Source organism: Arctopsyche grandis, chromosome 10 (assembly GCF_051622035.1).
Source record: "Arctopsyche grandis isolate Sample6627 chromosome 10, ASM5162203v2, whole genome shotgun sequence".
Lineage (NCBI taxonomy): Eukaryota > Metazoa > Arthropoda > Insecta > Trichoptera > Hydropsychidae > Arctopsyche > Arctopsyche grandis.
The window spans coordinates 3,940,310-4,012,398 of record NC_135364.1 but is presented as its reverse complement, the minus strand read 5'-3'; the positions used below and the strand labels follow the sequence as shown (position 1 = coordinate 4,012,398).

General features: G+C 34.0%; 3 protein-coding genes across 3 annotated transcripts; all 3 read left to right on the top strand.

The window, feature by feature from the left end:
- Positions 1-14,383: 14,383 nt before the first annotated feature.
- LOC143917652 (A-type potassium channel modulatory protein KCNIP1) lies at positions 14,384-56,619 on the top strand. The gene is made up of 5 exons (XM_077439235.1): positions 14,384-14,429; positions 30,782-30,976; positions 54,942-55,015; positions 55,108-55,317; positions 56,509-56,619. Exons 1-5 carry the CDS (start codon positions 14,384-14,386, stop codon positions 56,617-56,619), a joined length of 636 nt encoding a protein of 211 aa, XP_077295361.1.
- Positions 48,064-52,782, top strand: Sumo (Small ubiquitin like modifier). The gene is made up of 3 exons (XM_077439576.1): positions 48,064-51,440; positions 51,807-51,923; positions 52,200-52,782. The coding sequence occupies exons 1-3, from the start codon at positions 51,423-51,425 to the stop codon at positions 52,329-52,331; spliced, it is 267 nt and encodes an 88-aa protein (XP_077295702.1). The 5' UTR covers positions 48,064-51,422; the 3' UTR covers positions 52,332-52,782.
- Positions 56,620-62,321: 5,702 nt separating the features above from the next.
- On the top strand, positions 62,322-70,410 carry LOC143917632 (mitochondrial proton/calcium exchanger protein-like). The gene is made up of 7 exons (XM_077439211.1): positions 62,322-62,528; positions 65,436-66,688; positions 66,765-67,020; positions 67,092-67,239; positions 67,316-67,571; positions 68,279-68,488; positions 68,569-70,410. Exons 1-7 carry the CDS (start codon positions 62,360-62,362, stop codon positions 68,740-68,742), a joined length of 2,466 nt encoding a protein of 821 aa, XP_077295337.1. The 5' UTR covers positions 62,322-62,359; the 3' UTR covers positions 68,743-70,410.
- The last annotated feature ends 1,679 nt before the right edge of the window (positions 70,411-72,089 follow it).

Below are 72,089 nucleotides of genomic sequence, written 5' to 3'. Positions count from 1 at the left end.
GTGCTACAAATCAATGATGTGTCTTATCCCTACTGGTTAGTCGACTACATTGATAATCGAGGTACATAACGAGGTACATACATGGCATCAAGCTCCTCCACTGGATTTCTATTGGTTTGGATTTGTCAAATCAAAACTATTCTCATCTGGTTGAGGAATTGCTTAGTTTGGGATCGTAGCATCTTATATTTTTATATTTGTTTTAAATTTATCCTTATTTTTATTTAATTATGGCTATTTTATATTTTCATCTTATTGTATAATTTTCCTTTTGTGTAGCCACAGTGACGACTTGGAGTTAATCTGTAAAGTCACTATGGCGAAATTGTAAATAAATAAATAAATGCAGTATGTATTAACGAGTAATAATTCGTAGCATTTGAACAATCAAACTTTGTATCATCATACTTTGTCTGACCGAAATGTACCTTCAATATCAATTTGAAAAGCTGTTAATCCTTCACTTAAATTTTCAGCACGTCGGTTGAAATTTTTTTTCTAAAATCATATTGATTTGGCAACAAATTGCTGTAAAATGATGAATAGCAAATATTTTTATGGTAAAATTGAGCAGGCGCCCGGTACAATATGATTCAGAGTCGTTTCGGTTTTTTAAACGTTCCCGATGTTACGAAAGCGACGGATTTTATGTTTATTCCGATCCATAAACGTCTTAATAAACATGCTTTTTACAACCTCGTTTTCTAAATTATCATTTTCGTCTTGCATGAATTATTGCCGAATTTTATTGCGATCGATCCGTTTTCTCGGCCGACCAAAGCGTACGAATTCGGAATCGAATTTTGATCACTTTCGAACGAGTTTTGATTCGTATTAATAATTCGAATTTATTAAAGATCTTTATCGAAATGTAAATCATATTTTTATGCCATTTGAAAATTAATGTTAAGTATAAAAAACGGAATTTTCGAAGCCTTAAATGAAAACTTTCATTGATCAAAATTTTGATTACATTAATACATATATACTTATGTGTATATATGTATATATATTTCAAATAAAAAGCTTATTATTGTAGCTTATAAATTTTGTGGACTATTTTTAAATATTAACAACTAGCATATTTAATATCACAAGACAAAATATATCTTAAAATTTTGATATTTGTGATATGATTTTTTTAATATAGACATTTAAAAAAACCATTACATATTTGTCCATTTTACTAATTGTACTTTCAGCACAATTAGTAAAACCTTTCCGTTTCATTTTTTTTATACTTTTGATACCCTCAGTGCGGTTTCGCATATTATAATAGAATTTTAAAAAAGTTAGACATTTCGTATTCAGCACGTGTTTGGTGGCGTGCCCTTTTGCTGGAAATCTCACACCGGACATGTCAGCATAAACTTTGATCCTTTTTGATCCTGTGCTTTATGTTCGCTTTCAAATTGGACGACATAAATCAAAAATGAAAAAATTGGTATGGAAAACGTCACAAATTCGAAATGTTGAAATTTTCAGTAGGTGGCTATTACAATACCTGTCATTTCGCATCGAATTCATAGGTGAAATAATAATTCCATATACAAAACATGACAGGTTTCATTAAATCTTATATTATATTATAGATGTGAAAGCCACATTATTCCAACTAATGACTAACTAATGTGGTGGAAAAACCTTTGACGGAATATGTCAAACATACGCAATGTACCTTTTGAGAAATAGACAGTGGAAGTAATGCGTTGAAACATCCTCTCCTTTTACTTTTGAATTAATTTTAGTACAGTGATAAAAGGAGAGGTACTCCAATTCGCTACAATCAATACAATATAACTATTATAACATATTTTATATTCATTTAAAAATAACAGTTGTGTCAATCCCAAACTGCGCATAAATTTTGTCGACTTAACATAAATAGATCCACTCATTTTTTCGACTCATTTTTATTTTTATACTACATATGAATAGGAATAAAAAATTGACCTGAAATAGTCATACATTTTAGAATGACTAAAGCTATATTTTCAAATCTTATTTACGATTCATTGTCTAAAAAAAGACACATATACTTATTATTATTCTACGTAATCACGTTCAAGATATAATTGCAAAATTTGTAGCATTTTAAAACCGTTAAAACTGTTTCTTAATAAATCACCAATTTTGAATTGAGTGATGTATTTTTAGAATATTTTATTATACAATATACACCTTCAAAATCAATAAAGTAAAGATATTTCTATAACATAATTATTTATCTGTACCAGTTATAGCTCTCAATCACGGAACACGTCATTAGAACATCAAAGACAAGAATATTTTACTAAATTTGTGTCATAGTTATTTTAAAATTTATCTTTTATTTTTACATCAACAAACGTTTATATTAAATAAAATATTCGTAAAGTTATGCTGCGTGACATAATTTTTCTATAAAATTAGCACAAATTTGACATACATATGTACATACAAAAGCTTATCACACCATCTATTTTTATTTTTGAAAATAAAAATAAATACATGTATCTTTTGCCCACACTACATTATTATAAATCCTACGTTTATTATTAAATATAGTGTTTTATACGTATAGTGTTTTATAGGCATAGACACATATGAGCACATTAGTCCATTGATCATCTAACGGCTAACCCATTTCCACGTTCAGGTCAACATTTTTCCTATCACTCCAAGGTCACGGAAAAATTATTGCTTCCACGAAATATTGACCGCATCCTAACGCTTAACTTCCGGTCATTTCAATACCTATTCGACGCCCACTCATGAGAAATAAAATACGACAAAATCAGACGTCGAGACGCTCGAGTGCGTCGGCGCCCGCTCGTTACCCACTTCGACGTGGATTTTCCCGATTTTCCTGACTTTTCTTTCATCCGTTACTCACGGCCGTAAATGTATCATCACTTCTCTTACCGTTTATTTACACAATCCGACTCTAAAACGCGGCGTTTATTACGCAAAACCTTAGCCAGATCGAAATAGACGACGGCCCGCGTTGCACCCAGTGTCTCGCGAAGTTCAACCAATCTTGGACGTATCCAAGACACATTATAACTGTATTAACACACTTCACGCGAAAATTGAAAACATAAAAAAATCCACTCAAAACTCTGCATACGTCCATATGTGCATTAGTTTCGGTGACGTCAGATTTATGGTAAATAAATAGACGTCGAAAATGTTAAAGCGTTCGCACGCCATTAACTATAAATCGCCGCGGATAAATAACTTATCAGCCGATATTTCTTTTTAAGACGCAAATTTTAATTATTTTTATGAATCATTTGTTTAAAATATTGCTCATGACAAAATAATACCTTATGTGCAACATTATAAAACAAACTATATCACACAATGACACATCTAAACTTGAAAATGATAAAATATTTCCTAATAATTCAAATCGAATAAAAGCATAAAATACCATAATTTTAACAAATTCTATACATTATTAGTATTTGTATACCCAATTTTATTTTATTTCATCAAAAAATACCCTAGAATCTATTTATATTATAATATTTTAAACCATCAAATCAAGCAGCATAAATGAACATTCCATATACCAATTTCCGTTTATGAAAGTTTGCCATGTCTTAAAGACGGCAAGTCTCGAAAATAATCATCTCAAATCAAATCGGTAATATTTTGCCACGATCGATTTATACATACATATATTAAGCGACAACTGTTTAACCGTCGATTAAATTCGCGTCTATTATCGTATGCACCGAAATAAAGACGGGTCGCGACTCGTTACACAATTTAAGTGCATTCGTTTTGTGTATGTGTGAATAGAAATAAATAAAATAGACACTGCACTATTTTCAGAGGCCCTGAAGAGACCATCTGTCTTCTTGGAACGCCGATGCAAAAATAATTGCAAACGTACAAATCGATTAAACTTTCAGCCGAGTACAAACGTTGCACCTTCGAATTCCGTTCAAAATTTATTTATCGTTCGATATCTATTCTCAATTTTAAGTTTGTATATCGAATTTATTAAATATACCTCTTGTTATAAATAATATTAAGAAAAACATCTTCATTTTTGATACCGAAAGATCTGAACATAGTTGAATGTAATTCGCCGATTATTTTGCAATTCCGTAATATGATCGCATACATTTGATTTAGTATAATTTTAATAAAATATTTTCACATTATAATTTCTTATAATAATTCGTTAAAGTCGTATGCAATTGTTTTTTAAGAGTGCTGGTTAATCGTACTGCACACACGAACTCATAAAAGGGGCTAAACTTTTAAAGAACAAAAATTTATTAAACACTTTTCGCAAAAGTGTTCATATCACGCAAAGTTCCCATTGCATTATTTCAATTCCGAAACTCGTACATACAAATACATACATATATATATATGTAGATAAAAGATTGGCTTTCAAAAGTTTCAACAGACGTGTGTGGCTTACTTGGCATTTCTTACCGGTACATAATTCCATTTCCGCGGCAAAGTTTCCCATACGAAAAAAAGGAAACTTTTTCAGTGATTTATCAATTCGACAAATGAACCGACCCAAGAACAGAATGCAAAGACGCAGCATAAGAAACAGCATCAAGACGGCAATAACCATACTGAAACAAGTCACCCGTAAGTATGAGAATGGTCTCTGTACATATTATAATTCCATATCTTTCGTTTCGGTTCGGTTTGTTTTCCTGCCTCGTTTTTGCGAAAAATTGGACGAGCTTTTCACCACATCCGGTGTAAGCTAACGATCGGTTCATTCGTCAATTGCAGTCTGAAGATCGGAAGGACCGATCGAGGCACTTCCACGTTACACCGTATACGTGATGTAGCTTGGGGCTACAAGGAGATCAGTTCGACACTCTATTCTACCATCTGCCGATGCTGGAAGAGCTACTGAAAAATAAGTTTCCAATACTCGTTGAAAATGGATATCGTTTTCCATTTACTCTCGGATGGAGTACTGATATCTTTGGATATACTGTGGCATGTGTATTTTCTGCTTGACTTAAAATTCATCTCTCTTTTCATACATACACCTTTGCCAATTTTATAAACACATATGAAAAGGTGTATATTTATTTTATTACATTTTATACCAGGAAGGCCTTACAGGTAAAACCCAATGCGCCTTCCTGGCCAATTACAAACAATGCAGCATTTGTTTTACACAAGTCGCTGAAAACGAGACATCTATGAATTTAACATAAATTTTATTGTACATTAATCATACTGAAATAGTGATGACATAGTAGGTATGAAGGTTTTAGCCAATTTTTAATCGGGAACCGTTTCAACATTGAAATCAGAAAAATTGGCAAACTCTAATATGAAACGATCGACCTGGAGTCACAAATATCCATGTCTGACCAGCAGCACTACAGATATACTCAAAAAAATTATTTTCAATCGAGGTCAGCTTATATGATCGAACCCGGCGCTTCTCGGTGTTAGGCAGAAGCTTAACGACCGAGCTATGCTGCTGTCTAATATGTTACATTCGAAGTGTATTTTCAGTTGTAATATATTTCAACTGGCGTTTTAAGTCAATCATATTCGAATAAAATTCAACTACTAAATTATATTTCTACAAGCGCAAATAAACTTTCAACAATGTGCGCCAGTTGTAATATAACAGTTGAGTTTTGACAAACTCTGATGTTTTTACTAATGCTTTAGAATTCAACTATGCGTTAAAATTTACTAGATTTTACGAATAAAGTAATGAGTACCGTATTTCGAATGTGTTCAAAACAAAAATGTGACTTTCCAAATTAATTTACTAGTCGAGTGGCGTTTTCACGAAAACCTAAACTTTCCATCAAACCTGGTAACAGCTTATAGTTGAACTGTATTTTCAGTTGTAATATATTTTGACCAATTGGAATGTAATTCGCCATATGAATCAACTTCAGTGTATTCCAACTAGTCAAAATATATTACAACTGAAATATACTATAACGGTAGTTGGTACTAGGTTAGATGGAACATATACCAGCTAGTCAAAATATATTACAACTGGAAGATACACTTCAACTGTAACTATAATTCTGATAATAAGTTAAATTTGTAAATAATGCGATCATATTTATCAATTTTCTTTAAATGCCACTTGAACATGAACACTCGCCTTATCAGATCGCTCCAAAGCGACTAATGCACTTATGCCGATACAATACAATCAATCAATATACACAAGCATTTTATACAATGCAAATTTATACAAATATCCACAGTGACATCTATGGAGAAATTTTTGCAGCATTTATAATCAAATTGGCGAACCTCTAGACGCTGAATAAGCTGAGAGATAGGAAAGGAGATGCCAATTTCTACAGTCACCATTTCAATGAAAATCTGAGAAATATGCAAACTCTGATAAGAAACGATCAACCTGGAGTCACAAACCAAGGTCTGGCAAGCAGCGGGAGTCGAACCCGTGACCATTCTGCTCGATAGCATAATATGCTAACCACTAACTATTCCACGCCACTTGATAACACTGTTCGACACAAAAAATGGATTCGTTTATTTTATCGAGGTAGGCCAGTTATTAATAGAATTTTTGTTATTAATCCACAAAAATAGTCGAAATCTGATTTTTCTAAATGGAATTTTATTTAATTCTCATATAAAGACAATTTAATATATTATCCCCATCAATTCCATTCAGATTCGTGTAAGTACGAGTAAATACTAGTACGAGCTTTTAGCTCGCAATTTTACCGATTTAAAATTCAGCACACTTCCAATTAACCCTTTTAAACGAAAATAAAAAATAGTGTGGCCAGAACACTATTCCAATAAACATTCAATAGAAAATACAAAATATAAAATAGTATTAACAGTGGGAAAAAATCCCAAGTGAAAATACGTACTTTTGACTTTTGATTTGAACTGTACGACTACTTTCAATGGATTCTAGTTGAAAAAAAATGTAAAAAATATTTTTATACTAATCCAACAATATTTCAAAAACAGTCTCGAAAAAAAAATATATCAATTACTAAAAATAATCTACACATTATTTTTAATTGATATATAAAAATATTGACAATCAATTAAATACATATATTTTTTTTCAAAAAACATGTAAAAATGCCCATTCATATGATTATATGAGGAATATTTTCGGAACAAAGCCTCATTTCGTTTAAGTGAATGTTTTTCATACAACGACGTATTGAAAGGTCGGGGGTTTTTCATTTTAATAAATCGATACTACGTAATATTTTCGGTCAAATATGAATACCCCTACAGCCTTCAAGGAATAATCTCATTTTCTCCTAGATATAATATTCTATATTAAGCTTTCCAATACATAAGTATATAAATAGACTTATTTTGAATTCAGTGTTCGGTAATTTTTCAATGTATAAATTTTCATATTTTTCATAAAAATATGTTTTTTGCCATAGCAAAATATGAAAAACCGTCTAGTCTCGAGTGCAGAGTGTGCGAAACGTGGAAAATTATTTTCATTTAATAAAAAAGTGCACTTACATATAAACGAGCGTCTCTAAAGTAATTGGGCTTTTCCAAGCGTGAGTAATGTTTTTATTGAAATAAAATTTTAATATTCCTTAATAATAAAATATACCGCCAGGCATGTTAAAGGCTCAATATAGGCAATCTTTTACTGTAACAACCCATTTTGAAATCTGTTCGGCCGTTAAATTTCAATGAGTGTAATAAAAGTTAATTTTCGACTGGTCTCGCAGTTCCAGAAAAGGCACGTATCTAATTTCCCGCAGTCGGGAAATCGGTTTTCTTTTCGCGGGAAAAGTTTAATACATACATACATACGAGATCTGCGAGAAAAAACGTGTGAACTGCGAACTTACAAAACACCACAACTCGATCAATCAACTGTCACTGGGAAATAAACTGTACAAGTATTTTTGACACAGGCCTGAAAAGATCATTATAGCCAACCCTTTTTTTTATTCACATTTAACGATGTACGCATAGTAAATATAAAGCAAGTAAAAAAATTATATTGGAAAAATTTTATTGTTTTTAAATTTTGCCTCAATTTGTCAAAAATAATTTGGTTTCTTAATTAGTACAAACATTTCCATAAGAAAAACCTTTTTAATTCTTATTTTAGGCGAATAATTTATCCTATTTTAGAACTTTAATTTTTACCAAAATCTGATATCTATAATAATTTGAAACTATTCAAAAGCTATAACATAATCAAACTTCAAATTAAAGTTCAATTGAAAATATTTAATGTACAAAGATATTTTTTCATAATAAATTAACAAGGGATAATATTTTATGTACGGCTGTAAAGTAAATTACACGACATATGTCAAAATGACATTTAACGACAAATTAACATCTCTATAATAGCCCGCACGATCCAATCGGGGTCCGCCCGGTAAATAAAACGTCAAATGAGCTGCCAGAATCAAAAATAAAATTTGATAGTTTACTTATTATAAAAACTAAACATTAAATATATTTTTTTAATGTAAATTATATAGTTGATACCCAATTAACAATATGTAAAATATGTATTTGACTCAAATTTAATCATTTTATTACAAATTTAATCATTTTATTACAAATTTAATCATTCTATTACAAATTTAATAATTTTATTACATATAGCCAGCAGTATTACTCAATGGTAGCGTGTATGTTTAGCACCAAGGGATCAGTGGGTTCGATCCGCTATAGATGTCTCAATGGATTAACTATTTAATTGATTGTTATTTCGTGTTCTTCAGCCTCTGGAAATACCGTGATTTATGTAATAATAAAATGCTGCATTTTTTGTAATTAATTGTCCAGGAAGGCGCATTGATGTCTTCCTGTCAAGCCTTCCTGGTATAAATCTATGTAAAAATAAAAATAATATAAAATATTACAAAAGCCATAAGCATACAAAGCTAGATTTTTTACTTCTTCAGTACAAATACAGAAAAACAATGCACATTCATTCGTAAATACATATGTATAAATATTTCGATATTAAAATTCACCGAACATGAAATCTTCTATAAGGAATGTTTTAAATTGACAGAAATAAAAGGTCTGGGAAATCGAAGGAAGCTTTCAACATCCTTTTCAGCACAAAAATAAACACAGCATCGGACATTATTTCCCCGTACAATACGTGCCATTGAAGAACTTTTTAACTAAAGAGGACACGTCCCTTACTTTTGTTTTACAAGACCAAGTCCACAAAGACTATATAAATATATATGTATGTACATAGTTATGTATATAATACCTATCAAGACACACGTACACGATATAAAATGTACAGCTATCTATATATACTAAACATACATACAATTCAAACATCAGAGTCTAGTTTGCCCACACACTGATGGAATAATATATTGTAGTCATTGTTTGTGGCGTAGAGTAAATATTTAAATGCCAGCTACATATACACATGTATTTGCTAACGTTTCGAAAGACTAAACCACGACTTGAGAGAATTACTGTTATCTAAAAATAAAATGTAAATGCGAACAGGTGAGAATGAATATCACTGAATTAAAAACATAAATTTATTATAATAATTATTATATTATCGCAAATACATATATCATTTTTACAATTATGTTAAGTTGGACCCTCCTATACAGCATTTGCTATTTCATTTTTAACTTTATTTAAAAAAAAACTCGCTTATCTTATCGAAGGAAACTTTGATATCTAAAATGTATATCAAGTGAAAGGATCTTTCAAGAAAGATCTTTCAATTTTGTCAAAATATTTTTATTATCATCGTCTACAGTCACTCACCATCCACTGCTGGATGAAGGCCTCTCCAACACGCTTCCACTCGTCTCTGTTTTGTGCAGCTCTCATCCATCTCACCCCAAACATTTTCCTAATTTCGTCTACCCATCTTCCCTGCGGTCTTCTTTTTACCCTCTTACATTCTCTCGGGTACCATTCTAGCACTTCTTTTGTCCACCTTTCGTCTATTATTATAGTTACGTGGCCCGCTATTGCCAATTCAATCTCTTTACTCTATCCACTATATCCACTACCCTTGTCATACTTTTCACCCATGTATTCCGCTTTCTGTATTTCCTCGTTATGCACCGTTCCATACTTCTTTGGTTGCTTTGGACTTTGTGTAGCATTTTGGCGTTCAATGTCCAAGTTTTACATCCATACATCATCACTGTCAAAGCGTATTGATTGAAGATTTTTTTCTTCAGCCAGAGTGGCATTTTTTATTTAAAAACAACATTCATTCGTCCAAATGCACTCCATCCTAATTACATACGACTTTTTATTTCTTCTTCTTTACTATCGAACTTGTCTATTATTTGACCTAAATATAAAGAATTATTTACTACTTCTACTATTTTATATTTTAATGTAATGCTATCAGGCTTGCAATAGCTATTGACCATTAGTTTGGTCTTATCTACATTATTTTTTAATCCTACTTTCTTACCTTCCCTGTCCAGTTGTGTTAGTCTGTTAAGTAGGTCAACTGAATCACGAACTATTAAAACTATATCGTCTGCGAACCAAAAATGACTCAAAACGCGACCGTTGACTCCTGCGTTTTTCCATTCCAGGTTCTTGAAAACACCTTCAAGTACCGCATTGAATAGTTAAGCAGATATAGTGCCTTACTCCCTTTCCTATGCTAAATCTATCTGTATCTGAAAAAAGTTTGACCGTAGCTGATTAAAATGAACAGCAAAACATCAATTTTCTAAAATGACATCTTCTATGTATTAATCTTGAGCATTTGAGTCACAAATTTCAAATCACAAATCAGAAATTGACTTGGTGAGAGCCCTTGCAGTAGGTACTAACTCAATTAGTACAATATTTTGCTATAAAACATCGATAGTTTTATCTGAAATGTTGACGATATGACAGTTTTCGATCTGAGCTTTTGTTCTCGGATACTTTGTAATCGATTTCGACTTACGTATACAAAGTTTAGAGTGCACTTATATGACGTATAATGAAATTGTCGTCGAGAAAGAGTAGTCGCCTTATAGTCGGGACACACACAGCATCTTAACTATGTACATATAATGGAAATGCATTTAGTGCATCTATCTCGACTGCATTAAATCCTCCTCTACTGTGCCTAGGATTCCTTCCGTTTGTACACACGGTGAGAGAGCTTTGAGCTTCTGAAAGTTTAAAACGCGTTTCTGCCATAAGACTTCGTAACACTATACGCCTCAGGCGCAAGAAGAGCCATCGTTCCTCGACAAAGGGGATGAATTGCTAGAGACGAGACTTGAAATACGACCATTCTATATGCTTTATCCATCGCCGAAAAAAAATAAGGATTTTCCATCGCGAAAGTGAGCCAAAGTTAAACGCAGTGATAAAGCTCCAAGATTCGACGTAATATATATAATGTGAATTGCAGAATATCGAATATATACTATTGTCTTTTATAATTATCAAAAATAAATATGGAATATGCTTATCATGATATTCCCTGTAAGTTTTTTAATGACTTAAACACTAGTTATTTAAATAACTTGACACAAACTTGCTCAACAGTATTTAATACATAGTGCATAATTGTATGGGATTATCGTACACTTGCGACTCGAGCGAATCAAGAAGGCGAATTAAGTTCAGTTTATTTATTTTTATATACATACATACTATGAATTTCGAATTAATCCACTGCTTATTCTAAAAAAATATTACACTTACATATATCATTATAATACTAAATATGTATGTATATGACTTTACCTCAAATATGTTTTAAATACATCAGAATTACTATTAAATGGAAATTTTTTGTATAGCAATATACTAATAATAGTGTTTGATGTTGGCTAGTTGTTTTTCAAATACCAATAGATCGCTCTACTAGTGTTCAAAGCAAGAGCAAAAAAGGAACCACTTTTGTGCGAAAGTCGTCGACCAAACTCGATCTTTGATATAATATGAGCCTTTATATTTAAAAGTGGAAGTACAATTTTTATTTCCAAAAACACTCTGTTTGTTTTAATTCACAAATTGCTATCACTTCTTATAATTCGATATGCAAAGAATCACGGACAAACAGAATAAACGTATAACATGCCACCAGTATTTTTAAATATTGTTCAACGAAAAACATTACATATATTTAATATTTTGCGAAATATGTCCCGAAATGAAAAAAGTGGACGTATGCCATTTTCAATTATAACGGCTCATATTTGTCGATTAATTTCACACAAAAAATGGCCTGAAAATAATATGAAGGGGTTGACAACTAAAATTTACCAGTGAAAAGGATATTTCCTGATTAATAAATAATCGAAAACTTAAATACAAAAATAGTAGGTGGGCTCATGCCACTTTTAATTGTAAGAGTTATTCCTTTACAATAGTATTTTACATTGTATTATATTAGATTGTTCTTCGTGATATTATACCACCTTGATTTTGTGTTTTGTAAATTTACTATAACACATCCATGTTTACCCATGTAATCCTATCTTGAACTCGTTTTTCAAAACTGGTCTTTCAAATATAACGGCTCATGTATGTCCTTTTTTTTCTTTTGACAATCTTTACACATTTTTGTTTGTTTTCCTTTCGTGCGTTTTTGTATTCAATATATAATTTAAATCTATAGGAATTATCTGCTCATTATCAGGGACTTATCAGGGACATACTGAGGTTTAAGATTATATTATGTAACGTCATTGTGGCCTAATTATAAAATAAATAAATAAATATTGATTGAAAGCTCAACTGCAGTAAAAAACCTTATATACCTATATATGAACATCCAAAAAAATCTAAAATCAGAATTTAATAATATTGGATAAAAGATGCAAAGTCACATTTAAACTTCATATAATTATACATATATCTAAAATTTAATATTTTTATATTAAAAATATATATACTCGGTTTACTTCAATACAAAACTGCACACAATGCATAATATTAAACGACGTTCAAGAGTATAATACATATATGTAATATCTCATGCCGTATTTCACTTGCAAAAGAAGCTTTCATAAGCTTCTTTCTTAAAAGTAAAACGAACGACAAGTCGAAAAAAGGCACTTTGGCAATATTCTGGTACTGCTTAACAATATGTTCGTCTTATAAAATATCTATTCATAAATGAAATGCTTTAATAAAATGGTATGAATCTTGTAAATATCGTTAATAATTTAGCTGTACAATTATGCGGGCGATTTTATTACACTTCAACCAATAATTTTAATGTATTTTTGCCGATCATATTTGCACATCATATGCAATGAAAATAAAATATAGAAGATCGTACAAATTTGATGGAACATTTATTACCCTCGAAGATGGCGTATCAAATATTTGTAAAAACATTCATCAAAATGTGTGCGTCATAAATCAATTCAGTTGAGCGATCATTTTATGTAGTATTTATTTATTACACGTACTATATTTGCGGAATTTATTATTTTGTATTAAGGGATTATCTCAGTTATATTCAAGTTACATTATATTTACTTTCAGCACTCGTGTTCTTGAAACCGTGCAATTTTGTCATGTAAATACACAGTCGCCTAATACGACTACGTTAATTTGTCGACAGAATTCTATGTCTCTTATGTAGAGTTTAGGGATGGAAGGGGATGTAAAGAAGGATTTTATAACGAGTTAACTGTTTAACAAACAGTGGTAGTTGTGGTATTCAATTAATTACAACATGATGTTGAGAACGTCGAGTGTGTTTTAATCATAGGACTAACATTGCGTATAAAGTTCAAATTTTATTATCAGAACCTTTCTTATGGGTAATGTGTCTTAAATTATTCTTAAAGCCATAATTTGTTCGTTGCATTAGTCAACTAATTGCATGTGAAATTTAAATAAAATCATGACATTTAAACAATATTCATACCAATATACCAACATGTGCAGGATAGGTTGATATTGTCTTTACGGATTTCAAGTAGGCCTTTGACCATGTTTATAACCAAATTTTGCATGTGAAATTATGCTGTCTGAAGTAATCCGATATTTTTTGAGGCTTTTAAAACCCTACTTTCAGAATAGGAGGAAATATGTTTCGTTTTGCGGAAAGGTGTTTGGCGAATACCTTACTCATTCTGGCGTTCCTCAATGTTCCAATTTAGGTCTCGTGCTCCAATTTAGCCGTTCTTTCATCTCTTGCTTAACTCTTTGAAATAACTATCCACAAATACCTTTACAGGCACTGTGATTATTTTATTGTTGATCAGCAACATGGTCAAATTTTGTTACCAAATTACAAAAAAATGTTACAAAAAACCCTTGAACTTGAGGACAAGTTGATGTTGTCTATACGAATTTGAAGAAAGCCTTTTACCTTGTTAATCACCATATTCTGCTTATAAAATTTAGCTGTCTGCGATTATCTGATATTTTTTGAGCCTTATAAAATCCTACTTTGTGAATCGGAGGCAATATGTTTCATATTGACGAATGCCGCACTCATTATGATGTTTCTCAAGGTACTGATTTAAATCCTTTGCTTTTCATTTCGTTTATTAATGATATATTTAAGGTAATTAAGCACACTGAATTCTTATTGTTTGCTGACGATCTAAAATTATTCAAATCCATTGATGCCCTTTGTAATTCGGTTGACCTTCAATCTGGTTTGGATGCAATTTTCGATTGGTCAGCTGTAAACATATTACCGTTCAACATTGAGAAGTGCTGTTCTTTAAACTTCACCAGATCGCAATGAACTTAAATACTCTTACCATTTAAATGGCATTAACTTACATTTGGTTGGGAGTTTCAGTGATCTAGAAATCTTATTTGCGCATCTTTAAGTTATTTAAAATATTATAAATCATAAAAATTTTTATAACCTTTATAAGACATTTATGATACAATAAACATAGAGTTAAATTTAAATTACTCTAACTTTAATGGGATCATCTAATTTAAAAAATAACCACGTCTTAAACCCTAATACGGTTAAGATGTGCTTACAAAAAAGTAATGCTCATTGAAAAGATCTGTATAATTATTCATTATAGTATAATACTTCATTATAAATGTTTAGAAATGTATTATGAAATTTGAATGATTGAATAATCAAAATCAATGATACACCATAACTTCGAATGATAGCAATTTGAAAACCGTTGGATGACTATTTCTCGACAACATATCCAAAAAGGCAAAGGTTAAGCACGCACGCGTTTAATCGAAAGGTCAACATTGCATTAAAAATGAATTACCTTTTATCAGAATTGAGTTTTGCCACTTTTCCACTATGGCTTTTTCTTTTCACCTTAGTTAGCCCTCACCTATGTAACTTACATAGGTACATTCGGTTTAAAATAGAATGTTACCGACACTGTAAACGAGTGCACGTGATTTTCCGCACATACGTGTCTAAAAATAAACGAGGCCTTATCCAGACTTGGTACATATAATACATTTATATGTAACTCGGCGAGAAGCCATCGTAATAGCTTTTCTCGACTTAAAAAGTTAAAGAGGTGAGGGAAAAAAAACATACATGATGAGAAAACTCGCTATATCGTACCGGTGAGACATTTAGGACCGTGCCAAATGGAAATCCGGTTGCAAATGTATGGGATGAATATGTTAACCCTTTGTAGCCTTAAATTTCCCCTGCGTTTTGGGCTACCACTCTTAAGTCTACCTAAATAAACACTTTTCACTTTTAATTCAGTAGTAGTTTTCTTATATGTTTAACGTATTACATTCCTTTGAAAAGGTTCTAATTAACAGTTAAAACAGGTACAGTTAGAATCCTTTGTAACGTAAAATAAGGTAACGATATATCAATACAGAAAATAGTCAGCTATATTTTATTTTATTTTATTTTTACATATATATATACCAGGAAGGTTTGACAGGAAGACCCAAATGCCCCTTCCTGGACAATTAATTACAAACAATGCAACATTTTATTATTAAATAAATCACTCTATTTCTACAAGCCAAAGAACACGAAATAACAATTAATTAATTACAGAATTAATCCATTGAAACATCTATTGATTTAGATTTTGTATATACATTTTACAAATTGTACATACAATAAATACAGAAGATTTGTGACAACAGGAAAGATGATTTTTTGCCAATTTTGAAGAACCGTTTCAACAATGATCAGATAAAATTGGAAAACTCCGATAAGAAACGATCGATTTGGAGTCACAAATACCCCAAATCTAACCAGCAGTATAGCGGATCGAACCCACTGATCACTTGGTGCTAAACATACACGCTACCATTAAGCCATACTGCTGGCTATATGTGATTGAAAATTCAAAATATTTCTTTATCTATCGAACATATTAATAGAAATTGTAAAAAAACATTAAAAATATAAACAGTGGCCCTGAAACTGAAACTGCATATTTAGCTTTATTCATCATCACCATAATTAACAGCCATTCGTCATCCACTTCTATATGAAGGTCTCTCCAACACACTTCCATTAGTCTTTGTTCTTGGCAATTCTCATGCACCTAACCCCCCCACTTTTCTATTAATTCGTTCACAAATTTCACTCGTTACTTTTTACAATGTCTTTATCTTTTTACTAATTATCATTAGAGTATTTATTAAAGAACGACAAATCGTTCTTTAATAAATTCTATATACCATAGTCGATTAGCGTGAGACTTGCGAGAACCTAGCATGCTGTTGCATTCGTGTAATTATTTTAAGATTGTTAAGACGTAAAACTCTTTCTTTATTTTTTTTATTATTTCTTATGATCTATATAATATTATTACAATATAATTCATTGCTAAGGTATTTAATAGTATTACTATAGGTTTTGCTTTCCATAACATGGCGTTTACAGTTACTTTTACTGTCTAAAAAATATAAATTTCCATTAATATAAAATACTAGTGGTTTTACTCGGCTTCGCTCGGTATTTGTAATATAAACAGCTTAAACATGCCAAAAGAATATAAAAGTAAAAATTCATTTGTTTTTTTATTAAATTTATTTGAACCGATAAAAGATAATATTTAACGATATCAATGTTCCCAACAAACCTTATATAAATAGTTACAAAGTATCTTTCCAAATTATATATTAGATATACGTATTCCGTAAATAAATTAATAATATCAACAACTTACATATTTTATATCAAAATTTTATTTTTATAAATATTTCCAAACACGAAGCACGAATTCATTTATTAAATTAATTTTTTATTATATTACTTACAAAAAATATAAGTCAAATTCTACCCACCGCTATACGCACGAAAAATGTTGTATTTCTAGACCAAAATGTATTGCTAAACTGAAACGAAATGTAATTGGCCATCGCCGGTCGATTGGGGGATGAATTCGATAGCATCTACATTTTGCGTAAATCTCATATTAGATCGGTTCGCCTATAGCTCGCCCATTTCCATTTCACTCGTTCTTTAGTATGTACTTGCCGTGCGCCCACCGGTGGGCACTTGAGCTAGGTCGAAATCACCCACGCCCGGCGTGGAAATACAGTTGCTACATCTAAAGTGAAGCTAAAATTAATATCAATTTATTTATAACGACATCTATAAATAGCAAAATTAATAGGGTTGAAAAAATCTATATATTTTTGAATATTTTCAATAGAGGTTCATTTTCTACATATTTAAGAGGGCTGTACACCCGAAACCTTAATTTTGTTACCGTTCCTTTCTTCGATATATATATTGAGTGTATGTATATATTGAGTGAATGCGACAATATATATCAATATATATATTGAGTGAATGCGACAGTTGCGCTTCGACCAGATAAAACGTGTATTAAATTGACAAAATCGAGGTTTCGTATTCTACTATTTTCTCCTCCAAAACTGGACCAATTTAAAAAAAAAATTCATCATCGGTATGAGAAAGATATTTTCTGTGCATCTATGGCGGATTTTTTTTTAAATCAACCGTTAAATAACCACGCTAGACTCTTTTCGTGGGTGTAAAAAAGAGGCAATTTTATAGATGTTTGGCGGCTTCTAGCTCCTATAAAAAATAATTAATCAAAAAAAATAAAACGATAGATGCACCCCAATGGTGAATATCCATAGCATATTAAAAAATAATTTCTCTAGTGCCATAATTGAGGTAGGGAGAAGTATAGTACGTTTGTATGGACAAGGCGCTGCTGTCCAGCCCTCTTAAGGTGCGTAGATAAAATGACTTACATTTCAGCCATCAATGACAAGTTTCACATCCATGCGTTATCATTGGTAAAACACAATGATCAAAAGTATTCTTCTTCAAAGTGGCATTTTCCATACAAAAAAATCAGATGTGACCAACCCATGACTTTATTTATGTATTTGAGGAATATAAGAAGGTCACAAAACAAAATTCGATATTGAACCGTACAGACACATTCACATATACAAGCAGCATTCTGAAATACTAATAGCTATGACAGCATTTTCGATACAAATCGAGCGCAATTGCATGAAAATTTGCACAAGACAAAAGTTTACTTCCAGTTTCAGTTTCAGTTCGATAGGGTTAACGGTGTTTAATAAATCCCCAAAATACACAGATACACACACACATTTTTTCTAGATCATGAAGACGTGATCAGTGATCAATTCTGAGGTCGAATCAGTCAAAATCTCGAGATTGAATTTTCGCATGATCACAAAACTTCATCATTGTTCTACGCACATATGTAGATAAAGTAAAAACACTATCCATTTGTCCATATGTATTCCATTCTCGTTTAATTTATGTCTTTATAATTTTTCCTTATTTGGACATGATAATAACACTGTTCGACACGAAAAATGTTTCAGAGACGGGATATGACTTTTCTTATAGATCTATGCCCAGTGAACACGAATCTGGTAATAAAAAGTGTTGATTGGCTCGAGATTCGGAGATATATGTGTTTTTTAAATCGCGCGATTTTTCTAAATATATTATTAAATTCAAATCCTTCTCATTATTTCATTACAAAATTATTTAAAAACACATTGAAAAAAGTTTGTGACCACTATATCGTTGTATACAATGATGCACATGATGCAGCGTTCAATGATGCAGCGCACACAACACAAATTTGTGCTCTACTAATACGAAGTTTTTGGTCACAATTTTACCGGTTTAAAATTCACCACACATCCAATTAACCCTTTTAAACGAAATCAAAAAATAGTGTGGCCAGAACACTATCCTAATAAACATGTTTCAATAGAAAATACTCAATATAATATAGTATTAACAGTGGGAAAAAATCACAAGTGAAAATACGTAATTTTGACTTTTGATTTGAACTGGACGACTACTTAGAGAGATTTGAAAGCTGAAAAGTACTACAAATGAAAGATAAAATACTCGACTCTAGATTCCAATATTCATTTTGAACAGAAAATTAACAAATTTTGAGAAATCGACCGAACAACACCAAGATATAGAAAAATCGCGCGATTTAAAAAACACATATATCTCCGAATATCGAGCCAATCAACACTTTTTATTACCAGATCCGTGTTCACTGGGCATAGATCTATAAGAAAAGTCATATCCCGTCTCTGAAACATTTTAAAAGTCGTCATTTGTCGAACAGTGTAATTTGTAGTATAAAACATTTTCTTAAAAAAAACGAATTTTCAAATCTACATATATCCAAGCCGTTCAACTATAATACAATAATCTGCTTAAATATCGCTTAGAGTACAAAGGGTTAATGTCTCGGTAACTACCCGTATGGAATCCAGCTAAAGCTGTTGACGTTTCTCTTTAGGCCGTGGCATTATCTGGTCGTGAAATTCATACGGGGTGTAAAAATACCCCTTTGAGACACGCTCTCAACCCCTTCAGAGTCGTAGAATCGTATCATGAATAAACATATTCAGCTGAAAAATCTTTTATACACCCGCACAAGCTGGCGACATGAAAGTCGCGCGCGAACACGACTTTTCGTCGCAAACTTTTACGTTTCCGCACTTTGGAATAAATAAAACGTTTGTTATTTGTTGAAGGTGACACACTCCGCACTACTGGGAAAATGTTTCGTTTACATGCGAATTATGTTTACTTTGAATTTATCACTTTTATCTAACTATAAATACTAAAGTACGACATGAGTCGTGAAATGGCTCCTCGCAAAATCAACATTTACCCTATTATATGTGCATTGTATGTACATATGTACATTGTATATATGCTGTTACATTGTACATATGCATATATTATAATAAAAACTTAGTTTACAATGTTTATACTTTAATATATTTATTATAATTAGGCTTCTCATTCAACTAATATACATATAAATTAAATCCATACTTTTATTACATATCTGATTTACTAACTTTTTTTTAACTACATATGTACATATATAATTATGTAAGTCTACATAGTTATGGAAAGAACATACATACATACTAATTTTATTTTTAGGATATAAAATATGCATTAAAAATCTTAAAAAGGTTTATTTACTTTCTTCGTAATACAAATAATGACATTTTTCTATGTAATTATTTACGTGCCAAAATATCATTTTTATGAGTTTCTACATCAACTTTGCAGAAGTACTGCTTACATATGTACGATTCTGGAAATGTTATATAATATTTAAATTTATGTAATTTGTATAGATTAAATCTAAAAATATATGTACGTGTTCATTAAAAAACGCAGCGCGTGAGCTTTCCCCAAATTAAAACATTCTTGGGCAAAGCTGGTCAATTTAAACTAGTGCGAATTTATAATGCCAATATATATGTACATACATATATAGGTATAATACAATATATTTTTCAAACTTAAAGTATGTATAATATATAATGAAGGCACTAAAAAACCATTAAATTAAAATATTGTACTAATTTAATACTTCTAATAATATGTAAGTATGAATTTTATACTTTTTCAATTTATTTACGAGGTTTTATTGGAGACTTCTTTGTTGTACGAAAATTTGTGGAACTTTTATTCTGAGTATGAATAATAACAATAGTTATCGTACATTTGGTTATCTAGTTTATTTTCAAATGGATAAAACAAACAAGACTACACTTTTTCTCAAAAAAACACATTCTAACCATAACCTTGGAAGTATTATATACAAAACAACATAAAAACCTACAGTTTATCCATTTCTAAATAACGTTTATTTTCCATGCAAGGCAACTGAAATATACATACACGTTTTGTACAAAGCAAAATAAACTGGTACAACGTTAGTTTATTTTTCCAGAGAAAAAAGCACATATTCGCAAATCGGTGAAAAAAATTCTTATATACATATGCATATGTAAATATCAGTGGCGTGCGGTGACTTTTCAACCAGAGGATGCTGTCCAAAACACGATCAGTTTATTTTTTTTTAATATTATTTCATTCTTTCAAAAATTGTCATATTTATATTTATTAAAATGCCTTTGATATGTTTTCGTTTTTGAATGAATATTCAATATTGGTGTGGGTTTTGAGCTGTTAACAATAATCTCTTTTTCATTATATCATAGAGAAGCAAATGTCCTTTTTAGTACATTTTTAATTAAACAATTGCAATTATTATTAACAACGGTGATAAATCCACTTGCATTGTTACTTTGGCTATTTATATTTAGGGCCATAATAAATAATAATTTATGACGTAATAAATTACAATAAAATAATAAAAGTAAATAACTTAGGACGTAGCGTACAAAATATCAATCAACGAATCAAGTGAAAGTTCATACATAAAAAACGAATCAAGTCCACACATACGAAAACAGAGATTTTGCTTCCAGAGTCGTCTCAATCATGCGCATACGCAGAGTGACAGCTCACTTGTGCGCATGCGCAAAAGATTTGTAGAGAACTTCAGCATCCATGGTAATACAAGCTTGATGGGAAACAAGCACAGGTCGCGCAGACGGCTACGGCATGCAACTATTATGCAACTACATACATACATATGTACATATCTTGCATTAATCTCACTGATCGTTCCCTACTTTATATTCGTATTTTCAAACTCATAAATATATAAAATTCAAACCTATATAGCACAGAGTGCATGAATTGCACTGAGTAAAAGCGTTGTCTTGGAAACTGCTATAATACAGGATTAGATATTCGCAAAGATTATACACTGTATTATATAATACTTAGTAGTTGGTATCAGCAAGTGTTTCCAACAGCATCCAACCTTAGTCTGACGTTATATCCGAGGGAATGTGTGAGTGCTAAGACGCAGATAAAACGAAGCGTGCTAATGACTAACGAAAAGCTCTACTTTCGCTTTAATAAACAGCCAGATATAGCTACAATATTAAATGGCAATCTTAAAATGCAGGATCGAGTTTGTCGAAGGAAAAACTTTCATGCTTTTGCTCGATTTAACATCAATCCGATCGTGTAATTATATTGAAGTCACTTTTCCGAACAAGTTTTCAGCACTGAATGAAAATCGTTACACTTTAATACGAGTGCTAAGTTCCATTTCAATACTTGTTAAACTATTTTAAATGACATTGTATAGCTTTTGAAATGAATTAATCTTCAAAGTAAAATACTTACATATAAATAACTAATGAGACTTTAGACTGAAAAAAATAATATATAAATAGGTATCTTCCCGCCTTCGTTATTTCATCCTATTCGCATCTGTTGATTTAAAAAGTATTTCTGAAATATCAACAAATAGAAAAAAACTTTTAAAATAATTTCAAGAAGGCTAATTAATGGTTAAATAATACCAAATTATTTTCATATAATATCTTTCTCATCTCCCATCAATTCTTAATATTAGTATTTCCAATTCCAATTTGTTTTATCAATCATCCAGTCTCATTTGTAATATCCGACTAGAATAATTTAATGCTTTATTAATATTCTTATAAGATGCCCTTCACGAAGATTATCAATTGAATAATAAGCCCCATCTTGTTTCCAATCAGTATAAATGTATTCCGGTAAAATCAAAAAATAGATTTAAAAAATGTCCTATAAGAATCAATATTTAATATTTTATTTCATACGATTTGAATTTAAAATGATTAATTAATTAAACATACTAAGATTAATTCCTTATACAGTTGTAAGATTTATCCATTTCGAAGGTTTTCAATTGTTATTTTTGTTGCTTAATTTGAATGTTCCAAAATGTCAAAATCAATCAAATTCTGTTCCAATTCGGAATTTTACTTGATCCACTATGTATAATGATGTATAAAAATCGTAATAAATATATTTATAGCTGGAAATTCTGAAATTGGAACACTCATATTCATTTTTTATATGTATATATATACATATGGCTAGCAAAATAGACTAGTGGTAAGTATATAATGCTTTGAACAAAGTGGTCACGGGTTTCTGTTGGCCAGACCTTGTATTTGTGACTTCAAGTCGATCGTTTGCTATCAGAGTTTGCCAATTTATTTGATTTTCATTGAAACGGTTCCAACAAATTAGCAACCTTACCTATTTTCTTGCAAATCTCGAGTATTCAGCAATCTAGAATTTCGCTGAATTGTATAAAATGCTGCAAATTTACAAATTTGACCATATGTAAATGTCTCTGTGAATGTTAAATGATATGTTTTTACCGAATTTCATTGAATTATTTAATAATGATGCGAATTTATGAAGATATTCTTTGTTGTGGACAAAACGATTCTCTTATCTTACATAATTAGTACTAAGAAAAGAATCATAAATTTTAAATAAAATAATTTTAATAACCAGCAGAATGAATAGTGATTAGCATATAATGCTATGAACAGAGTGGTCACAGATTCAAATCCCAGTGGTTTCTGCTGGCTTGACCTTGGATTTGCGACTCCAGGTCGATCGTTTCCTATTAAAGTTTTCCAATTTATGAAACGGTTCCAACAAAATGGCAACCTTACCCATTTTCTCGCAAATACCGAGTTTTCAACAATCTCGAATTTTGATGAATTGTATAAAATGCTGCAAATTTACAAATTTGACCAAAGATGTCTCTGCGGATATGAATTGATGTGTATTTATGTACTTTGTACAATACTAATAATACTCGTATCAAATGTACAATGTTTCTGGCTAGGAAGTCGCATTGGGGTTACCTGTTAAGTCTTCCTTGTATTAAAAAAATAAAATATGAATGACTGAAAAAAGCTGAAATGACGTCCCTGGTCCAAATTAAAATGATGATCGTTAACTATATACTTTTACTAGCCCACAAACAGCCCCTAGCCCCTAGTCATTTACAAAATGCACATTTCTGGTATAAATTAAAAAAATATATGTCAAACGGTAAAATATTTGTAAAACTAATCGTAAATAAACAAGCCGTAGAAATTTCATAATTTCTTCCAGCCACATTCTAAGATTAAAAAACTTCCACCGGTGAACTTTTCTACTAAAGCAGAAAGCAATCAAATTAAAACAAAATTTTCCCGACGGACAGAAAATATTTTAACATAATTTAATCGTCAAATTAAACTCGAACATTACAAAACAAAACCAAACGCGCAATTTGTATACGTCGCAGTTAAACTTGATCGACTATAAAGCTGGAAATACACGACTCACATACCGAGATACGTATATTACACATCCGCAATAAAACTGCAAATCGATCAACGTATAAAAATGACACAAACCCCCACAGACATACAAAGTATCTATCCAAACAAGGCAAAGCCGTGCAGTAACAACCGGAAATGCACAAAAGCTCCTTGCAATGCAACGCCAAACCGGATGCACCAAATCCTTATTTCGATACAAAGAATTCAATCCTGTCTCCGCTCCTGCATACGAACATTGTACATATGAGCAGAACACGATAAAATTAATACTAAAAAAAAATACACGGTTGCATACGAGATTGCATCGTTTCTTGAAGATTCGCTCGAATGCAACGTAATTGAAAAATGTCTCGAGCGCAGCAAGCACTTAACACCATGCTGTGAAACTTAACTGGTCTTATGGGATGTGAGATACCCCCTGTGAGAGTTTCTCAATAATGGACTTATAAGAGCACGAACGATTACGTTGACTATTCATGTGGATTCAGAGTGCATTGTTTGAATCGCCGTGCAATTATCTACGTTGCACAATTTAAATGCCCTCGACTGTACATGCATATCTTTTATTTATAAGCTTTTACAAATGTTATTTTACATATAAAGTTTACCTTTAAAAATGCACAAAGCGTATGTAATGTAGTGTGCTATTTGAATAACCATGTTTAATATTCTGTTGCTGATATAAATTGAGATAAATTGAGGATAGAACAAATATTATTCTTAATTTAACCTGAACGCATGGAAACGAGAAGGTATATTTCAAAATAAAATACATAGTATGATTGATAGCTTAGTTATTTCATATTATTTTAGCAGAATATTCGAATAAATATCTATGTAGAGATAAGCAAAATGAAATAGAATTGGACACTGATTTAATGTAAACAGTAATATTAGCATTTTATTACGTAATACAAAAGGATGAGTTTAGTTTAGTTTAGTTTAACCCTCCCTCCCAATTTTTATGTTTTTCGTAATAACTATGTGGTTTTCAAAGCTATTCACCCTATATGTCTTGTATTACTAGAATGAACTACAAGAAATTTATTTTAATAGATTTTGTATGATTTAGAAAAGGGGTACATCGTAAAAAAATACATTTATACATTTCTACGTTCCAAAGTATGATTTGAATGCGGTAGCGATAAGTCATATTTTTGACTGTTCACTTGCATATTCTTGTTGATCGATGAATCAATGCGAGAGAAAGAGACAGCTATATTTTCGTAAGCTATTGTTTTCGTCGCTTTTGGCGCGTGGCTATTGAGTCATGCAGTCGCCTGTTGGCCTTACTTATGTGCGTTTGCGTGTTGATGCTTGTCGTTATTTTTTAATACAAAAATAGTCAAAAACATGCTATAGGACTAAAACTTTTTATGTTGATGTATAAAATGATTAATAAGAAATATATTGAACCCATTTTTATTGAGAAAAGCTGTATTTTGATTAAAAAATACTGGGGTCTTACTCGACCTCGGTTCGGGACACTTGCTCGATCTCGACGCTCCGTCCTTCAAAGGTTAATAAATTTGCCAAATTTATCATCAATTTTTCGAATTGTGCGAATTTATGCGAATTGAATTTATATGCAAAAAAATGAACTTCAATATACATATGTAGATTTACATATTATTTTTTAATATTATGTACATTAAATTTATATAACCAAAAAAAATCGTTTAATGTAACGATATTTATATTATAATAAGATTAATATAAGTGATTAACATTTTATATAGTTTTATATATAAAAATAAATAAAATAAGTCTCCCATATATCTGCCGCACTTTTATATATAACGCGCAAAATACGCATTTATGCAACACATAGTGAACAAATATACTGATTTAAATTTGTCAATGTAAATCTACAGATATAAAACAAGTGTTGGCATGGTACACATCTATCGTCAGTGTATGTGAATTTTTCCAGGGCCGCCCGCAATGTACCGGTAGCCCGGGGGCGGCAAAGTCGTAAACTGGAAAGTTATGTGCTTCGCGCACACACGAATAATTCTATCTACAATGACGTATTTTCACAGTTTACAATATAGACGTAATAAATAAGTACCCATTGACGTATTCACATAATGAAATGCATGAGTACATATTTTTAAGAAGTCGATGTATGCATTCAGTTGTGGGTGTACGTGTATTAGAATCAATTTCGAACGTGCAGCATTCGCGTCTATTCATAAATATTGCATGTGGAGGAAAATTCGCGAAAAGAAGTCACGGATACGGTCGCCATAAAATAATGCTACACCGTATGTGAGTTTTTCTATTGTTTCATCTTCTTGTCGTACGTTTTATGAGCATTTTCCGCATGTCGTATTTTCAGTGCATAAAAAATATCCACGTACACAATGTATCAATATGTTATATGGGCGTGTTGTACTTTTTGAAAATGTATGGAAATTTTCACTTTTGATCAATATTGTAAATATTTTTGATTGATTTTACACTTAAAGAGCTTTCAGCGAACACCATGATGAGAATTTAAAAAAATTAAATACTAAATTAATACATTGAATCGTTCGAAATCAATGTTATCCATTTAACAGCGTAAGTGAACCAATGATAAGATATTAAAGTTTTCAAATTTTCTGAAAATGGTAATACAAAACAGCTTTTATTTTATTTTATATTTATAGCCAGCAGTAAAGCTCAATGGTAGCGTGTATGTTTAGCACCAAGTGATCAGTGGGTTCGATCCGCTATACTACTGGTTAGATTTGGGAGTATTTGTGACTCCAAATCGATCGTTTCTTATCAGAGTTTGCCAATTTTATCTGATCATTGTTTAAACGGTTCCTCAAAATAGGCTAAAAATCATCTTTCCTGTTGTCATAAATCTTCTGTATTTATTGTATGTACATTTTGTAAAAAATATTTACAAAATCTAAATCCATAGATGTCTCAATGGATTAATTCTGTAATTAATTAATTAATTAATTGTTATTTCATGTTCTTCAGCTTCTGGAAATACAGTCATTTATGTAAAAATAAAATGCTGCATTGTTTGTAATTAATTGTCCAGGAAGGCGCATTGGGGTCTTCCTGGTATATTTATATCTATGTTATAAAAAAAATAATAAAATAAATAATATATTCATATACCAGAAATGCCTAACAGAAATCTCAATGTGCCCTTCTGACCAAATAAAAACATCGATAAACAATTTAACGCAGCATCGTAGAGACATATATGAACAAATTTGACAAACATTATTATATATCAGTAAATTCAAAGTGCTATTAGCTCGATTTTTTGCGAGGAATAGGAAAGGTTACCAATTTATTGGAACCGTTTCAACGAAATCAAATAAATTGGCAAACTCTGATAAGAAACGATTGACCCGGAGTCACATAACCAAAGGTCAGGCCAGAGAATAAACTCATGACCACTCGGTAGAAAGTATTACACGCTGACCACTGAGCTATGTTGCTGGTTTTAGCATTTATTATATTAAACATTGTAAGAAATTTAGATACGAAATTAAATTCATTAATTTTCTAAACGCATTTATATTATTAGTATGTAAGTAACTCGTTCAAGTTTTCTGATAAAAAGTTAAGATTTTTTACACCTACTTTGAAGAAAAGGTATAATGTTACCAGTGAACAACTAATGTGAAGGAACAAAGTAAATTTTCTAAAGTAAAATCTTGTTACAACTTTTCTTCACTGGAGACATCGACGCGCTGTTTTTATATAATATATTTCAAAGTTGTAATTTACCCTTAGAAAAGTTTTCGAATTTCATTCCGTTTAATTCTTTCAACATTCACATTACACAAAGTACACAATTTTACATTCTATACTTACAGAACAACATTACACCATAATGAAGGGGAGTTAAAACGAGCCAGTGAACGAACGAACGTTGCGAAGATTAATGTTGCATTTCCAGGATGCACATTCCACATTATCCATCATATTCGCTAAATTTAACATCGCCACATCCACGTTTTCGTTTTTCCGCACAATTTCAAAATTGATCACCGTCGTATCTCGCCGGCGTTTATTAATATACAATACGTACTAAACCCTCGACGAAATGAGTACTCGGCCGAGCAATTTTAAAAACTTTTTCCCCCGCCAATGATATTTCTGCTCGGTCTTATTTTTACGCATATATCCCTCGTATTAATATTTTACGATGCCTTCATCCCTGCTCTTTCTTCAGCGTCGCCTTCAGGAGTAAGGCGTATAAAATACAGCATCGCTGCAAATGACGGCGAAAATAAATAAAAAAAGAAATCGAAAATTTTTACGTAAGCCGCGTCGAGCCCTATCGAAAGTTATTAGAGCCTATTAAAAGTTTTTTGAGGTCGTATTAAAAAGTTACCGTGTTACCCAATATACTGAATGAGACTTTATGTGTCTGCCCCGAAGTTATATTATAGTAACAGATGTGTAGATCGTGTAATTTGAAATTAATCTGAAAACTGAGGTTAAACCGAAGTTCTACGCTAGTTACAATATTTTTCTTAATATATGTATATAATTTCGAGATGAGTTTACATCATATGTATTATATAATATATAATATAGCTATTCTGCCTGCGTGTTATAATGCTCGCCGTACTATAATAGTCGTTTTGATTCGACATACATATGTATATACGTCACAGCTAACACACTGCCAACAAAATGTACGAATAAAATAACGAAAGAAAAAAACTTCTACATATATGTATATACTGTTCGCTACCAATGTTTCCTCTAAGCAATTCCACAATCCTCTGAGCATTTAGCGCCATCTATTGAAAATGTATTAAATTAATTAATTTTTCTATTGTTTATATGTATGTAGGTAGTTTTTACCATTTTTTTTTTCATATTAAACAATTAAATATATATATATATATATATATATATATATATATATATATATATATATATATATATATATATATATATATATATTAAATTAAATATATTTAAAAGATATTCGAAAAAAATTCGACCGCGTGCGGATCAAACACAGGGCTAACACATTTCCTTTCATTTTTTTTTATTTAATAACTTAATATGCCATGCGATGATATTTCATCAGGTACAAAATTATTATAGTTAATGCGAATATTTTTATTAGCCAACAGTATGACTCGGTGGTTGCGTTTATATTGAGCACCAAGAGATAACCGAGTTCGATCCCGTGCTAATATATAATGCTGCTGGTCAGACTTGGCTATTTGTGACTCCAAGTCGATCGTTTCCTATCAGAGTTTTCCAATTGATCTGATTTCATTGTTGAAACGGTTCCTCCATCAAAATTGGCAAAAACCATTCTGCCCACTAAGCCACCAATATCTGAATTTGATTTATGTACAATATGTAAAAATTTAAGTACAAGTCTAAATCCATTAATATCTCTAAGGATTAATTGATTAAATAAGTAATAGTTAGTTTCGTGTTCTTCAGCATGTCGAAATTCAGTGATTTATATAATAAAAAATCCTGCAATGTTTGTAACTGGCTAGGAAGGTGCATTGGGGTTTACCTGTTAGGCCTTTCTGTACTATAATTCACTACATTTTTAGAAATAAATATTTATTATCATATTTTACATAGATATATACCAGGAAGGCTTGACAGAAAGACCCCAATGCCCCTTCCTGGACAATTAATTATAAACAATGCAGCATTTTTACTATTACATAAATCACTGTATTTCCAGAAGCCGAAGAAGACGAAATAACAATTAATTAATTAATCACAGAATTAATCCATTGAGACATCTATGGATTTAGATTTTGTACATAATATTTACAAATTATACACAAAATAAATACAGAAGATTTATGACAACAGGAAAGATGATTTTTTCCAATATTGAGAAACCGTTTCAACAATGATCAGATAAAATTGGCAAACTCTGATTGGAGTCACAAACACCCCCAAATCTAACCAGCAGTATGGGGGATCGAACCCACTGATCACTCGGTGCTAAACATACACGCTACCATTAAGCCATACTGCTGGCTAGTATTTTTATTATTTATTATTTTTTAAATATATTCATATTTAAAAACGAATTAATTTACTCGCTTTCCAGAGATAGTATAGTACGACGGAAATGTTGTATATATAATATATGGAGTTCGTTTTTAACATTGACGAGCTGTAGGCAATATTTTACTGTCGAAAAGCAATTTAACTTTACAAGAGACAGTCTCCGAAAAGAAATTTAGTATGAAATTGTTAAAAAGAGCCAACTTTACTTTCGAGCGACTAACTCCATATCTAACGCTTGTTTCTAACAAAATTTGCCTCTGCGGAATAAAACTCGAAATTTACACGTGCATATATTTTCTTTCAGATTCCGAGGTCGAGGATTTGGGCGAGCATCATCAGCGATACAAGCCAGACTCCCTAGGAGCCCTCTGCAGGGCCACCAGATTTTCCGAGGCCGAAATCAAAAAGATTTACAGAGGATTCAAGGCTGAGTGTCCTACAGGAGTGGTCAAAGAGGACACCTTTAAGCTCATATATGCGCAATTCTTCCCGCAAGGAGGTCAGTATGTTCAAAACCCGAACTCCTCTCCCTAAATATACAATTCAAAAATCAAACTGAAGACTTTTACTCATTCGAAATATTTTTTACTAACGCTTGTGTTGAAATTTTTACAATCGTACAAATAAATCGTAATTTTACGATCGAATTTCGAGCGTAAATCAACTGAAGTACATTAAATTTGAACGGCGATTCGTATAATATGTTTCAGGTTTTGATTATAAATCTTGAATGTCTTTGGAAATAGCGTTTTTATTTTCAAGTGTGAACACTCTTATGTAAGTGAGGCAATTTATGATTTGTTTTCATGCTGTTTAAAAGTGAATTTACTATATATTTTTAATTCAAACGTTCAAAGATAGAACTTTTTATAAAGAAAAAGTCAAATAAGAAAAGTTTTTCATATGAATCATATCGTACAAATTATTCAAAGTGATCTCAAACACGTGATATTGATCGATTTTTTGCTTAGCTTTTCATAAATATTTATTTTGAACGACAATTTAAATTATCTCGGATATATTTTAACACTATGTACATATGTACATATGTATTTCACTTTCAACTTTAAAAATTGTTCATTAATAATTAGACACGTTAATGTGCTTAATCATATCACTAATAAAATATAAATAAATTTAACAAATGTTAATTAAACAGCTGATTGCTAAATTCTTGCACACGAATGAAACAGCTGAATGAACAATTAACCAATTAATTCACTTTTATTTCACATATTTTAGTCAGAAATAATAAAGTTTTCATTCTAAAATACTAAATTAAATTTAATATATCATATTAACTTTCACATACAATACTCAAAGTGTATAGTAACGCAATTAAGTAATACAGTGCTTGCGAACTTTTACATCATCAATTTTCCGAATTTTCCGACCAACGGAACAAGTCAACGTGGAGTGTATCAGAAAAGTCAACGTGCAATCTCAGGTAAGTCAATCTTTATTATTTTTATTACAACTTCTAGACATACATAACTCCCTCGCGGTTCCTCCAGAATCTCCCAAACAGGCCTGTGTGACTTTGGCATACTTGTGCGATCTCCTTGTACCGAGTTTCGGGTGGAAACGTTTTGTTTTTTGTTGTTTTGCCATTTAATACCCAAAACTTTTTGTACTTGCTAGTCTCAAAGCGGGTGAAAGTTACCGGATACGCCTTTAAAAATTCAGTTCTTATCACGTGACTGTCTCTGAACTAACGCGTAAAACTTTAATGAGTTCTTAGCACGTACGTGCGGTTATTTTTCACGGACCTCAACGTGTTAACTTCGAATACTCACCCATACGGATAGTATTCCAATCACACTAAACGTAATATTTCCCCTTTTTTATTACATTTTTTCGACTATCTAGTAACAAAACGACTTTTTTATGCCTTCTTCGAATTAATTTACGAATGAAACGAGCTTTTCGATATCATGTCATTGTTTTGAGCAATTAACCTTTGAAGGACGGAGCGTCGAGATCGAACGAGTGTCCCGAACCGGAGTCGAATAAGACCCTAGTATTTTTTAATCAAAATACAGCTTTTCTCAATACAAACGGGTTCAATATATATCTTATAAATCATTTTATACATCAACATAAAAAAAGTTTTAGTCCTATAGCATGTTTTTGACTATGTATTAAAAAATAACGACAAACATCGAAATACTGACTCAATAGCCACGCGCCAAAAGCGACGAAAACAATAGCTTACGAAAATATAGCATGTTTTTGACTATTTTTGTATTAAAAAAATGACGACAAGCATCAACACGTAAACGCACATAGTTAAGGCCAACAGGCGACTAAAAGACTCAATAGCCACGCGCCAAAAGCGACGAAAACATTAGTTTACGAAAATATAGTTGTCTCTTTCTCTCGCATTGATTCATCGATCAACAATAATATCCAAGCGAACAGTCAAAAAAATGACTTATCGCTACCGCCTTTAAATCATACTTTGGAACGTAGAAATGTATAAATGTATTTTTTTACGATGTACCCCTTTTCTAAATCATACAAAATCTATTGAAATAAATTTCTTGTAGTTCATTCTAGGAATACAAGAAATATAGGGTGTATAGTTTTGAAAACCACATAGTTATTACGAAAAATGTAAAAATTGGAGCACTTGCATACCCCACTTCGGTGAGGGAGGGTTAAAACAATGACAAGGAAATATTATTTCCCATCGATGTAATGTCCTCGGATTTAATTCCCAAAGGAGAAAGTTGCTCCCTAATTAGTCCGCAAACTAAGCTCTGTACTCAGGTTGACCAATTAGTAATACAACATAATATTTCTGTGTTTCAACTTCAAAGGAGAAAATCAGTGAACCGAATTGTATACCTCATATTTTCTATCGTGTATTGAATTCTAACTTGAATTGAATTGCCCGGCATTGATCGTGCAGGTAAAAGTTGAAAAATGTTTAAAAACTAGCCTCTTCTATATTTTGTTTATAAAATTAAGACAATATATAAAAAATAAACGTATATAAAAATCATAATTGAGAAATCACCAATTCTCTCCGTAAACTTTAATCATGAGTATGGCAAAGTGCTCAATCTGCCATAGCGAGAGGGGAGCGAAAGGGGAAAAAACAACCAGAACAGTGTGGACAAATGCGACAGTGTGGACGATAGATGTCACTGTCGAAAGATGCATTCTTTTCAATCGTGTCTATTACGATTATTTTTCACCTTCGTAATGGTGTACGTCATTTCCACTTATATTGATGACCAAACCGAGAAAAATGGCAAAAGTTTGAAAACGATCGGATAAGAACCCAACCCAACACTTCGTCACACGACAAAATTGATTCTGAACTAAGAAGAGGTTAGTAATTAATAAAAATAGGTTTGGTTAGATTTATAAGGCTAAAAATTAAACTTTTCCAGAAAAATCTGTTCTCTAAACTAAATGTACAATTAGATAGTTGTATAAATTCCTCAATTCTAAATTGAAAAGTGTAGATTTGCGTACTGGAAAAATAACGGGATAATATTTTTGACACGGCTGTAAAATAAATTACACGACAAATGTCAAAACGACATTTAATGTCAAATCAACATCTCTAAAATAGATCGCACGACAGAATCGGGGTCCTCACGGCAAATAAAACGTCAAACGGGTTGCCAGTAACAAAAATAAATTTTAGGTTATGATGCATTTGACAGTTTGATGAAATTTCGGTTTTTTATGGAAATTATATTATCAGGAAAAATACTTAATTATGACATGCGTATTTCACAGTGAAATTATAACAGCGGTTAGAATATATTTTCACTGTCGTTTCAGTGAAATCATAACCACTTTTATTCATTTAAGATTAAATTGTTGGGGTTGGTATTATTTAAAGGTTAGGTTAGGTTAGGTTAAGTTAGGGTTGGCCCTATTCATTTAAAATGAGGTTGTTAGGGTTGGCAGTACGTTGTAAATTCATTGGTGGGTACATTTTAAATTCACTATCAAATTTTATTTTTGTTACTGGCAACCCATTTGACGTTTGATTTGCCGGGCGGACCCCGATTCTGTCGTGCGAGCTATTTTAGAGAGAAGCACTCTTTTTATTTGCAGGGCGAAATATTTTAGACATGGTCATTTGCATATTATGTTGTGATAAATGACTAATTAGTCTGGAAATAAGGCTATACTGCCGGGCCGATAAATGGTACCCAAAAACAAACAGATTTGACACTCTTCTTATGTAGTAGTATGTAGTAGAAGGAAATAAAAGCATTTCGATTTAATGATGTGAAAAAAAAATGTTTCACAAAAGTGACTTATTTGATATTCTTACAAGGAATAAATAGCCTTTCAAGAAATAAATCAATAAAATTTTAATATAATATATTTAGTTTTTACATACCTCCTTTACATTTCACTTGCGATTACAATTCAGGAAAAAGTTTGCCTCTTATCCGATCTTTTTCATACTTTGCCATATTGCTCATTTTGGTCATCAATATAAGTAAATGGATCCACCGCCATTACGATGGTGCAAAAATATCGTGTAAGACGCGTTTGAAATTTGAATTTCTGAAAAGTGCCTGACGTCTATCCAGTTTTTATTTTTAAACATAGATGGCGGTAGTAAAATAAAATTATTGATATTTTTATTCAAAATAATAATTCACGAAAAATTACTATTACTTACTATTTCATCTGAAAGTTAAGTCTCCACTCAATTGATTGAAAATGATGTCGAATTTTCCTACTCTCAATTCAATGCCTTTATTGTATTCCGTATCAATATCAAAACAGGTCAACGAGCATACAAGTACTATTGATATGAATACGTATTGTGTAGCATACACATTGATTATCCCAGCATTCAGAGCTCATATGTACTTATTTGAAACATTCATACAATAGTATATTTGTATAATACTTACAGATAAGTCTTTATGTAATTTAATTACATTTGCCGCGCACGTACCAAACAGTAATGAGGAAAAATTGTTCGCTTTCTCTTTGCGCGGAAAATTTTCTAGAGTTAAAAAAATATAAAGTAGAAAGAAGTGAAGGAGACGCGAGGTATTTCTCTTCCTAATCCCATCAGCCTACGCTAATAAAGGGAGAATAAGGGTGGGTTTTGTTAACTTGCGCTCGAAAGCTTTTCCCTGGTTTGCAACTTATTTTCTTCTTAATGGGATACTCGGATCAAACATTGTAGAACCTTTTCTTACCTACCTACTCCGTAGTATATTCTTATCAAGTTTTCGGCGTCTAAAATTCTTCTAAAGTCTGCCGAATTACTCCCCAAACAACCCCACCTCGTTGGGAAAAAGCAAAAAATAATCTTAAGCAGTATAGACGAGGTATTTTGCATATGTATCTTTCCCCGGGTGTATGATATATGACAGAAGCGAAATATTAAATGAAATATATAAAGTATTTACGTACACAATGTACTGAGAAAATCTTTGGATGGGGTAGTTTTTATCTCAATATTAAAAATATAATACATACAAGTGCATAATTTAAAATAAAAATCTTAAGCAAAGTCCAATGAATGACTTCAACACTTTCTACATTAGCAAAAATCTTGCTACACTTTAAAGCACTAGGGTTTTTCCCGTTAATATTGCAACGGTTGGTTGTTATTTATTTCAAGGAACTGCAATCAATATACATAAGGTATGTGCAATCTGCATAGCTTCGTCAGTGACCCAGTTCCTGTTACTTCTTCTTTCGTATGCAAATAAAAATAATCTGTTTTCGACTTCCATTTACAATTATTTCAAACTTCAAAGCTAGGGGTTACAAAAAAATGCCCCAAAGAAAAATCTGGTTTTCGGTTTTTATTCAAACTATGTTCTTTTAATAATATTTTATTGGTTTATGACCTGGTCTTCGTCTATTACTAAATTTCAAAGCCACCGCTAAGTGCTGTACCTTTTTTTGTTGTTCAAAGAAATATGCGCCTTTTCCCTAAGAAAGTTTGGACATACACTTTTTATTTTTTGATCTTTCATAGAAATTTGAAACTCATAATTGTTAGTTTTGAGGAAAAACTGATTAATTAAAGAAAACCTTAAAAAGCCGATTGATCGAGCTAAAAAAGTCGGTTTTCGGTTTTTTGAGAAATTGTCAAATGCCGGCTTTTCGGTTTCGGTTTAAGCCGGTTTGGAAGCCCTACATCAAAGCTAATGGACTTCATTTCAAAACTAACTGCTATATAGGCGACAGACTTTTGGCCGTATGGACAATTGGCCGACGAACACTATGCCGAATGACGCTTGGCCGAACGGACATTAGACCGACGGACGTTTGCCCGAATTAAATTGTTTATTGTTAAAACTTATCAAAAATATCACATTTTAATGAGGTCGATGTGATTTCTGAAAAAGGTATCTGTTTTCAATGAGTTTTGAGTAATTTCGATACACAATCGGCCAAATTTCCGTTCGGATAAGCGTCCGTCGGCCTAACGTCCGTCGGCTAATTTTCCGTAAAATACAGACATTCCTACGCTTTCTAGAAAAAAGTTAATCTTAAATACTTTAAGCCCATTTTTTATACATAAGTACTAACAATTACAAACATTATACAAATACATTTATATTGTTATACAACACCATAGAGACATCTATGGACACATTTAATACACATGAAATTTCTACAAGAAATACATATATCTTACAGAGTATGTAGGTGGGTAGCATAATTATGATAATCAATGAATTCGAGATGCTATAAACTCGTATTTATGAGAAATAGAGATAGGATGTTACTTTGGTGGAACCGTTTCAACAATGAAATCAGATAAATTGGCAAACTCTGATACAAAGCGATTGATCTGGAGTCATATATATCCAAGGTCTGGCCAGCAACACTGGTCCAGGGATTGAACCCATGATTCATCAGCAGAAAACATTACACACTAACCACTGAGCTATTTTGCTGGTTAATATTATAATCAAATATTTCCACAATCTAACAAACCACCATGAAATTTTCGGCGGAATTTTCCTTGACCTGACGGAAACTTGGATCGTCATCTTGTATTTCTATTTATTTATTTTACATATTTTTGCCACAGTGACATAATAAAATACTCTAACTCGTCACTGTGACCTGACATATAAGCATAATACAAATACTGTATATAAGAATTAGCGAGACATCTATCTTATAGATAATACATTTTTGAAATCATATTCAAATAGTGGTGACATAGCGGGTAGGATGGTTTTTGCCAATTTGATGGAGGAACCGCTTCAACAATGAAATCAGATAAATTGGCAAACTCTGATAGAAAACGATCGACTTCGATCACAAATATCCAAGTCTGACCAGCAGCATTAAAGATTATACTTCGATATTTTATTTTTAATCGCAGTAAGCTCACGGGATCAAAATCGGCGATCTCTCGGTGCTTAGTATCAACGCAACCTATTATTATTAATGTAGATAGTTGTATTGGTGTGTGATATATTTTTCGTGGGTATTAAATACTTCAAAAGTAATTATTTCAAAAGTAAAAGTAATCATCCAGCCTATCTATCTTTTTGATTCACAGATTATATTTAATACTGTATTAAATAAAGATTTAAGCATAATTAAATTAATTCTGAAAGAATCGGTTTGTTTTATCAAGAAACTCCATCAATCAAGAAGCAAAAGTTATCATTTGTATTTAAAAAGTTTTTTGAAAACGCTAATGAAAATTCATTTGTGACATTCAATTAACTTTGAGGTTGAATAAAAACCGTCTAATGGTTTATTAAATTAATAAAAATATATATTTTATTTAAAAAATGATCATATTGTATTAAATATGTGAATTTTTTCCAAACATTATACCTATTTTAACTAAAATATAATGCAATACAACAAGAAAACATAACATATTACGAGCTAATTTAAGATTGCATGCAGAATCTTTCAATTTTGATATTGCTAAGCGTTTTAAAACGTAAGTAAATTTAAATTTTGTATCCTTAATATACATACATACATATTATCTTCCATAATATGAGCTCTTAATCGACTATTTCACATACTACGCGTATAATAAACGTAATTAACAGTAAATTTCAAATGAAAAACCACTCTTGTGTGTAAAATTATATATATTTTTCGGTTGACGTAACATACGATTCTTTTGTGTCGTCGAGCTTTTATATTATATTAAAATGAATTTTGTAGAGCTTTTAATGAACACCCGCAAATTAACTACACATTGAACAGCTGTATGAAAATTGGCAATTTATCACGTCAAACTGTCCGTTTTTCGGGTTTAAAGACTTGCGAAATTTATGTGTAGATTTTTGTCACTTTGATAGTCCAAGTCGATAGCGAAAGTGTTATGAAATATGTTGACAAAAATCAAAGAAGTGTCAAAGATTTACCGTTACAGTCGGGTAGGCTTTGGTCATAACAACTATGTTTATCGATCAACATTTTAACATTCACTATTAACACTATGACTGAATTAATAATAATAAAAAACGTCATTACGTTAATGTGTTCATAAAGTTGTATATAAAATTATTATTTTGAATAAAAATACCAATAATTTTATTTTACTACCACCATCTATGTTTAAAACTAAAAACTGGATAGACTTCAGGCACTTTTCAGAAATTCAAATCTCAAACGCGTCTTATGGTCCGTACGCACCAAACCAACGACGATTTTGGGCCAACTTTTAAAACCAGTAGCGTACAAAATATCGAAATAAAAATTAAATAAAAAAATTGAAATTAAATATCAAAATTAAGCTAACGAGCGAGATTGAGCTAAAATTAGACCATCGTTGATGTTTTGAATTACAACAATGTTTTGAATTACGACAAAACGCATTACAACCAGAGAAATATTATAATTACGAGCGAAAAAAACCTTGTTATTGTTTCTTATAAGTCGTCACGATACACTACTGTGTTTCCCCCTTCGGAAATATTTAACCAACGAAGATTTTGGGCCAACTTTTAAAACCAGTAGCGTACAAAATATCGAAATAAAAATGAAATAAAAAAATTGAAATTAAATATCAAAATTAAGCTAACGAGCGAGATTGAGCTAAAATTAGATCATCGTTGATGTTTTGAATTACAACAATGTTTTGAATTACGACGATATTTTTTTTATTTTTTATTTATTTATTTAACATATTAGCCACAGTGACATTACAGAGATCTCCAACGCTTCGCTGTGGCCGGTCATTCAGTAATAATAACATGATAACAGTAATAATAACTTATAATAATAACAATATTAACACAACATCATTAAAATCATAAAATCATAAAAAAAAGAAAAAACATAGATAAAGTAATAACAATCATTAATATTTATAATAGGCAAAATCAACCACTGGCATTCCTCAACAACCACTCAACCAGATTAGTATATTTTATATTGAAGAGGTCAATTTCACCAGAAATCCTGTTAAGCAGATATATCGCTCTAGATATAGGAGCCGTTGACAACATATTTGTGCGAGCCACAGGAGGAACAAACAAATCACGATTTCTCAAGTCCCTGAATTTACAAGGGGCATTAAACCTAAATTCCTTTAGAACCTGACGATTGTGTATTATCCCATTCAACAGCTTAAAAAAGTGTCTTCCCAGTAACATATTCCGACGAGACTCTAATGAGTTGAAACCTAACGCCCCTAATAGGAATGCACTAGGATATAGCCAAGGATAATAACCACACTGTTTCAAATAAAGATATCTGAGAAACCGTTTTTGGATTCTCTCAATCTTCAATGAATGAGTTATATGGGTAGGATTCCATATAATAGAAGAAAATTCTAGAATACTACGTACTAAAGATTCATAAAGAATTTTAAGCACCAACGTACTCTGGAAAGATTTGCTAACTCTTAGTAAGAATCCCAGCATTTTTGTTGCACGCAATCAAATATTGTCTTGTGTCGTTTAAATTGAAAATTATTCGAGAACAAGACCCCCAAATCACAATATTCATCTACAAACTTTAATTCAACACCACTTAGGCGATATGGATAAATCAAGCGATTTGAAGATCTTGTCACATTGAGAACACAGCATTTTTGAATGCTAAAAAATAATTTATTATCGACAGACCAACTTGACAGCGCATCTAAGTCCAATTGGAGAAGGGCTGCGTCACTATGAGACTTAACTGTCATAAAAAGCTTAAGGTCATCGGCGAATAAAAGATAGTCTGAATACTTAATTATTTTTGAGATGTCATTAATGTAAATTAAAAAGAATCATGCACAGAGTCGTCAAGCCAGGTTTCCGTTAGTACCAGGATGTCAGCACATTGAATAGCCGAGTTAGAACCTAATTCATCCAGTTTAGATTTAAGGCCTCGTACATTTTGATAGAAAATGCTTATATTATGCATTACAACCAGAGAAATATTATAATTACGAGCGAAAAAAACCTTGTTATTGTTTCTTATGTCGTCACGATACACCAATGTGTTTCGCCGTCGATGAAATATTTAACAAAAAAAATGTCGGTGATTTGTCAAAGGGTTTTTTTTTCTTTTGTCGAAATAAAATTAATAATCACACATTATCCGATAAATTTTACCTCTGAGATGGATTTAATTATTTGATTTATTTCGACGAGAGAAACAATTGAAGACAAAAAAATTTCCTTTGATTAAACCGACAACGTCTCGGGTTGAAGACATCGCTCGGTCACCCATACTAACACATAATATATGCTCAGTAGCTGCGCATTACGGGGAAGTAAAAATAATAATTCATTGATTTTTTTTTCGATCTTAGTGCGTATCTACGTAAGTCAAAACATCTTCGACAAACAAAAGTCGAGGATTATCTGTATATTATCTGTATGTATGATTGTTGATGATCTAATTTTAGGTCAATCTCGAAAATTTATTTAAATTGGGCATGTTCTGTTTTAACTTTCAATATTTTATTTTAATTTTAATATATTGATTATAATTTTATTTTGATATTTGAATTTAATTTTAATATAATAATAATATTTTTAATTTTGATATTTAATTTCAATTTTTAAATTTAATTTTTATTTCGATATTTTGTACGCTACTGGTTTAATCCTGCTGGTTAAATCGTTGGACCAAATTCGTCGTTGGTTTGGTCCGTACGCAGCATTACACGATATTTTTGCAACATTGTAATGGCGGAGGATCCATTTACTCATATTGATGACCAAAATGAGCAATATGGCAAAGTATGAAAACGATCGGATAAGAGGCAAACTTTTTCCTGAATTGTAATCGTAAGTGAAACGTAAAGGAGGTATGTAAAATATATATCTGAGATAATGAGAACCAACATATAAAGCAAATTTTATAAAATATAGAGTGAAAAATAAAAAGTTATAGGCGTTTAAACAATTAAAATCTGACATAGCGAGAGGGTGGCGAAAAGGTGTGGATAAATACGGCAATATTGACAATAAACGTCACCGAGAACGATAATGGAGTATTTTCAAACGTGTCTACTACGATTATTTTTCACCATCATAATGGCAGATTTGATTTCCACATATATTGATGACCAAACCGAGCAAAATGGCAAAGTTTGAAAACGATCGGATAAGAGCCCAAATTTCGTCGGATGAAAAAATCGAAAGCGAAATAAGAAGAGGCTAGTAATAAAAAGCAATTAAAACGACGATGATGTACTCCCATAAAGTTGGGAAAACTATTGATTATATTATACTAGCTGTATTACCCGGCTTCGCTCAGTGTTTATAATATAAACCGCTTAAACATGACTAAGCTAATTTAATTAAAAAAAAAAAAAAATTAAAAAAAAATTTAAAAATTAAAAAAAAAAATAAAAAAAAAATAAAAAAAAAATCAAAAAAAAAAATTAAAAAAAAAATAAAAAAAAAATAAAAAAAAAATTTAAAAAAAAATTTTTGAAAAATCAAAAAAAAAAATCAAAATTTTTTTTTGCCTTCTAGGGCTTCGCCCTCGGCGCCCCCCTGAGCCTTTGCCTTCTAGGGCTTCGCCCCTCCACGCCCCATGAGCAATTGCCGTTTAGGGCTTCGCCCCCCTTAGTTAATGCCTTTTAGGGCTTCGCCCCTCCGCACCCCCATGATTAAATGCCGTCTAGGGCTTCGCCCCCCTTAGTTAATGCCTTTTAGGGCTTCGCCCCCCGCGCCCCCAAGATTAATTGCCGTTTAGGGCTTCGCCCCCCTTAGTTAATGCCTTTTAGGGCTTCGCCCCTCCGCGCCCCCATGATTAAATGCCGTCTAAGGCTTCGCTCCCATGATCAGTTGCCTTTTAGGGCTTCGCCCCCCACGCCCCCAAGATTAATTGCCGTTTAGGGCTTCGCCCCCCTTAGTTAATGCCTTTTAGGGCTTCGCCCCTCCGCGCCCCCATGATTAAATGCCGTCTAAGGCTTCGCCCCCATGATCAGTTGCCTTTTAGGGCTTCGCCCCCCGCGCCCCCAAGATTAATTGCCGTTTAGGGCTTCGCCCCCCTTAGTTAATGCCTTTTAGGGCTTCGCCCCTCCGCGCCCCCATGATTAAATGCCGTCTAAGGCTTCGCCCCCATGATCAGTTGCCTTTTAGGGCTTCGCCCCCCGCGCCCCCAAGATTAATTGCCGTTTAGGGCTTCGCCCCCCTTAGTTAATGCCTTTTAGGGCTTCGCCCCTCCGCGCCCCCATGATTAAATGCCGTCTAAGGCTTCGCCCCCATGATCAGTTGCCTTTTAGGGCTTCGCCCCCCGCGCCCCCAAGATTAATTGCCGTTTGGGGCTTCGCCCCCCTTAGTTAATGCCTTTTAGGGCTTCGCCCCTCCGCGCCCCCATGATTAAATGCCGTCTAAGGCTTCGCCCCCATGATCAGTTGCCTTTTAGGGCTTCGCCCCTCCGCGCCCCCATGATTAATTGCCGTCTAGGGCTTCGCCCCCCTTAGTTAATGCCTATTAGGGCTTGCGCCCCATGAGGCTGGGCCCCCCGGGCCCCCTTCGGGGCCCCACGGGGCTGCGCCCCTTGTGGCGCCCCCTTTTGAGCCCCATGGGGCTGCGCCCCATGAGGCTGGGCCCCCCGGGACCCCTTCGGGGCCCCACGGGGCTGCGCCCCTTGTGGCGCCCCCTTTTGAGCCTCATGGGGCTGCGCCCCATGAGGCTGGGCCCCCCGGGCCCCCTTCGGGGCCCCACGGGGCTGCGCCCCTTGTGGCGCCCCCTTTTGAGCCCCATGGGGCTGCGCCCCATGAGGCTGGGCCCCCCGCGCCCCCTTCGGGGCTTCACGGGGCTGCGCCCCTTGTGGCACCCCCTTTTGAGCCCCATGGGGCTGCGCCCCATGAGGCTGGGCCCCCCGGGCCCCCTTCGGGGCCCCACGGGGCTGCGCCCCTTGTGGCGCCCCCTTTTGAGCCCCATGGGGCTGCGCCCCATGAGGCTGGGCCCCCCGGGACCCCTTCGGGGCCCCACGGGGCTGCGCCCCTTGTGGCGCCCCCTTTTGAGCCTCATGGGGCTGCGCCCCATGAGGCTGGGCCCCCCGGGCCCCCTTCGGGGCCCCACGGGGCTGCGCCCCTTGTGGCGCCCCCTTTTGAGCCCCATGGGGCTGCGCCCCATGAGGCTGGGCCCCCCGCGCCCCCTTCGGGGCTTCACGGGGCTGCGCCCCTTGTGGCACCCCCTTTTGAGCCCCATGGGGCTGCGCCCCATGAGGCTGGGCCCCCCGGGCCCCCTTCGGGGCCCCACGGGGCTGCGCCCCTTGTGGCGCCCCCTTTTGAGCCCCATGGGGCTGCGCCCCATGAGGCTGGGCCCCCCGGGCCCCCTTCGGGGCCCCACGGGGCTGCGCCCCTTGTGGCGCCCCCTTTTGAGCCTCATGGGGCTGCGCCCCATGAGGCTGGGCCTCCCGGGCCCCCTTCGGGGCCCCACGGGGCTGTGCCCCTTGTGGCGCCCCCTTTTGAGCCCCATGGGGCTGCGCCCCATGAGGCTGGGCCCCCCGGGCCCCCTTCGGGGCCCCACGGGGCTGCGCCCCTTGTGGCGCCCCCTTTTGAGCCCCATGGGGCTGCGCCCCATGAGGCTGGGCCCCCCGGGCCCCCTTCGGGGCCCCACTGGGCTGCGCCCCTTGTGGCGCCCCCTTTTGAGCCCCACGGGGCTGCGCCCCTTGTGGCGCCCCTGGCGGGGCCCCATGAAACTACTCGCTTTGCGCCCCCGCGGGGGTGAATCCATTGAATCGAAAAAAACAAATCGGCGCCCATGAATCGAAAAAAAAAAAAAAATCGAATCACGTGTTCGATGACGTCACCGATCTACGGACGACGACGACGACCAAGGATATTTACATACAAAGTCTCTTTCCAAATTATAGATTAGATTATGTGCGTCGAATTAGTTTCAAAGCTGATAAAAACTTTCTAAATAAGTTGTTAAAACTTTCGGACGTCCGAAGAAAGAAGTTTGAAATGCTCTAATTAATCTTCCCTCGTCTCTTCGAGTTTTGTGGTCGGGCAGGGGGAGGGATTTATCCCCCGAAATATTGGTCTTCCGGTCGAAGATACCGAAAGCTGATTATACTATGTGGGTAAACTTCTCGCGCTTTAAAAGAATCACGAATTTCCAGTAAGAGCACACAATTCTAGCGGTGAAACGTCACTGGTGACAGTTGACGGGTTTCGTTTTAAGTCAGGTCTTAGTGCAGCTTCGTACATGTTGTTTACACTAGGATGAAATTTAATTCGAGCTAAAAGCTCAAGAAAACACTCACCGTGAATGCTCGCTTTAGAGCTCGAGAGCTTTTCGCAAATGCTCGGTGACGACTCTTCGCAAATGATTAGCTCCGAGAATCGCACATTAAATATTCAACAACACGTTTCGAAAATCGTATTACATTTAGCTGAGAGTCCTGCGCCTTGACATTTGAAAGGCTAATTTAAAAACATGTAGTTTTAAAGATAGACTGTATAAAAAATATATATGTATATACATTTAGCCAGCAGCGTGGCTCGGTGGTTTCATTGATACTAAGCAACAAAAGGTCCCAGGGTTCAATCGCGTGAGCAGACCGCGATTGAAAAGTATTTATTCTGAGTATAATCTTTAATGCTGCTGGTCAGACTTGAATATTAGTGACTCCAAGTCGATCGTTTCCTATCAGAGTTTACCAATTTATCTTATTTCATTGTTGAAGCGGTTCCTACATCAAATTGGCAAAAACCATCGTACCCACTATGTCACCACTATTTGAATATGATTTCAAAAATTTATTATCTATACATGGAAGTCTCACTTATTTTCTTATATTTGTTTTATTTTATTTTATATAGATATAAATATCCGGAAGGCATAACAGGTAGACCCCAATGCACCTTCCTAGACAATTAATTACAAACATTTTTATTACATAAATTGCTGTATTTCTAGAGGTTGAAGAACACGAAATTAACTATTAATTAATTAATCCATATATACATCTATGGATTTAGACTTGTACATAAATTTTTACATATTGTATTGTACATTTATTTTTTATTACATTTTATACCAGGAAGGCCTTACAGGTAAACCCCAGTGCGCCTTCCTGGCCAATTACAAACAATGCAGCATTTTTATTACACAAGTCGCTGAATTACGAGACACTGAAAACTCGCAAATTAATCATACTCAAATAGCCAATTTAATCGGGAACCGTTTCAACAATGAAATCAGAAAAATTGGCAAGCTCTGATAGGAAACAATTGACCTGGAGTCACAAATATCCAAGTCTGACTAGCAGCACTACAGATATACTCAAAAAATTTCTTTTCAATCGAGGTCAGCTCATGGGATCGAACCCGGTGCCTCTCGGTGTTAGGCAGAAGCTCAACGACCGAGCTATGCTGATGGCTAATCATGAATCAAATTCAGATATTTGTGACAGCGGGTAAGATGATTTTTGCCAATATGATGGAGGAACCGTTTCAATAATGAAATCATATAAATTGGCAAATTCTAATAAGAAACGATCGACTTGGAGTCACAAATATCCAAATCTGATCAGCAGTATTAAGGATTAGCACGGGATTGAACCCGGTAACCTCTCGATGCTAAACATAAACGCAACCACTGAGCCATACTGCTGGCTAATATATAGTATTTGTATTATGCTTATATGTCTAGTCACAGTGACGCGTTAGACTATTCTGTAATGTGACTGTGGCTAATACATATGTAAATAAATAAATTCCAAATATTATAAATATTTGAGCCATTCCATAGTATAAATTTAATTCGAGCAACAAGTTTCTATTCATCGCCAAATCGTTCGCACTCAAAAGGCTCCCTTTTATACAACAAAATAAATAATTCGCTCCTTTGTCGGCGTGTTGGCAAGCCGGCTTGTGTTCGTACGATTTCGCAATAATTTTCACTCGTATCATTTTCACGCTTTTCCTCGGGAAATTATTATTATTTAAATCGCGTCGGTGACAAATGGCCTCAGACCGAGCCGCCGAAAAAGAAACGCACAATGTGTTCCGTTTCGCTTCGATAAACACGCAAACCGGAAATGACACCCGCCGCGAAGGGCACGAAAATTAATAAGGGGTCTTTATCACGTCATAAGACCCCTGGCGAGTTGCGTTCTTAAGCCCTAATGTCACACGGTGACCCTGCCAAATTTGAATAAGTAAATAAATCCAAAGTGGCGTGCGTCACATCTGCCACTCAATTTCGTTTTTATTAAATTTTCTTTTGTTTTTCCGGTTTGAATACATTTTTTTCGTAAAACTCCCTTTTGAACCGAAATTATGTTGAACAATTAAAATAAATTAGTACATACGACGTAACGGTACCATTTGCCGTCGTAGACCAATCCCCGACATTTTATTTCATTAAAACGAGAGCAATAGTAATTATTTTCAACAAATTAATACGTTATTTCCCTTTTTATCCTCTTTGAAATAAATGCTTCAATTGGTACCACATACCATCAAAGTTGGCAGTACTAGTACTAGTGCTACCAACTAAATCTAATCTACATATGTTTATAAAAAATATTATCTCGCATGAAATAATATTTAATCTACACTGATCTTTTATTAATTTATATATTTTTACACAAATTAAAATACTACAGTTAATTTTACCCCCCTCCTTTCCTCGCCCTGCGCTCCTCTGGGACTACTGAACCAAGTCAAATATATTTAAATTGTAAAATTTAAATCGTAAATTTGTTTGACGCTTTGGTGTAACTCTATGAATAATGTAAAATAATATACATATATTCAATTTAAAAATAGGATCATTCTCAAAATTTGACACGCCAACTCTTTCAACTGACCCTATTACATTTTTGGTAAAATTATCCGGGGTCATTACAATGCTGTATGTGTATAATAAATTATTCATACAACAACAAATTGATACAATTCTATTTGAATCCCTTTCTCGGTATGTAAATATCGTTATATGCTTGAGATATTTTAGCATATTTTCAGTACTTTCAATTTATTTAAATTTGTATACATACTTTCGCCATTAAAATATTCTATTGAATATTTCAACAAAAAGAGAAACTCGATTTGGCGTTATTTAAGAATATGAAATAAATTGAAAGAATACATGCCTTTTAAAATTAAAGTTTAAAATCTATCAGTCTGTTTAAACTGTTGCATACTATATTGTTTCACATTTATACAGTGAAATGGAAAAATAGTTATACTTTAAATAGATCACTCGGTAAGCATGTTTTCGCATAAGCAAATCAAAGACACGCATGAACACATTTATACATAGATTATAAATGTCTAGGATTCATTACCTTATATACATATCCATAAACCTCACTTCTTTGGCATCTATAAAATGTTGCTGTTATTTCTCGGTTTGATACAATCGTAAACATAAAGATTGTCGAAAGTTAGCTACTTAAGAGTACTTTATTATGAGCGTTCGGGTCATTAGCTGGCGAGAGGTAAAGACGAGTAGGTGGAGGTTGAGTGTTACGCGCTCATTGCGATAATATTTCACGTCAAATTCATGCCAGTGGCGTAATTTATGAAGCGTCGGTCCTCGAGTTGCCGAGAAGAAGTGGAAGTGAAATGATACAGCCGGGAAAAGAAGGGAGCAGATATCATCGTCGAGCATTATATCTGAAGGTTAATTTATGACGACTCGTACATCATTCAAACACATTCTATAACGATAGAAATTCGATTCACGCCCATTAGTAATTTAAATCCGACGTAGCGTCGATACGAAAAGTAAAATTTATTTGCCATTAATTCCATATCTGCAGAATGTGAATACGATAAATCGCCGAATCGGCATTTTCGTCTGTCTAAATATGATAATTTATAACGTGACGACCCTAACGTGAGAGTATTTTTTCGATTGGCAGCCCTGAGTTAACGTGCACGTTTAGGTTATGTCGCTCGGCGATGACTCGTCGAATGCAGAGCGAATGATTCACCATTTGTTGAATTGCGTCATGACACGTGTAAATTACGAAGCTCAATGTCGACAACGCAAAAGTAAAATAAAGCGTACAAGCTCCAAAAAAGAGAAACGTAACTTATAAAATCGCTCGACTCTAAAATATTGATCGTTTTGATTTTTAGATTCAACTTATACATGCACAAATCGATTACTTTGTAATTAATTTAGTATATTAACCATAAATCGACTTTCGATTCGCAAAATAGTAAATTTCGAATTACGAATTAGTGGGGCTGTTGTGTGTTCGTTGTATATTTTAATATTCGTACGGCTTTTAGCAACTTTATTTTAAATACAGAGTAGCCAAGAAAAAATTCAGGCTTCGGTGTAGTATCGTAATTATGTGCCCGTTACGTTTTTTTTTCTTTCCTTACTTATACATATGTACGTATGCAAGTTCATTTTATTTATGTTTTTAATTAGAGCAAGTTGTTTTATCGGATATTTTAATTAATAGTTTATGGTATAAAAATTCGCCATAATTGAAATTTTGTAAACTATTTTAAAATTATAAAAATAAAATAAAATTCTACAAAATACTGGTATAATCCGGGCCCTGGTAATTAGTGTCTGCTAGTGTTGTAATTAAAAGAAAATAATGTATTAATTTATATACAGATAACGGTTCGAAATGGTGTTTCGTGTTGAATTGAGTTTTTCCACAAGCTCCGATGTCGTCAAAAAAAGATATTGCCGTATAACGGTCCTAACAATATCAAAAACGGTCTGCTAGAATGTGGCTCGTCGTTGAAGTCCATATTGAAAATATAATTTTCACAAAATATTTATACGTTTCTGTAGCATTTCTATTTTGTCAGGATTTATTTTCAATGCTGTAACTGAACTTTCGTGGCCGAATCTTACTGAATACGGAGATGATGAAACGACAGTTTCAGTATTTTTAGAAGATGGTAATTGGATTATTAGTAAAAGACAATTTTTGCCTTGAAAATCGCGAATACGGAATATTTGGCACTCGAATTCTCATTAGTCTGATAATTATCGTTAGCATGATGGACTTTTCGGGTGCCAGATTTGCCGTTATAGAGATTTTAGTGACATTTGGGCGAGCGCTTTGTGACCAATAATCACCGAACCTTAGAAAATGGGTGAGAGTCAAATAATCGAAAATGTTCGTTTACCATGCATACATATGAAAAACGGTTAGTATCAGTAGCGGTTCGTGCGATTTCATAGTGGGGGGGCTGCAGAGATTATTCAGGCTTTAGTAGCTCGTTAACCAAACCGTTGATCGAATGAAAATAAAAATAGCTTGAATATGTCTTAATATTGAATATGAATAGCTTGAATAATATGAAAATAAAAATAGCTTGAATATATAAAAATAGCTTGAATACTGGGAGGTCTGCAGCTCCGCAGCCCATGTGGACGACAAAAATAGCATGCATTTGTACTGTTTTGGGAGGCTGCAGCCCCGCAGCCCATATGGACGAGTCGCCACTGGTTAGTATATATTATATATCAGTGGCGTGCGGTAGAAATCTCACTCCCCCAGTCGTACATCCTCACTAAATTTGCGCGAGCAGAATACAGAACAGACTTTCCTCCCGTATCCTGCGCGCGCACATTAAACTAGGCTGTATGACAAAAAGAGAGATAATTTCACCGCATGCCACTGATATATATTGTTGCGTCCGGGGTGGGTGGAGGATCCAAGTAAAAGGCCAACAGTCGTTTCACGGCATTTATTGATGATTAAGGAGATACACGTATTGCCAGTGTTCAGTCCAGAATGAATTATATCGCCTACGTACCGCCTTATAAAGGGTCGATCTCTCAGGACGCCTAATCTGTTTACCTTTTGTATAGTCACGTATTCGGATATGTATTTCCAAGACATTGGGTCTTCCCGTACCGATTCTGAGAAATAACTAATAACGGTCATTGTTTAGCCTAAGTGCACTTAGAGTCCAGATATAATCTTTGGAAGTAAGTGCATGCATTTAGTTGATCCGATAACAGATATCCGTTGGTCTAAGTGCAATTCGCTCAATCCACGGCGTACGTAACAATATTATATATACATAGTACCGTTTACAATGCACCCTTTTTTTTTTTGATCTTTGCCTTCCGATATTTGCTTTTTCGATATTTTGACGTTCGGTGCCGTGAGATAGACCCTTAGAAGATATGTAGAAATGCAACGGCAAAAGGGGACCGCAGAATTGTTTCAAACGGACTTGAGATGCGTGAAACTTGAGATTTTATCAGATAGAAGTTTCCGGTGGACCACTATAGTGTATTGTATAGGTCGTCGATTCGAATTGTAACGCTGAAATTCGGGGGAAATGTGTTCGTTTCGATTTTGGTCATGGCCGGGCAGTGGTCGATGCGTGAGTTGAGATGCGCGCGTCGGTTGCGCAGCGGCACAGGCTACAGTTGGAGGCACTGGTTCCGGCCCAGAGCGCCAAAGCGGGCCGCCATTAGTCGCACGCCGCAAACGCCGCTTACAGTGACTCGTCTGCTGTCCGCTGTCCGTCGCCCGCCGCCAGCCGCTCGCCGCCGCTCCCCCTCCGCCCCGCGCCCCGCCACGCCGCAGCCAACATGTCCGACGAAAAGAAGGTGAGCGCCCCCGCCCGCCCCCTCCTCCCTCCTCCCTCCCCGGGGCGGATTCCCCGTCCTTCTCGCTCGCTCGCACGCCCGCCCGCCCGCTCCGGTCGCGTGCTTGACAGGTGACGCCGACCGGCAAGCGAAGGGGCGCAGACCCGGCCCAGGCGCTCCGCCCCTGCCGGCGCCCCCGCCCCGTCGGCCACACCCGTCCTCTCCCGCTTAACCTCGAGGCGTCCCCGCGCCGGCTCAGCCATTTTGGCGCGCTCTTCTGTCAACGCTTGCCTCATGTCTTTCGAATATAACCCCTATTTCCCGTATCGATTAGTGCTATAATCCCGAGCCCGCCCTCATTCTCATTATATGCCTTTTTGTTTTCAGGGAGAGAGTGAACACATTAACCTAAAAGTATTGGGGCAGGACAATGCCATAGTGCAATTCAAGATTAAAAAACACACCCCGTTAAGAAAACTCATGAACGCGTACTGTGATCGAGTGGTGAGTATATTTTACGACCCGGTTCATATCGGCGAACGATACATTCGACTTGCAATAACAACAAACATTAAACTAAACTAAACATATCACACTTTGATATAGTCTTATTGTAAATCTAGTATATACAAATTTGAACCTCCATTCATTTTCGCCGGTATAACCTTATGTAAGACTGTTTTGAATGTGTGCCTACGTTCAAAACAGTCTTATATAAAAACGTTAACTTTGACCTTTATAATTTCAGATTTTAATCTTGTTTTTAATTGTTTTTTTTAGGGGCTTTCCATGCAGGTCGTCCGATTTAGATTTGACGGACAACCGATCAACGAAAACGACACACCCACCTCCCTCGAAATGGAAGAAGGGGACACAATAGAAGTTTATCAACAGCAGACTGGAGGAATCTAATGACCCTACTTTAACGTTCATTTATTTATCTGTAGGATTCGGATCATATAATACGTCTCTTTTGTCACTTAAGAATTACTTTTTAACCAAACCACTATTACATTGTTACTTTTAAGTTCTTTTGTCTCATCTTTGAAACTGAAACTTTGAATCTTAAGGTGATTTTTTTTATACGTCGTATTTTTACGTAATGCAAAATTTTTTAAACGAAAACATCTAAATCAAAAGTTCAAAGCGGGTGACTTATCTGCGATCGCTTTAAAACTGAATGTGATGATGCGGTTCCGATGTGACTTCTTTTCAGCCGATCGGAACCGTATCGGCGACGATGTTGGTTTAAGGTTTTGAAAGATTCTCATGGATGAAGTCGGTGTACTGTACAATATGGTAACATGTATTGTGCCACATTCCGCGAGTTTACCGTATTATAATTTAAAATGTGTACGAATAATTATGGGGGGTTCGTTTTTTTTTTTTTTATTATTATTGATTTTAACTCAAATGATCATCTAGAGTAAAAAAAAAGGCTCGCATTTTTGTCGAGGTTTCATTTTGCAATTAAAGCTAGAACTGTTGGTTTTAATCCACTCCACACATCACAAAACCAGACAATTGATTGTGCATTCGTGTTTATTTTTTTAATTACTCGATAATATAATTATAAGAATAATAAATGTAAGTAAAAAGTGTTAAAACCGTTTTTATTTCTCCAGTCGCGAGTGCTCACACAAAGCACTTTGCGAATATCCTACTCAAAATCCACATCCTTACATATCATAATTCTGTCCATCTAAAGCTTTTTTTGACATGGAAGAATATTTGCTTTGATGCATGGACCAAACCAGATCTTGGCCGGCTATGTCAACTTAGTTCATACTATCTTTAACCTTCCATCTGGCGCAATAGGGAGACCGCTAAGTCACCATCTTATCCCCAAAGCTCCTCAAGACTGCTTATATGCTCCAGTTAGATACGGCAATCCAATAAAAGCTCTTTTTCGATTACATTTGTGGGTTTGCTTTCCTTCTCTGGGAAATTTGTCCCTGATGCTGTACATTTCTTCTGTAAATAGACAATTCCAACAGTCTGAGCAGCCCTTACGTTACTTCATGTAACTGAATAGTCGAGTTGGGAGATGCCCAACGTACACTTCTCGAAGTACCTTCAAAAATATGACGAGGTCTTCCTGTAGTGAAGGTCAAGGACAAACTAAGTAGGCAGGTTACATAGAACAAGGCAAGAGGCAGCTACTAGGAGCAGCAGGTGACAAAATCTGCACTGCATGTCGGATCAAATACACCCAACGGAAGGTTAAAGACATTGATGAATATAGAAGACTACAATTGAACTATTTAGTCTACTTATTGTTGTGACGTCATACTCATATTTACACTTCTAACTTGTAGAAACTCGATTATCTGGACTAATTGGGGCTGAAAGTAGTCTGAATAATCGAAAAAAACAATTGATGGAAAGACATTCAAATTATTCAGTACGAATAATTTTTATTTGTTTACATTTACATCTAATATATAATTTCGAAAGAGACTTTGTATGTTTGGGTCGTAGATTCCGTGAAGTTCAAACAAATGAATATTTAAATAAAATAAAACTTCAAATAAAATTACTATTGACTATTAGTTTGGCCGTATTTAAGCGGTTTATATTACAAATACCGGGTAAAAACACTAGTATATAATATAATAACAAGAAGATCAATATTAAATTATTCTTTATTAAGAAATTCAATTATGGATTTTTGCTTAAAGTTAGCTGTTCTTTTTGAAGCTACCAAATCGCGAATACTTTTCATACAATAATGGACCAGATATTGGCTGTCCAGGCGATCGTCTTTAAATGAACCACATAAAAATACACTCTTCGACTTCTTCATACCCTGATTTTTTCATAACCTTGCTCTTTGAGCTTCCATCTTCTGACATTAAAGAATCAGTAAACTTCATTATTTTTTTATATCTGAGATTGACGTTTCAATACCATATTTTTTAAGTATTGATCATATCTAATTTGTCTTTTAACGATAATACAACATGCTTTCTTTTCCATATTGGTAAATTTTTAAGAAACAAACGTCCTTTGAGTATTGAATTTTGAAGACAACTGACGCATTTCTCCGTCTTATTTTCGAATTTTTATGGTATGCATTTCAAAGCAGTAAAATTTGTGTTTGTTTTTTACAATCCGGATAATCAATGTTCTACTGTACTCATCAAAAATAAGTGAGAGTCCTTGCCTTGCTATCTCTAATCTTGCATCATGCTCTCTACTGTTAATAGTTTTAGAGCAAAGAATATCTTGGAAGACATGAAAGATTTAAAACAAGATGCGTAGACTTAGAAAATTCTTAAACAGCATTCTCATGATGGACTTGGAATGTTAAAAAGTAACTTTCGAACGCTCCTGGTGTATTCTCTTATCAAGCTCGGCATACTCAAGCATCAAATTTCGAATACCTTCAACTTTGAGAAGTTGAAACCATTTGATAAAAAATGAAATTAAACACCGAAGAGTATAAAATAATCTGTATGTATTATAAAATTTTGCTTACTATGCAATATTAATAATTGATTGTGTTTATTTAATTCTCAGCTAACACAAGTCAATACGCACATTACGTCTTTAACACATTAGATCAAGATAATAGTGGACTTTTGAGTTTCGACGTGAGTTTCCCCATTTATTATATTCAAATACTTGAGACTTATAATAAAGAATTGTTTTATTTGATTGTATTTTTTTTTTTTTGTGTGTGTAGGAATTTGTCACCGGTCTTTCGATACTGTCGAGAGGATCGTTAGAGGAGAAATTAAGGTGGACGTTCTCTCTGTACGACATAAACGGCGACGGGTACATAACCAGAGAGGAAATGACCGATATTGTAAGTGCTATTTATGACCTTATGGGTAAGCTCGACCCATGTGTCGACGAGGATACCGTGAAGGAAAAAGTCGATAGGATATTCCAGGTATCAATCTAATCAGTGCGATAAGATAGTTCCGGGAACAACCATTGCTATCATCCAGCGTTCAAAAAACCATATAGTCTTCATAAATGTACTTCCACTTATTGTTTTGGATGTTGGAATACTAATAATACCATTGGAAAGAACTTATATAATAGTTGGTCAATTATATTTTAATATAAAAAATTATATAAATGGCAATCAGGTCCAGCCCGAGGGTATATAGCACCCCTAGGCAGATTGGTTTCAGCGCCCCCCCCCCCCCCTCACCCTTAAATTTTTAAACAATAAATTCTATGTTGAAGAAAAATATATTAAGACAAAAAGAAAAAAATTAATTAAATTTTTTTATTCAAAATAGGCACGTTTTATGTTTAAAAATTAATAAAATACGGATAACTATGAATAAATTCGATAATGAATTGATATTTATATTTATTTGTATATAATTTATATTCAACAATGAATTAAATAATTTTATAGATTTTTAGAAATTTATTTTTCGAATATGATTGGTTTAATATGATTTAATATATTCAATCATATTAAATAAATTATATTTAATGTTTCGAATATGATTGAATATATTTAATTTTGTGAAGCAAATCCATCCCTGATATATTTCAGGGGTATTTTATATAGAATACAATTTCAAATTACCATTTGTACCGTCGCCAGTTTACTGTTTTACAATTTTTATTCGTGAATCGTTGATATTTGACAGTCAACTTCCTGCGTTCCTCGTAAATTATTTTTATTTTAATAGTTTTGGACCATTGTGGCATTACAGAAAGAACCTAATGCGCCACAAATAATATTTTATAATCAGTATTGTTACTTTGAGTAGAAAAATTAAGTTAAATATAGAATATTTTATAAGATCAAAAAAAGCTTAATTATTTTTTTTTATTTTTTCAATTTAATAATCAAAAATATAAAAAAAATGGGGGCGCCTCGCAGTGCTCCATGTCTATGGAGCTTTGGGGCACATGCCTAGTCTGCTGCACCTTTGAGCCGGCCCTGCCTGCTCTTGTTGACTACTATTAACAAATTTTATGAAATGACCTGGTGGAAATGAACCAATAATTGTGTTCTCTTTCCTTTAACAGTAAAAGTTGTTCCCTGGATCATCTTATTCTATGATATGTTTGAAGTAAAGTTAATTTGATTGAATTTGTATTGAATTTTCTTTAGAAAATGGACGTGAACAAAGACGGCGTGGTGACATTGGAAGAGTTTTTAGAATGTTGCAACAACGATGAAGATATCTCCAGATCGATGACCGTGTTCGATAGCTCCTTCTGACGGTCCCCTGTCGGCGCGCGCCCCTTACCTCCCTGGTCCTGAGGAGAGCCCGCGCCGGCAACAGCGGAGACCAAAGCCACAACACCACTGTCTAACGTCCATTCCATTGTGGAAACATTAATATAAAAGGAAACGTTCGCATAAGCCGGAGCTGCTGACATGACGTTGACACAAAACTGATTAAGACTCGTCTTTGATAGATGCATGTATATAAATGTATTTTTTTAAGGGTCAAAGAATATGAACGGAGGAATCGAATTATTAAATGAGAATATATATGTATGTGAATATGAAACAAAACATTGGTATCCATTTCCATCTGTAACGAGCTCAATAGAATATTAATGTACACAAATGTTTTAAGAAATATTTTTGAAAGATAATACGTGTACGTTGAAATTGTTATATTATATTGTATTATTATAATTCCTCGATTGCATTTTATTTAAGTTTTACATATAAATTGCTGGAATATATACATACATATATTGTTTTACTTTTGAATTGGGGCTGTGCTTATAAGTATTGGAAAGTTCACATCTTCAAGTTTGAAAGCCGTTAAATTTATTATTATGCACGTATTCATTGTTTATTCTTATTTTAATACACCATTTTAAAACGTTTTTTATACCTGTGATACCATTTTAAATTATTTTGTTTGATTTATGTATATATATAAATGTTATTATGTTTTGTCAATACGTTATTTAGTCAATCATACAAATGAACAATTAATTATTATTGTAATGGATGTCATAAATAAATATTTAAAAGAAAAAATCTGTCATATGACGAATTGTATAAAATTAAAAATGGTGCATAATCTTTAAGAAATAACTTGCCAAAAACGAAATAATTGGCATAGAGTATATATACATATATTATATAATTATTAAATTGTATTTCCATTTGTATAGATAGATATTGCATGATTGTTATTTGGTAATAAATGGTTTTCAAATATAAAATAAATAAAACATGTTTCTAATTTGAGAACCTTCCTGTGACTTACATTTGTTTGTACGCATATACATATAATGTATGTATATTCCATAGATTAAAATAAATATATTTTGAATTACACGAAATAGTTTATTAGTGAAATAAAAAAAAAAAATAAATAGAATAAGTAAATGATGTCTTATGATCTTCAAAATTATCCAATCTTCCAATTCTATTATATCTCTCCGACCAGCTCCCACCTTTCCAAATGAATGTAACGAATAAATAATTTACCGATATAATAATTGTACTGTAGCGGCTTGTTTATTTACTGTCTATATTTCTAGATACTAATGAATCTATTTATTTAATGAAAGGGTGTCTGTTTATCTAAATATATTAAATATTGATGTATTGTATTATATATTTCAGTCGGCTCGTATGATTTGACTTTCATTATTAAATGTTCAACAGCAATCATCGCTGCTAATTGTATATTATTTAGTATTTGCGTAATAATATGTACTAATTTTCCCCGGAACAAATTACTACTTGCTAAAATCAAAGCACTAAAAGACCTCTACTGTGTAACTACATAATTAATACTAATTTTATTTTAATTGTCAGCAAAAAATAAATAATAGGGTTGGATAAATCTTTATTCTCTTTAGGTAATCGACGAGTCCTTATTTTATTATTTTTATTTTAATTACCAAATAATTAATAGCTTTCCAAAATCCCTATTCCATGATGTTTAGATTAGTAATATTTGTATTTTTTTGATTTTTAAATATCTATTAAAAATGTATAAACTTGTAATTCAATGTTTTAAGTTATAATTTTGGAAAAGCAAACTTTGCTAATCAGGGGCGTCATTTCAGCTTTTCCCAGGGGGGGGGGGCAAAATTTTTGACCAGTAAGGAATGACTTTCTGGGGGGGGGGCTGTATTATATTAAAAAAATTGAGTGTATATGAATTTTAAATAACTTTAAAAAATCTATTAAGACATTTGTGTATAAACGCATATTTATAAAGTACGAAATAATCTCCTGAAAATGCATTGAACTTTTTTTTAAACTAAAAATACAAAATTACCATTAAAGAAATGTTAAAAACTATAATGTTATTATTATAATATCATTTTATATATAATAATATATTAAACAACATGGATAGTCCTGTTCAAACCTAAGGGGGGGCTGTTGAACAACCCCCCCCCCCCCTAAATGACGCCCCTGTTGCTAATAATTATATAAAGTGTGTAGTGAATTCCAATAAAAGCTAACTTATTTCATCCCCATCTTTAATTTCAGCTTAATTATATTTAAAATAACTATAAATGTGTCAGGATAGTGATTTATTTTAAATTAAATTGCTTCTTTTCTTTCAAAGTCTGATGGTTTAATCTTTTTCAAATCAAAAACTCATTGAATAAAAAATCGGAATTAATGTTATGGTAATTCAGTGCATTTTTTTTATTTCATTATACATTTTATGAAGTTATGGGTGTATTAAATATCCTCTTAAATTTTGGCGATTGCCACTTGAAAAAGTTTTGAGAAGCTCGGCGTAAATTTACACTATCACGCGAAAAAGTAATTAATAGGCATCCATCGATCATCGGCAATGGTTATATGAGTTCGATCATTTACGTTAAATGATGGCAATTCGGAAACCTTTCGCGTTTGCACAAATTGGGACCAGATATGCGGAAGTCATTAGATTTTTTGCAAACGTGAGACCGATGCTTCCCAAAACTTATTCGCGGGCGTCGTCCAAACAATCGATGTCTCCGAGAAGCTCAACACTTTGTGAAATAATATAGTTTTATATATTATATAATGTAATGAAGTGAAGTATGATCCGTCACTTTTTGAAAGTAAAGAAAAAAATGTGGTATTAGATTATGTGAAATCGCATGTTAAATATACCTGTAAGAATGTTTAATCGGAAATGCAATTCATGAACTTTAAAACAGAATATAAATGTATTGTAAACACCATTGTTATTATACCTAAATTAAATATATAAGCCTTGCTTATTATTTATTTATATTATTATAAGTAGCTTTCGGCTGATGTGCAGATGAATACAATGTTTATTACTTATTTTTATTTTAGAATTGATTATTTTAATCTTTCTATGTTACATACATATATATATATATATATATATATATATATATATATATATATATATATATATATATATATATATATATATATATATATATTTATTATTTTTATTGTGCATTATAAAGACATATCACATACATGTGTATCTAATTATACTTTCTAAAAATTGGGTATTTTAAATGTTAAAAATGGGGTCACACACATTATAAAATTATTGTGTATTACATAAAAATCAAGAACAATAGTTTACTGCTTTATGTATGTATGATTAATGTTATTTATGAAAGTTATTGTTTCATTATATACCTATATATGTGTTTAAAAATCAATGTTTTACAATATATGTATCTATTTTATAAAAAATACAGTATAGTTGGCATTAAAAAATGTATTTTTCATTGATCTCGGTAATTCCTAAACTGCTGAAAAGTCCCCAGAAAGCCTGAAGATGTAAAATATGGCCTGACTCAATTCTCCTATTTAAAATATTCTTATTTGTTCCTGATTTTAAAAGTTTTGGAGATTCCTGTTATAGTAATCAATGCTTTCAAAAATTTAGGTAATTACTATTTCATAAATTACCCAATAAAAGAAATCTCCAGATATGAAAATAAAATTTTCCCAGAAACACATTCTTGAACACAGCTTTAAACATAGATAAAATAAAAATGGTTGTATGTAAGTATTTTTCAGCATCAAACAAAATTTCACCGAGAATCAGGAAAGATAATATCTTTACTGCTATAACAAAAGTGTACTGAAACAAATTAGCCCTGGCATATTCATAATTCACATTTTCACAAAGCAAAAGTTCTAAATACACTTAAAAATTTATTTAAAGTATAAATAATATATATAAAAAGGAAAAACAATTTTTTTCGAAAATATTTCTTCAAAAATCTAAATGAAATAAAGTTTTCTTGGCCTGAGCAAAGAGAATTCTATAGTTGACTGCTACGGAAAAATAATATAATACTAACAGTAAGAAGCAAGAACATCATCAAGGTTCCCAATGATGTCACAGAATTCTTATATAATCAATTTAGAACAAATGACTGCATATAGCTCTTCCTGCACTCTAAAATCCAAACTATACTCTCAGTTCAATTTGAAACTTTAATTCAGACATTTTAATAACTGTAATTCAAAACTAAAAAAGGTAAAGAATTCGACCCTAAAACCCTCAAAATGAGACCACCACTCCCTCAAATAATACAGTCTGAGAGATCCTTTCTTCAGGGACGTCATTTGGGGGGGGGGAGGCTGAGGTGACTTAAATCAAAAAATTTTGATAATTTTATTGCTAAAAAATTATCAAAAGAAATAGTTAAAATTCATATACACTCATTTTTTAAATATAATACACCCCCCCTCCCTAGAAAGTAATTCCTTACTGGTCAAAAACTTTGCTAAATTGTTAAAAAGATGATCAAAAGAAATAGTTTAAAAAAATCATTATAGGGCGGGTTAAAGGTTTGGACCGTTTCCCGGCCTATGGAAATACAGTTGTATTTTGAAGAGGATTTTTATTTGCTCAATTAATACAGGTGTATTTGTATGTACAGCGAAGTAGGTAGGGGATTCGCTGGAACGAGCCAGGTCGAGTTCTTGAAGCCCACTGGCACCTGGGGACGATGCGCTGGTTTATAAAGGTGTTGCTTGAGCAACGTGTAGCTGGGCTGGTGAGATCACGTTCAGAAAGATTCCAACGGGGTCGAGGTCTTCCTTTGTATTCTATGTTTAATGCGTAGTTGCGTAGCTCCTTGGGATTTCCTGTGTACTCATGATTGCATATCTGGAGCGAGTCGAATCGCCTTTATGGGTAAGCTGGACGCAGTACCGGCCTTACACCCAATGGCGCTCTCGGGTAATTATTTCTAAATACCCTTAGAAAAAAATTTCGCCTTTGGCGCTCTAATCTAAAATTTTGTATGGCTTTTGGCGCTCTAATTTTAAATTTTAAAGCACCTTTGGCGCATCGAGCGGTGCCCTAATGTATTTAGCGCCCTCGGGCAAGCCCGACCCAGCGCTCCCCTAAAACCGGTACTGGCTGGCTGTATTGAAGTATTTCGGCCAAGGCTGACTTTCGTGTACGAGAACAGAACGCAATGATGTCTTTGTACAGATTAAGTTCGATGAGGGAAATAGATGATATTGTGGCGGCTCGCTTATACGACATGGTCGAGTTTGGTTGCCTTCCTGCGAGTGGGAACCAACTCGGCTGGGTTCGGAGAGCCACTACTCACTCTGTCTTCAGCTGTCATATAATAAACACGTGCATTAACATGCCAGTCGTCTCATTCGTTCATCCTCCATAATATCATCGACCTAGTTTCGTATGGTACAAGTCGTACTATATCCCCACATACACTCATTTTTTAAATAAAATACACCCCCCTAGAAAGTCACTCCTTACGGGACAAAAACTGTGCCCCCTCTGAGAAAATCTGATATAACGCCTCTAGATTTCACTAAAGCAGGCGTGAATAAGTATTTTCAAAATTAAAATAGCGCATAATTTAAAAATATCCAAAAATGCTATTTACCATTAAAAAAATTAAATCAACGACCGCGAACAATTAAAAGCCAATCAAATCCGATGACCTGCCAGAATCTCGGATGATGTCATTGACGGTGACGTCAACGGCAATGGCCGCAAATAATGGTGTTACGAGTGCTGTCAGTGGCCGGTGTGGTTCGGCCGAAGATACCGTCGACGAAGAAATTCTTCGTCGAAGATAGACGTCAGTGTGGCTGCGGCCGCCGAGTCCTCGCCATGTCGGTGTTGCTGCGCTGCGCGGCTTTCGCGCGTCGACCCCTGCCCCTCTCCCGTGAGTCACTTTGTTTATATAATAACATGGAGTCGATGTGTCGCTCCACTGACCTGGAGTCGCGCCTACTCGCCTACTCGCCCGTTCGCGCCCCCTCGCGGCTCGAGCAGCTCCCTGCTTTGCCGACAGCCGCGTGCTCGAATAAGGTCATCACGTCAACACGACAACACGACACATAACCTCTAAGTAAACATCATCTTCCCTGTGGTCGCTTTCTCCCACCTTGATGTTACGTGCCTACATTGTTGATATTTATTTTCTATTTTTGAAACGTCAAACCATGTCCAAGGTCGTTCCGTATTCTAGATGTTTCCATTGACAAACAAACAAAACCTTGCATCAGAATAAGTATTTCAGTGCATACTACATATGTTTTGAAATTTTTCCGTGTTGTATTTTTAGCAAATATGAATCTTATTCATTGCTCGTATATTTCATCATGTTTTAATACAGAAAGAAATCTTTTTACATTTGAAGCTATCAATATGGAGGATTATTTCCCTCGATATGTACAATCAGTAATGATTTAACCTTTGGACTTCTATTGCAATTAAATTCTTAATCAAAATTGCATTTTCCATCTATGTATGAATGTATGTACATTCAAGGCTATTTCCTATTGCATAAATTCATCGATATATTTCTCATACTTTACCTCATCTGTTTGACATCTTATTAGAAACATTTATTATTATCTGCTTATTACTTTATGATTTAATATATATTTTAAAGTAACAATTACATGTGCTACATTCCAAGCAGACATATAGTCATATAAAAGGAAAATTCTATACATAGTTGACATTAGTCAGTTTTAAAACTAACACGCTTAATATCAATCTAAATACGTTTACAATACAAAATTTTAAAAAAGTCTAATAGTTCAACGATGACATTCAATCTATGTAAAAGTTAGGCATTCAAACTATTAAATCATCATCAAGAATATACGAACTGTCATTAACTCAGTAGCAGCGAAACACTAGCGACCTATTAAATTATTTCGTTATAATGAAACTGAAATACACCGGAAATCGCAATTATTGACAAATTTTGTTCACAAGGGTGGAAATAATTCTTTATACTAGAAATTTCGTTATAGAGCAATTCAAGTGTTTCGATCATTTCATCAAAGAAAACTTCAAATCTTCTTATTATAAATGATACTAAAAGCTTGTAATGAGTTTATGGCATCTGAAATTTGCTGATATTATAAAATGCTACCCACTCTGTCTTCAACTCTTTTGAGTGCTGACGTCTTTTCTGTTAAAACCCCACCACGCTGAAAATTTCTAACTGAAATCATTTAGAAATCCAATGGAAAGCCGATATAAAAATTGTAGCTAATCCATACAAACCCTAGATAACTACCATCAAGGATTTCGAGTTTTGTAAAGATGTGTTTAGACTCTCTAATATATCTTGCAACAGTATAAAATAAACGAAAGAAGTCTATTAATGAATGTATTTTTCCAAAACTAGTTACATCTTCTTCATTGTTGTTAAAATGCAATGCTGACAATCTATGTAAATGTCAGGCCACAATCTATAACACTCAGCAGTTAGGGATTTCCATCGGGAAATTCTGCTATGGTTATAAATTCAGAAATTCCGGTGTAAACCAGTCTTTATAAACATTGACACGGATTACACAACCCATGTTCAATGCATTTTTTTTTCAATGCCACCTGGAAAGGGTTAGCTGAGGGTTAGAAAGGCCTGGAAAACGCTTATCGGCGTTTTCCAGGCCCATAGACTTGCTGGCAAAATGCCGATCGGCGTTTGGTCAGCATTCAAATGGTTAAGATACTGTATATAAACATAATTGTTTATTGACATTTGCAAATGGCCAGGAAAGCGCATTGGGGTTTATCTATTAGGCCTTTCTTGTATATGTGTGTATAAAAAAATAAAATATTGTTGCGTAGAGGTGGGTGGAGGATCCAAATAAAAGGCCAAAGTCGCTTCTAAGCATTTATTGGGTGATTAAGGAGATCCACGCACTGCCAGTGCTCCGTCCAGAATGCCTTCATATGGCTTAAGTACCTGCTTATAAAGGGCAGGTAGCTCACTGCATCTTCCTCGATGCGTTTGTTTACCTATTGTTATAGTCACATACCAGATATGCAGTCCCACGCTTTCGCGCTGTCAGTTATGAGAACTAGCGGGAAGTGACCGTATGCCGTTACCGACCACTAAGTCCATTCGGGGGTCTCCATTGCTAGCCGACAGCACTTAAGCCTGGAGATAATCCTCAAAAACCAATTATAAAGGCGGCTCCTTTTAGCATATGCTACAATATAATATTGGTACGTACGCCGCGGATTGAGCGAATTGCACTTAGACCAACGGATATCTGTTATCGGATTAACTAAGTGCTTGCACTTACTTCCAAGTATTATATCTGAACTCTAAGTGCATTTAGGCTAAACAATGACCGTTATTAGTTATTTCTCAGAATCGGTACGGGGAGACCCAATGTCGTGGAAATACATATCCGAATACGCGACTATACAACAGGTAAACAGATTAGGCGTCCTGAGAGATCGACCCTTTATAAGGCGGTGCGTAGGCGATATCATGTCATTCTGGACTGAGCACTGCCAGTTCGTGTATCTCCTTAATCATCAATAAATGCTGTGAAACGACTGTTGGCCTTTTACTTGGATCCTCCACCCACCCCTACGCAACAATATATTTTTAGTCATTTAAAAATTCATGTATTAAATCAAGTCTAATATATGTTATTTTAATATTATATTATTTTATCATAAAGGCATTAAGTCTTTTATCATAAAGATTAGCATGATAAAAGGTCTGAGAGTGAATAGTGACTATAAAAAAAGACTAATAAGTCGATCATTTGATATTGTTTTTAATAAATTTTGTTATTATTTGTTATTGCAGATTCGTTTACGTCCGAACAATGGAAACTCACCAGAACGATCTCTCAATATTCGGTAGCTAGCTCTTCCTTTCACAAATATTACCCATCGCAGAGGCATGGCATCACACATCGATCGAACGATTACTTCCTTCACAATTTACCATCGTCTTCGAACTTCTACGTCCTACGGCACATTTCGTCGAGTGAAATCCGCTACGAGAGCGAGCCTTTAAAACCCTCATCCAAGGTCGAAGAGTCGATTCAAACTCTGAAAATGAAACAGGAAACGGAAGCGAATACCTCCGAAACGGGCGTCAAAAAAGCACCAGTGAAAAAGTCCTTGAAACAAAAGATCGTGGACGAGTTGCTTCACTACTACCACGGATTTAGATTGTTGTTCATCGATATAAATGTATCGAGGAAGTTGATCGGTAGAATATTGAACGGAAAGACGCTAACGAGGCGCGAACACAAATTGCTAGTACGTACGTCCGGTGATGTTTTTAGATTGATTCCGTTCTCAGTATTTATCATTGTACCTTTCATGGAGTTCCTCTTACCGGTTGCCATCAAACTGTTCCCGGGTATGTTGCCGTCGACTTTTGAAACGAACACGGTTAAAGAAGACAAAATGAGGCAAGGTTTGAAGGTGAAATTAGAAATGGCGAAGTTTTTACAGAAGACCTTGGATGAAATGGCGCCACAATCTAAAGATAAGCAACAGTCGGATCTGTCTAGAGAGTTCAGCGAGTTTTTCACCAAGATACGTTCGTCGGGAGAACAGCCGACCAATGAAGAGATTATGCGCTTCGGTAAGTTGTTCGAAGACGAGATCACACTCGACTCTTTGGCGAGGCCTCAACTGGTAGCTTTGTGTAGAGTACTAGAAGTGAGCCCCATCGGAACGAGCGTTATGTTAAGGTTTAGTTTACGAATGAAGCTTAGAAGTTTAGCTGCTGACGATAAAATGATTGCCAAAGAAGGGATTGAAGGTATGAATTTGGGTGAGCTGCAGCAGGCTTGCCGAGCTCGAGGCATGCGAGCGTATGGCATGCCGGAGGAGAGGCTTCGTACTCAATTGCAGTCCTGGTTAGATCTGTCTCTCAACGAAAAGGTTCCGCCGTCCCTGCTGCTGCTCTCTCGTGCGCTGATGATTCCAGAAAACGTACCTACTACAGATAAGCTTAAAGCCAGTATTTCAATATTGCCCGAGAACGTCGTCGTCGCTCAAAAGGCAGCCATTTCAGAAAAAGAAGGAAAAGTCGATCATAAGGTTTGCCTCTATATTGTTAATATCGTATTTAAAAAATTGTAACAGTATTATAATCGTATATATTTTTTAATTTCAGGCTAAAATTGAAGCCATCAAAGAGGAAGAACGTAAAATCCAAGAAGAAAGGCAAGAACAAAGAGAAGAAACCGCTCGGCTTAAACAAGAGGAGATTATTGATGCTGCTCCAGTTGTCGATGCTCAAGCTACTCCTGAAGTTGTCGACAAAGCTCCTATTATCAACGTCGAAGCTGAGAAACCTAAACAACCTAAAAAAGACGAAGACATATCCGTTCAAGATATGGAAATCATCGAAGATGCTCTCGATTCGCTTGGTATATATCACACTATTTCGTTGTTTTTTTACACATTCAATTCCAAACATAATTCATGTGTGTTATTTCAGGTAAGTCTAAGAAGAAAATGTTGGTCGAAAAGGGAGAGCTTGCCGATTTGAAAGAAGAGATGGCGGAATATCAAGAAGATGTGCAAGAGCTTAAAGAAATATCGAAAGTCAATATTACGAAATTGCAAGAAACCAAAGGAGCGAAGAGGTTAATTTATTCGGCATTGTAATGTAATTATTACTGTTTCTTCATTGCTTTCATATTTTTATCGTTGATTTTTCAGATTGTTCAATAAGGTTAATTCGATGATATCTAAGATGGAAGTCGCTCTTGAAAGCATGGAGAAGGAAAAGAGTAAAAAATTGGAAGCTGTGCCAGAAACGGGCAGCGAAGAGCTCGTTCACATCGATGAATTGATGACAGCGATAAAGAAGATCCGCAATATTCCAGACGATTCGAAAATGAGTCAAATTCAACACATTTTGGGAAGGCTGGATGACGATTTCGATGGACAGCTTAAAGTAGATGATGTTGTGAAGGTATTTTTTCATAATATGTGCTAAATAAAAATTCCAAATTATATTAATGTCCAACACCAAGCCCGATATGTAATTTTTATTTTTAATTTATACCAGTAATAGCCTAATGGGTAACTCCAATGAGCCTTTCTGGCCAGAAACATTGTATATTTGACACAAGTATTATAAAGTAAATACATATCAATTAACATCCACAGAGACATTTATGGTCAAATTTGTAAATTTGCAGCATTTTATACAATTCAGCGAAATTCGAGATTGCTGAAAACTCGATATTTGCGAAAAAATCGGTAAGGTTGCTAATTTATAGGAACCGTTTCAATGAAAATCAGATAAAATGGCAAACTCTGGTAGGAAACCATTGACCTGGAGTCACAAATCCATGGTCTGGCCATCAGAAACCAGTGGGATTTGAACCCGTGACCACTTTATTCAAAGCATTATATGCTAACCAATAGTCTATTCTGCTGGTTATAAATTGAACATGCAATTATTACTACTGTGTGAATTATGTTTAACCATTGTAATGGTGCTATTTAGTATGTTTCTCTTCCGCTTTTAGTTTATGGATATAATCAATAGACGATTTGAAGCTTGGTTTTGATTTCGAAGATTTTTCTGAACTAATAGTTCTACAAAAAGACTTGTTGACTATTCTGTAAAAGCCTCGTTCCATTATTTTTGATACGCTTTAAATGTCATTTCAGATCATTGAAGCGATCGGCAAAGAAAACGTTAAACTTTCACAAAATCAAATGGGAGAACTCATTGAACTTCTCGACAAGGAAGAAATAATTGATGTTGAAAATAAGATTCAAAAAGCACTCCAAAAGGAAATCGATCTGGAAAAGATCGAGGATGAGAAGATTTTACTTAATTTGGAACTAGAAAAAATGGAGATGAACAAAAAAGAAATGGTTCGAATTTTGTTTTGAATTCTGTTCTATCCAATTTTTTTTTTTAAATAATGTTTATATGTAATCCTTTCACGCTTTAGATGTCTGATAATCTTTTAAAAGAAGCGGAAAAGCAAGAAGAAATTAAAGAGGCAATAGAGAAAAACAAAGAAGCGATTATACCCAAGATCGAGGTTCCGGAAGTGCAACCGAAGCCACCCACGGACGGTATTAAAAAACCGGAAGTGACCAGCGGAAGTAACAAGACACTTTAATGTACAAATTTTCTTACCTTGTGTAAATAATCCAAACTGTTGAGGGTGAACGGTATGTCTAACGTAGGATAACGTAAGGCTGTGTATAAAATACATATTTATTTTTTAAATTAATTCTTTCGGTTTAATATTTAACATAGTGTGCAAAGCAGCATATGCAACAACTTGCTCGAGAAAGATTTATTTTTTACCACACACTCGAAATGAAATCAATTGATAATATATTTGAAAACGAGTGTAAATGTACGTATCGTATATTATGTACATACTACGTAATTATAAATTTAACTACGGGTCACCAGTGATTTTTCTTTTTAAGATTACATATATATTTTATTTATTATGTTGTAATAAAGGAAATTGTTTTATTTCACATAACCATCTCGCTCACCACAACGACCGATGATTAACTATTGTTATTTCCTCTGGAGCGAGACACTACGGTAGTCTTATCGAAAATAAACCAGTGCATGATAATATTAACCCTTTGCCCGCGGCAATAAATATAGCGAACAAGCCTTGTACGCGGCATCTTTTTCGCGAATTTGGCAAACGAGTTTTCGACTTTAATACATAATTTTAATATTTACTCAAGTAACTAGATATGTTAATTAACACATAAAGTATTATTTTAAACAATAAAATACATAATATATCTCGTAGTTTTGGCTTAATTGTCAAGTAATCATTCTTCATACAATTGAGACGTATCGTCGCCATTGTTCAACATACGTGACGTCACATAAACGAGGTTTCAGTATGGTTCCACAAAAAACTAATTTTGACTGGTATATATTCATTTTAAGCAAATTGAATAGATAGCATTCAACTCTCAGTAATATATTCAACCAATTTTGAACCTTAAAACATTTGAAATGGGCGCATATAAGGCTCAAAATCCCGTGCAAAGTTCAGAAATTCTATGGAAGACAGCCGTGCTACAGACTTGTCGCGCAAAGCTTCCATAGAAGACGGCCGCGGGCAAACGGTTAATGATAAAGATATTTAAATCGAATCGGTGGTAAATACATAATAAACATAGATTAAAAGTGATAATTTAAATATGCTCGCTTATAAATATGTATGTCCATTCTATAAACAAAAAACAAACACGTTTTAATATGAATTAAAACTTATTAATTTTTTTGTCTAAGCATAAATTTTTACAGAACTTTTTTTGTGTATTGGTATGTTTAATAAATTCGCTTATAGTGACATCGCTTTTTTAATTGTTATTTTTTTTTTTTAATATATATATATTATTACTGAGCTAACGTCTTATTCAAAAATGTAAGCAGCCTTTTCACAACTATGCATTTACATTTATTGTGTAATTGTTTGTCTCGTTATGTCTCTGGTGCTTTTTTGTGCTGACGATGCAATCATTCCTTAATTTACGGAACCAATATTTATTTGTATCGACTTCGTCGCCCCCGTTGGAGTGTTATTAGACCGATGGTGAAGTATTCGAGCACAAATTTGATGACTGCGGTGCAATATATGAGTAGATAAATGAAATTTCAAAAAATAGATGATCAACGTGTACTGTAATTAATACTATTGTAACGGCTTCTTAATTCTATGTACATTTGTAGCGCGTTTCGAGTATTTTATGTGTAATGTACAAAATAGATTATTTTTTATTATAATAAAAACATCCAACAGTTGATTGAAGTGTTTTATTTCATGTCGTGATTTGTGTTTGGAAGTTTGAATTTGGCGCCATGTTGTGCGTGACGTCACTACCAGTCGATACGGCCTTGGAGCGAACGCCAATCGCACTCGCGTCAGACTCGACCTGCTTTGTAAAAATAGATGCTCGCGTAGCCCATACACGTGCATAATATCATCGCGTCGCCAAATATGCACTCATTTTCAGCCAGCTGGTTTACATAGAACTAAAGAATCTTGGAATCTTTTTGATGAAGTATGATTTGGATAGAATTTATGCATACAATCTACGCGCATCACTGAATTTGAATTCCATTTTGTCAGAGAAATGTTATAATAATAGTAGTGGCTTTATGCGTTACATTGTTGTCAAGTGACGATTGTCTGGTTCGGTGATTACTAGTCAAATGTGAACCGGTCATAGGACAATCGGTCGCACGTGATCACCCGTCACACTAAAATCGGTCAACCAGTTTTCTCGTGAAAATGTATCCCATGTTGTTTATTGTGTGTTTTTGAAGGTATCGTGCAATTTTTAACGATGCACTTGCCCAGAAAAGTTTTTTATCGGACATACGTCGACCAACAAACACCAAATACGACTGATGCTAAAATTATTTAGGAATGTCTGTGGACAATCGGTAAACGGACTACTAGTCATATGTGAACCAGTCACAGGACAACCGGTCGCTTTAAATCGGTCACACGTGATTACCCGTCACACTAAAACTGGTCACACCCAGTGCCCGCCTTACACCTTATGGCGTCCTCGGGCAATTATTTCTAAGCGCTCCTAGAAAATTATGACAATTTATTTTGTGACATTGTAGACCGGAGATAAGTTTCAATTTCAAATGATCAATTTAAGTTTCGTCTTTAGCACTCTAATCTAAAATTTTTTAGGGTCGTTGGCGCCCTAATTTTAAATTTTAAAGCGCCTTCGGTGCATGGAGTGGCGCTCCAACATACTCGGCGACCAGTTTTAGTGTGACGGGTGATCACGTGTGACCGATCTAGAGCGACCGGTTGTCCTGTGACTAGTAGTCCGTTTACCGTATTTTATTAAATAAATCACTGTATTTCGAGAGGCTGAAGAACACGAAATTAACAATTAATGAATTAATCCATTGAGACGTCTATGAATTTAGACGTGTACATAATTTTATACAAAGTGTACATACATTAACACACAGAAGATTTGTGACAGCAGGTAGGATGATTTTTTTGCCAATTTTGAGGAACCGCTTCTACAATGCTCAAATAAAATTGACAAACTCTGATAATAAACGATTGACTTGAGCGATCGGTTGTCCTGTGACTGGTTTACATATGACTAGTAGTCCGTTTCCGTAAGAAGAAGGATCGAAATAGCAAGAAATGCCTTCGGCAGCATGAAAAATATTTTATGTTGTCGAAGGTTGTCTATGAAATTGCGTTTAAGAGTCCTGCACTCCTATGTTTGGTCGGTGTTGCTGTACGGATGCGAAACGTGAACACTGTTAGTGGCATCCATGAACAGGATAGAGTCCTTTGAAATGTTATGTTACCGGAAGATGCTAAAGATCTCGTGGAAGGAGCATGTAAGAAACGAAACAGTCCTCCAGCTTCTTCATAAAAAGAGAGAGCTTCTTGACACGGTGAAGCGCCGTAAGATGGAATACTTTGGCCACATTATT

Excerpts from the sequence above, each read along its gene's own strand:
- LOC143917632 (XM_077439211.1), top strand. The coding sequence starts at position 62,360 with ATGGTGTTACGAGTGCTGTCAGTGGCCGGTGTGGTTCGGCCGAAGATA. Across the intron at positions 66,689-66,764 it reads AAGGAAAAGTCGATCATAAG|GCTAAAATTGAAGCCATCAA; the intron begins GTTTGCCTCTAT and ends TTTTAATTTCAG. Across the intron at positions 68,489-68,568 it reads AGATGAACAAAAAAGAAATG|ATGTCTGATAATCTTTTAAA; the intron begins GTTCGAATTTTG and ends TTCACGCTTTAG.
- LOC143917652 (XM_077439235.1), top strand. The coding sequence starts at position 14,384 with ATGTTTCATATTGACGAATGCCGCACTCATTATGATGTTTCTCAAG. Across the intron at positions 30,977-54,941 it reads GCAATTCTTCCCGCAAGGAG|CTAACACAAGTCAATACGCA; the intron begins GTCAGTATGTTC and ends TTTAATTCTCAG. Across the intron at positions 55,016-55,107 it reads GTGGACTTTTGAGTTTCGAC|GAATTTGTCACCGGTCTTTC; the intron begins GTGAGTTTCCCC and ends TTGTGTGTGTAG.
- Sumo (XM_077439576.1), top strand. Across the intron at positions 51,924-52,199 it reads ACGCGTACTGTGATCGAGTG|GGGCTTTCCATGCAGGTCGT; the intron begins GTGAGTATATTT and ends TGTTTTTTTTAG.